This window comes from Homo sapiens, chromosome 3 (genome assembly GCF_000001405.40).
Source record: "Homo sapiens chromosome 3, GRCh38.p14 Primary Assembly".
Classification (NCBI taxonomy): Eukaryota; Metazoa; Chordata; class Mammalia; order Primates; family Hominidae; genus Homo; species Homo sapiens.
In genome coordinates, this window is record NC_000003.12 from 165,693,480 (window position 1) to 165,765,568 (window position 72,089).

At 35.3% G+C, this 72,089-nt stretch overlaps 3 annotated features.

Annotated features, from left to right (window-relative positions):
* Nucleotides 19,858-20,357: an enhancer, noted in NCBI's record as "H3K27ac hESC enhancer chr3:165431125-165431624 (GRCh37/hg19 assembly coordinates)". NCBI's record gives its function as "activates a minimal SCP1, AML or CMV promoter by ChIP-STARR-seq in primed H9 embryonic stem cells {active_cell/tissue: H9 hESC(primed)}" and the evidence as "EXISTENCE:reporter gene assay evidence [ECO:0000049][PMID:30033119]".
* Nucleotides 27,249-27,749: an enhancer, noted in NCBI's record as "H3K4me1 hESC enhancer chr3:165438516-165439016 (GRCh37/hg19 assembly coordinates)". NCBI's record gives its function as "activates a minimal SCP1, AML or CMV promoter by ChIP-STARR-seq in primed H9 embryonic stem cells {active_cell/tissue: H9 hESC(primed)}" and the evidence as "EXISTENCE:reporter gene assay evidence [ECO:0000049][PMID:30033119]".
* Nucleotides 27,750-28,250: an enhancer, noted in NCBI's record as "H3K4me1 hESC enhancer chr3:165439017-165439517 (GRCh37/hg19 assembly coordinates)". NCBI's record gives its function as "activates a minimal SCP1, AML or CMV promoter by ChIP-STARR-seq in naive H9 embryonic stem cells {active_cell/tissue: H9 hESC(naive)}" and the evidence as "EXISTENCE:reporter gene assay evidence [ECO:0000049][PMID:30033119]".

Sequence of the window (72,089 nt, forward strand, 5' to 3'; positions counted from 1 at the left end):
TTCTCATCTCCATCTGAGACGACATCAGCCTGGATTTCATTGTCCATATCATTATCAGCACTTTGATCAAAGCCATTCAGTAAGTGTCAAAGAAGTTCCAAACTTTCCCACATTTTCCTGTCTCCTTTTGAGCCCTCCAAACTGTTCCAACCTCTGCCTGTTACCCAGTTCCAAAGTTGCTTCCACATTTTCAGGTGTCTTTTCAGCAGCTCCCTGCTCTACTAGTATCAATTTACTGTATCAGTCCATTTTCATGCTGCTGATAAGATACCTGAGACAGGGTGATTTAGAAAGGAAAGAGATTTCATGGACTTACAGTTCCACATTCTGGGGAAGCCTCACAATTATGGTGGAAGGCAAGGAGGAGCACGTCACATCTCACATGGATGGCAGCAGGCAAAAAGAGAGCCTGTGCAGAGAAACTCCTGTTTTTAAAACTATCATCTCACGAGATTTAGTCACCATCATGAGAACAACATGGGAAGACCTGCGCCCAAGATTCAACCACCTCCCACCAGCTCCCTCCCACAACACATAGGAATTCAAGATGACATTTGGGTGGGGACACAACCAAACCACATCAATAGATGAATATCACCACTAAAATATTATCATTAAAATGAGAAATATTACCATTAATATATTACCATTATCATAAATATTAACATTATAATGAGACATTATGTGGCTTTCTTGGATATAATATATTCCATCAGTACCCATTTTTGTGTGTATGTGTGTGCCCACTTGCCAACATTGCTGTGGACACTAAAACCTATCTCTTAAGTCAATTCCCATTTAGATATTCCAATTAATTCAGATTTCTCTTTCCTGTGTCATATGTATATTCTCTACTTATTGCATACTGTCACCTTGTCATTTTGTATTTTGAGCTTTAAAAATTATTCCTGCATTTTTACTACCTAGGGACATTATACTAATTTTCCAGCTCTGTACCCTCCACTTCTATGACTTTTTTTACTTTGTTTTCCTTGAGTACTTCTTCCTAATTCAAGCTCCCCCTTTCCTGAAAAGCTCCAATATCATAAGTTTCATATTACAAAATCAATTACAATGTTTCAAATTATTATTTATTGCTCATTGTGTTTTTTGAATTTTAAGCATTTCAAAAACCAGTCATGAAATTTGACTATAGCAAATTGCATTAGAAATTATTGGTGTCTAGCCTACAATAAGTAGTCAATGAATGTCTGTTGTTTCAATCACCCTGGCATTAAAAATAGATGCTAAGGGAGTAAACATTACATACTAAGTAGTAGAGTTAGAACTTAATGCTTGCTTTAGTAAACAATTTCAATGCATAAATCTTGTAAAAGTAATTAGAATGGATTTATTAATTAATTGATTTCAAGTTGTTTTTCTGTTATTTGTTGTGTCTTTTTTTTCTTTTCTTTTCTCTGAATTTTGTTGGTCTATATCTTCTTCAGTAACCACATTTGGATACTTTAAATTAGATCCTAAATATTATTCAGTAACTTTGGAGAAGTTAAAAAAAACAACTCATTACTCAGGAAAGAGATGGTATACGAAATCTTAAAAAAAAGAAGCAATCTTTAAATCTCTAATATTTAACAATTCTACACAAGATTCTTTTCAGGAAGGAAGCTTTCTCAAAAAGTGTGAATCAGAAAAGTAAACTTTGGTTCCTATAGTGTTAGGTGGAGACAAGTTTCAGTCGGTTTTATAATAAATTCAATTGAGTCTATGTTCCCTTATATACTTCTTTCATTTTGACTATCAAATATCTTTCAGGGCTCTCACCAATCTGCTATTTTCACATTTATATATCACTGAGATATTTCTGATTTTGTACTTTTCTCAAGGAAAACAGCCAATGCATATTTAGATAACACTGATGACTGGCATCATGTTTAAATTTATTTTACATTCAATTTAGACTCAAAAAAGAAACCCTTTGTTTAGTTTAACTTCAGTGTCCACACAACTGCATAGCCACATAAGCCCCTCTGAGGTAACATACAGAAATTAATCTACTTGTATATTGGTCCTACAGTCAAATTCCCACTTAAGATTCATTATTATGTAAAGTAACTACAAAACTTGATGGAGAGAACTGATTTAATTTATTAAATCTTGTGAAAGTAATTGAAGCTGGAAACTTCTTGAGCTGCAGAGAACATGGCTTCAGGGGTGACTTGCCTTTATAAATTCTTTGTAGGATTATAGTGGACTAATCAATTTTAATAACTACATTGACATTCCCATTCTCTATGAATCCATCTATGAATGGCAGACCCAATATCTAGGTTCTAGTACCTAGTTTCCATGGTTGGAGACTAGAATGTATCACCCCAAAATATTATTACAAATTAATTTGGGCCATGCTGCCCCAACATATGCCACCCTGGTATCTTGATTATTTTGAAGGTGCTTGAAAAATAGCAAAGGTAGGGAGAGACTTTCTGTAAACACTCGTTCTGTCTAAAGTCAGATCTTAAAAAAAAAGAAAAAAGAAATCTAAATTGTCATAAATCCCTTCCCTGGCTATTGTTTAATCAGCAGAAAAAATTGACTCCTATCAGAGAAAAGATTAGAAGTCAACACCACACCGAGACAAACTTTGTCACAAATTATCAGAATTCCCATCTGTTATTCTAAGGACCCACTGATCTTTTCTAAAAGTCATTTACTCTCCCCAAATGATCTACAGCCTCCTCTCCTTCCCCTATTAAGATGGTCTATATGTTGTCAAATCTTACCAATTTGAAGGGTATTCACTTTTTTTTTCTGTGATGTCCCATGCATGTAATATTAAAAACTGGCAAGTCCGTATGCCTTTTCTTCTGTTAATTTGCCAGGTGTCAGTTTATTTCATACATCCAGCTGTTGAACCAGGAGAGCAGAGGGAAAGTCTTTCCTCCCTTATATGGTGCTTTCAATAGAGTCTATTTCTCAATGTGTAATTTATTATTCATTAGGTGAGTATAGTACTAACTGTAAAATATATTTCACTATTAATATGAGAAGTTTTTTGCGCTCATATTGTCTTCAACTCAAACTGTTCTCTCTTGTCTACTTATACTTGATATGGTAATCTGTTAATGACTAAGATCTGATCAGTTGCTTTCTGGGTGTCAACATTTTCACTTTCTCTCAATGAAACAAGTTTTATGTTGCAGAAAAATATTTCCCATGTGAAAGCTTACTCAAGCATATTCTGCATCTGTACATCAATGGCTCTTCTGGTTTAAATTGAAAGTACAGATTTTTTGAAAATGAAATGCAAGCTTATGCCATAAAGAAGTTGAATAGCTGGGCCATAATGGATAGTAATGAGTCATTAGTGACTAAGGTGAAGAAAAAATTGCTGTAAAGTAATAAATGGCTTTGCAGCACATGCAACATTCAGCAAGAACCAAATGTCAATGAGAATCCAGGTGCCAAGCCTTCCTGTGAGTTTATAAACTACTTAGAAGAACACAAACAATTTATACCTTATAGTAGAGAATAAAACTGAATGCTTAAATCTCCAATTCTCATTAAACCTTAGCTACTTAGGTGGTAGAGAGAGCAGTTTAAACAGTTACGAAAATTGTGTAGCATACTGATTACTCTCAGCACTTCCTAAAATCAGTCTATAATCATATTCCCAAACAGCTGCCAGCACTACTTCTCATTTCTTTGAAACTGGTTCTTTTTTCCAAAAGGTTGTGTAGAAACCATGAATTCTCTGACAGGGCCATTCATGTCTCATTCTGAGAGGTACTTAGTATACTCAAGAAATAGTTGCTAAAAGCAAGAGGCTTTTTTTTTTTTTAATTTTACGACAGTTATAGCAAGAGTTCTGTTTAGTTAAAAAGGATGTAAGCTGTGGATTGGGAGCAAGGATCTAGAGAAGTCCTGCTGGGCCATGCATGGCCTTTAATTTTCAGGACAGGAGGGAGATTTGGGAGATCAAGAGAAGGGGGTGAAGGCATTAATCTGGGAAGTAAAAAGGCACACAGGACAAAGAGTAGCAGTGATTTACTATTAGGGAAGTATTTCAGTGTTTTAATTACCACTATTGGCTTATCATGACATGCTGACTGAATATTGACCCTGATTAAATGAATATCTTCAGCAACGCTGTCAAAATTTGCCCATTAGAAAATTTTGTAGTGGCTATGTTGCCACCTGACCCTGTCACCAGATGCCCTCAATGAGGTTGATATCTCTTATTTTCAATAGCCATTTCCTATTCTGTTCACAGATTAGAACATAAAGTCTCCGTCAAGTTACATAACAATTTACAGAACTAGCAAGTGACAGCGCAGGAATTCATCTTTTCTCCCACTGCTTTTAAAACTCTCTCTGCTGAAGAATAAAAGGCCCCCTAGGGGAACCTAGAATAAGAACTCCACATCCAAGTGAAACTTTGGGAAGGAGTGGAGGGCTGTTCAGATGTGATGGAGAGAAGGGATAGTGTCTTTGTTACAACTCAAGCTTGTCACATTTTGTTCTTTATAATTCTAAAAATAAAACTTCAGATGTCCAACAAAGTACACCATATGAAATATATTTGAGCATGGTTTAGTTCCGCAAGTTGTTCAGGGAAAATGGGTGCTCTGGATAGAGGCTCTGTGTGAATGAAGGTGTGACCCAAGATCACCAGGCAGTTCTATAAAGTGTGAACTCTAACTAGAGCTTTCTCTAGGTGTGGCACATTGGGCAGGACACTTAATCTCTCTAAGCTGCAGTTCCCTCATCTGTAGAACTGTAATGATTCTCTTTATTCAGTAACTAGGGAAATTTAATGTGATGATTTATATTTAGGGCTTCGCATAATGACTGAAAAAAAGGGCTAAATAAATGTTAGTTCTTGCTATAGCCATTTTTACATAAGAAAAAGGAAAAGTGAAAGTCTTATCTTCCTAACCTTAGCAGCTGCTATAGAATTTTTTGCAGAGTGAATATTTGATAAATGCTTGTTGAATGAGTAACAACTTAAACTAAATACCAGTTGACATGTTGTCTTTTCTGTTTTCAGTGAGATATTCCAATCATAGTAAACATCCATTAGAGTCAGGGTTATTTGATTTTTAATTTCTTTTTCCTGTAGGTATGTATGTCTAGAGTTCCTTAAATAGCAGCATGGAAAACAGTAGATTTCAAGACTGTGGAAGACTATCAATTATAATAATTTTATAAATGATAAGTTCTAAAGTAACTTCACTTTACATAAGTGTACATGTAAAGCATATAAATCAAAACATAATGTAGCATAGCATGGTGCTATAGAACAACACAGTGGAAATAAGCTAAAGGTTAACTCAGTTAAATTATAACATGTAGTAACACTAAGCGTTTGCTATGTGCTGTGAAATTCAACAAGAGCTGTGGGGTAGCATAAAATATAAGACATGAGCTCAGCCCTTAACAGTGCCACTCTAGGCTGGGCGCGAACGCTCACGCCTGTAATCCCAGCACTTTGGGAGGCCGAGGCGGCCAGATCATGAGGTCAGGAGATCGAGACCATCCTGGCTAACAGGGTGAAACTCCGTCTCTACTAAAAATACAAAAAAATTAGCCGGGCATGGTGGCGGGCGCCTGTAGTCCCAGCTACTCGGGAGGCTGAAGCAGGAGAATGGCATGACCCGGAAGGCAGAGCTTGCAGCGAGCAGAGACCACACCACTGCACTCCAGCCTGGGCAACAGAGCTAGACTCCGTCTCAAAAAAAAAAAAAAAAAAAAAGAGCGCCACTCTAAGTTACCATATAAGATTATAAGTTTTTTTTTAATTTAGTCATTTGTATATGCATTAATTTACAAATTTTACTGGAGACTTGCAATATGCCACGCACACTGCTAGGCACTGAGTATACAATACAAACAAAACAATGTTTTCACTTTCAATGAACTCGTATTCCTGTGGAGGAGATAGACATGTAAACAGCTAATTAAAATGAAATGTTTTAAGTGTTATAAGAATGAAATAGAACAGAATGTGATCGATCACAGGACAAATTGAACGTGACTGGTAATGCGTTTGGTAGGAGTTCACAGATGAGAAAATTAAGTCCCTTGAAAGATGTTTCTAAGCCGGAACTGTAGATTACAATAAATTATATTAAGATAATTGCAAGTCGGCCGGGCACAGTGGCTCACTCCTGTAATCCCAGCACTTTGAGATGCTGAGGCAGATGGATCACCTGAGGTCAGGAGTTCAAGACCAGCCTGTCCAACAGGGTGAAACCCGTCTTTACTAAAAATTAGCTGGGCGTGGTGGGGTGTGCCTGTAATCCCAGCTGCTCGGGAGACTGAGGCAGGAGAATCGCTTGAACCCGGGAGGCGGAGGTTGCAATGAGCGGAGATCGCGTCACTGCACTGCAGCCTGGACGACAAGAGCGAAACTCTGTCTCAAAAAAAAAAAAAAAAAAAAAAAAGATGTATAATTACAAGTCAAGTGGGAATGGATATCATCAAGGAATATAGAATAGATTTTAAAGAATGGTATTATATTTATTTAAGTAGATGGAAGGGATGAGGCCTTTGGGTACTTTAATTTTTTTTTACTTGGAATTCTCCATTTTGACTATCCATCTGCCAAACGAACTATGCATCTCTTTTATTTTGTGCCATGATTCAGAGAATCTTAGTGAGAAAGGTCTCGAGTATTATTTGAATAAACTTTGCATTATTTATTGTCGATAAAGCATCCCTGGCATTTGGTTCCTAAAACTTGGTCTTCCTTTTCTGTTTGAACACTGCCAGTAATTGGGTTGCCTACTATCTGTCTTTTTTATATTTAGCAAAAAGTATTTCTCACTTATTTCTCCTAGTTTTCTCTACAGTTTGCATAAACTCTTTGGTATCCTTTTCATTAAATAGACCTTCAAAAAATTTTATATACTACTCATGTGTTTACAAAGTCCTTTCTTTTATAGACTTAGCATAAATACATAAATACATATATACTAAAAGCATATATTTAATACAAGCATCATCAACTTCAACTGTATCTCATATGGCATAGTTTCTAGATATTTGACCATTTGAGGAAGAGAAATAAAAGTACTAGTAATATTTTTACCTAGTAGCAGAAATGGATTTAAAACTCCTAATAAGATCTTGAGATATCTGATCACATTTGTGATGGCTCTCTTTAGAATAAGGTGTCCTATGTGTTTCTTTGCCCCCAGCTCTTTTTATTTTCACCATTTTTAAATATTGCTTGTTAGAATCTTCCATTTCCTCTTATAATTACTTGGCTTCTTTAGGTAAAATTTTTGGTCTTTTTTACTCATGATTATAGTGATTTTATATTTGATCATAGTAGTTGGTTTACTAGAAAGAGGCTTAAACTCAGCTATGTCTGTGTTACTTCTCTGGACCTGTATTTCTTCATCTGTAAATGAGGAGACACGAGTAGCTAAATTCTTTGGCTTTAAAATTATGATTCCACAGGTCTGTGCTCTATGTTCTCATTGGAACAACTGGGAGCATCAGAGGTAACTATTATTTTTGCTGACTATACAGTGTCTTTTGAAATTAAACAACAATAAAGATTATTCCTAGTTGAAGCAGTTATCTTGATCTTTGTTTTTGGCTGAGATTCAGTGGTGTGTGTGTAATTTATAGCAGCAGAAAAAAGCAATAGGGGGAGGAGGAAAGCCAACATGACCTTGTGAAGAGGAGCACAGCAACCGTGCTATTCACATGAGAGAGAAAAATAAGAACCAATAAACACCACTTCTTAGAGTAATAGATACCAAAGAAAAGAAAGAGGGATCATTGGTAAATAATGGGGCAATCCTACTGTCTCTTACCATTCTTTATTCTGTTCATGACATGAATGTAGCCTCATAAATTACTTTCTAAAGCTGAAAGTGTTTTTCTTTGAAAAGAGATTCATCATCTATGATTCTGATTCCCTGTACTGAAATGAATGGAATCAATTGCATACCCTGTAATAATGCTGCATAAAAATTACCTTTTGAGACCATAACCTTTCCCAAACAGCATAATAATTGAAATGCTATCTTGCTGCATGGTAATTGTGAGAATCTCACTTTCCCTTCTATTCCATGTAAGACCTCAAAATCTCTCAGTGATATGACAAATAAATAAGCTTCATACCTGCAGCTTCATCTTCCCTCCTCTGAGCCAGCTAATATATCTCAATTGTTCAGATCCTCAGGAGTAATATGCTGTGATATTATTTGTTAAATTAAAAAATTCTTAGTGTCTACTTTCCAACAACTTTTACATGAAAAGTTATAAATATCTATACATACACAAATATCTATACATATATAAATATCTATACAACATAATATCTATACATGTATAAATGCATACATGCACAACACTAAAGTCATATATATGCAATACATACATATACACATAAATGCATACACACATAGTAAATGACAGTTTATAGTGTCCATTGTTGTTCTATGCACTTCATACTTCATACAGTAACTCATTTAATCTTCACAATTCATAATAGGCATAACTGAATATTATAATAAGATATCATCATCCTCATTTTGTAGATGAGAAATCTGAGAAACAATGAAGCAAAGTTACTTGGCTAAGGTCACACAGTAAAGGAATTAAGGAAGCAATTTGCCTGCAGTGACATTACTCTTATATTATTGATTATTTTTATATTGCCATATAAATGTTCCATAAATCAACATACTGAATATCTACTTTCTACGTATGGATCCACTATAAAATGATTAAAGTTAACAAAATGTAATGTTACCTTGAATTATTTGGAAATAGGTAGTAAAAAGGAGATAGAAAATGTTAGATGCAATTGATTCCTATGAAAATTTAAAACTTAAAAACTAAAAATTAACCCTTGGCTTCTAAGAATTCTACTTCGTTCTAATATCTCATTTTCAGCACATCTTGGCTGTACTTATCATGGTGAACAGAAGGAAGGAATAATCTGTTACTTACCAAAGTCTTTCTATTTAAATATCAGGCATATCTAAAGAGTCCAGTAGACAGTAAAATACAATTCTTAATTCTCCTCACAGGTCATATTCAATCTTTTAAAATTTCTCTTAGAAGAAGATAGGGGGTGTGAGTGGAAGAGTAAAGAAAAATTACATCATACAAAAAATTGGAATAAGGAAGAGGTGATAAAAGAAAATGACCTTGGAAATCCATCTACAAAGTAAGTCATCTCAAATTGAAGTGATCATCTAAAGATATTTTCTATATTAAGAATATGAGAAGGTGCTAGCAAAATTTTAGTGTATTACCATACAAAAACAGTCAATAGTTTATCTTTAATTAATTAGATCTATCTTTACTGTCTTATGTTTCCATCTTCTAGGACCCAAGGAAAAGTATGGCTAATTGCTTATGAAAACACTCAAATAAACAGGAGCACCCTGATGTGAGCTCATCTCTAGTTCAATAGATACCAGGAACACAGCTCAGGCCAATTGAAAATACAATCTCTGGCAGTCTGGCCCAAGAATGGGATTTTAAGCACCTCTCCAGGTGACTATAATGTGCATTCTGAGTTTGGAACCACTGCTTTAGATGTTATAAATCCATTTGCAGCTAGGATCCAAAGTCAAGAAACTTGGGCTTAATGTGGGGAAAAACAGAAGACTTTGAAGGAAACATTGACAATTTGTCATCTGCGTAACTTCTGTGACACTGTGCAATCTCCACGTGGCTTATCTCCATAATATCATTTCATGCTTTTCTCCTGCCCCTTTACTGTTGTATAGTCACTTTAATTCTCAATTCATCAAACATGGCAAGTGCTATCATGCCTCAAGGATTTCACACATATTAGTCCCAGTTCCTACAATGCACTCTTCCCTACTCCTTGCCTGACTAGTTTGACAATTTATTATTGTGCCAATTTAGATAAGTGGTAATCACATTTCCCAGAATTCTCTTCCCTGCCTCAGTTCCAAATTAGTAGTGAATATAAGAGATATTTGAAATGAGATCTGAAAGGCAGAGAGGAGTAACAGATATATTATTTTCACATGTGGAAAGTTGGTTCAAGGGAACTATGATGCAGGTACCCTTGTGATTCACACAGTTTTGTTCTCATTGGCTAGCTCATCTTGTTAGCAAGGAACAACAGTTGAGCCTATAGCTCCTTCAAGAACTACCACATCCTCCTTTGATTTCTTCAACTCCTGAACTATGTACATGTGGATCTCCATGACAAAGGTCCTAATTTATCCTGAAGTTCATTTGAATCATTGAGGTTGATAGCCTGGAGGGGGTGAGATACTGGTGCAAGTTCTAGTCCGTTCTTGCCTGTTTCAGGCTCTCCTTGTTCTCCACACTTCACACCCATGTACCCTTCCCAAATTCCTGTTCTGCTGACTTCAACCTCCAGCACCAGATGCCAACATGGAAGCCTTATATAGGCTATTTAATCATCCCCCACCATCATGTGAGCTCAAATTCCTATAAGAAATCCCTATATATCACTCCTAGTGATTCTATTTCTTCAAACAAATTCTGACTGATAGATCTAGCTTCTCTTTCTCCTTTAGGGTTTAAATTAAATATCCCTCCTCAGAGGCCTTCCCAGAGAACATTGTCTAGAATATACCCCTCTCTTCACTTCCCTAGTTACATTCTATCTCAGCCTCTTGTTTATTTTTTTCCAAGAAGTTATCATATTTATTTATTTATTAGTGTTTGCTTATTTGTTGTCTATCTCCCTCACTACAATATAGATTCCATAGGGGAAGGAGTCATCACCATCCTCTTTATCACTTCATCTCCAATGTCTGGCACAATTCCTGATACATAGTGAATGTTCCAGAAACATTTTTGTATACATGAAATTAATGAAAAATAAATAGACATACATTTTGGAGAGGTAGCTTTGAGAGCCTTGTGAACAAATAATTCAAGAAGAGACTTGTGACTGGCTAACCAGATAGGGAACTAGTGAAAGTGATAAAGGCCTGAAATAGATCAGTGTAAAAAAATGAGGGGGAAAGATGTTTTTAAATGGACCATAAAAGGCTAGATAGAAGAATTTGGCTGCTCTATGAAGAAGTTTATTGGAAAGAAGGAAGAATCAAGATGACAGATTTCTCACAGGTTACCAGGGGAATGGTGATGCTGCAATAGATTAAAGACAAAGAACAAGTTTTAAGGAGTAAGACAGTGAGTTTGAAGTTTTCAATTCAAATGAAAATTTCTGGATAAAAGTCAGGAACTGTGACACACTTAGATGTATCAAATAGTGATATTATTTGAATCCATGACAATAGTTAAAGTTATCTAGGTAGATTGTGGAAGTGAGTTAAGAAGGGGTCCAAGGAATACTTAAATATTTGTGATGGGAGGATAGGGGGTGACCAAAGATATAAAGCGTAAGAAATTTAAAATTATTTTCTCCCATTCTGTAGGTTGCCGGTTCACTCTGATGGTAGTTTCTTTTGCTGTGCAGAAGCTCTTTAGTTTAATTAGATCCCATTTGTCATTTTTGGCTTTTGTTGCCATTGCTTTTGGTGTTTTAGTCATGAAGTCCTTGCCCATGCGTATGTCCTGGATGGTACTGCCTAGGTTTTCTTCTAGGGTTTTTACTAGCCATCAGAGAAATGCAAATCAAAACCACAATGAGATACCATCTCACACCAGTTAGAATGGCAATCATTAAAAAGTCAGGAAACAACAGGTGCTGAAGATGATGTGGAGAAATAGGAATACTTTTACACTATTGATGGGACTATAAACTAGTTAAACTGTTGTGGAAGACAGTGTGGCAATTCCTCAAGGATCTACACCTAGAAATACCATTTGACCCAGCCATCCCATTACTGGGTATATACCCAAAGGATTATAAATCATGCTACTATAAAGACACATGCACACGTATGTTTATTGTGGTACTATTCACAATAGCAAAAACTTGGAACCAACCCAAATGTCCATCAATAATAGACTGGATTAAGAAAATGTGGCACGTATACACCATGGAATACTATGCAGCCATAAAACAGGATGAGTTCATGGCCTTTGTAGGGACATGGATGAAGCTGGAAACCATCATTCTGAGCAAACTATCACAAGGACAGAAAACCAAACACCGCATGTTCTCACTCATAGGTGGGAATTGAACAATGAGAACACTTACATACAGGATGGGGAACATCACACACCGGGGCCTGTCATGGGGTGGGGGGAGGGATAGCATTAGGAGATATACCTAATGTAAATGATGAGTTAATGGGTGCAGCACACCAACATGGCACATGTGTACATATGTAACAAACCTGCACGTTCTGCACATGTTCCCTAGAACTTAAAGTATATTAAAAAAAGAAATTGAAAATTATTTACCATTTTAAAGTATAAAGGGAAATTGTTTCATATCAGATAACTGCATTGATATTAAGAGCAGAGTCCCACACATCATTCCTCTGAACCAGGAACCTCAGAAACCAGCCAGTCAATGATATGAGCATTTAATATTCTCTATCTTCTTTCCTTTTTTCTTCTCAACTCTTCTACCAAAATGCTCATTGTAATATTACAAACTGAGGTGAGAAACACTGCATTGCCTGCAAAGAGCTTTGCATTTTCTGCCTTATGCAGTACTTCTTAACTGGGGGCAATTTTGCTTTCCAAAATATATTTGGCAATGTTGGCAGGCATTTTTGACTGCTATGGAATCTCCTGGGTAGAGATCAGGATGCTGCTAGACATCCTACAGTGCAGAAGACAACGGTCTCCACTCCACAACAAGACTGTCCATCCCCAAATTATTGAGGCTGAGAATCACTAATCTAGAAAAACGTTTTGCAAATAACTCTTTTGGAACATTATTTGCAAAAGTTCCCTGGAATATTAATAGATATTGTGCATATGATTACAAACACATGTACATAAACAACTATGTGGTCAAATTAATTGTGAAAAAAATTAAACAGGTTTATTTACTCCAGTATTCCTCAAAGTCTTAAATACATTAATGGACATTTTAAATATCTTAAAAATAATGTTCTGCATGTCCTGTTTCCTATACTTAGTTGACTTTGGAGACTGTTTCTGATGAAATACATTGAGGAAATAGTGTTCTCCAAAAAAACCTTTGGTAAACACTATTTTGGAGTCTAGGAATGGAATTTAGAATATAAGGGACATAACAATAGGATTATTGTCTCCTAAACAATGTACTAAGAGATAAGCATAGAGACCTGTCATCTAATTTCAGGTCTGATCTATTAATTAATCCAAGGAGTTAGTTGTAGAATGCTTTAACCAGGGGCCCATTATTATCTGATAAATAAAATCATATAAACTTAAGAATGTATGAAAATTTAAAAATACAATATCTGTGCTATAGTATTTGTAGAAAATCAAACTAAGAAATATATAACATAAAAAATAGAAACCAAACCAACGTATTTAAACAAAGCATAGTATTTTTCAAATAATATAAATTAAATTTACCATTATACTTAAAATAAAAATATTTCAGATTAAATTTAAAATAGCATTCAAGCTATATAGAAACAAATGCTGTAAATCATGTGTCCTCCATTTACTTGGCATCTCTATAAAAATACGGCAAATTTAATCACTGGCTAAAATCACCAACTAGATTTTATTGCATTTTGGATTTATTCTGACATCAGTGAAAAAAACAGAAATGTCATCATCCCTGGTTATTGTGGGATATTAGTAACAGGAAGCCCCTGGATAACAAAATCCCTGATGCTCAAGTCTCTGGTATAAAGTGGCATAGTATTTGCATATAACCTATGCACATCCTTCTGTATATTTTAAATAATCTCCAGAATACTTATAATACCTAATACAATGTAAATGCTCTGAAAATAGTTGTTACACTGTACTGTTTAAGGAATGACAAGAAACAGTCTGTACAAGTCCAGAACATCTTTTTTCTCCAATATTTTCATTCTGCATTTGGTTGAATCTGTGGATGCACAACCCATGGATGCAGTAAGCCATATATATATATATATATATATATATATTAGCTGCAGCATCATATTATCATCACTACTTTTTAAAAGCGGAGCATTTTATTTGTCAAATGATGCTATCTCTCAGGCCTTATTCTTACTTGGAAAAATGGTGGTGGGCCATTAACTGGCAAGTATTATCAGTAGACATGGAGATTTTAAAAATTTGTAGCAAGTTTAGAATATTTTGAAGATTTTATATTATAAACTTTTAAAAAGAAAAAATATCTGGAAATAATTCAAAGAGTACAACAGTTAGTGATGATAATGCAAAATTGTCTGGAAAATAGGATATATAAAGAAGACTAAAAATGATGGCTGGCTTCTGAAAGAGAATTCTGAGGAATGAGTTACTGAAAATCCTGTTTGAACCAAAACCAGAACATATAAAAATATACTTAAATTGTACCAAGAGATAAGGTTAAACATAAAGATGAACTGTGTTTTCTGAAGTTGGCACTTTTATAGCATCTTGAGGGCAAGTGTCTCAACTCCTCTTATATGTTGAATTATATTTAATGCTACTTGGATAAAAATAAAATGTATTATTTATTTTTATCTATAACACACTTCTATGATTTTAATAAATGTTTCTCTAAATGTATGTTGTAAAAAGTGGTTAAATAAAAACCACATGCAGCAATGGCAGAGTGAAATATATCAAAAGATTTTTCAAGGATGGACGTGGGTGTTTGTGTGCATAAGGATAGGGTACTATACATGGAGGAAATACTATAGTTCAGTGCCAGTACCTCAGTATTTTAAGCTCTGAAACCTTTTTATATACAGTTTTATATAAACCTTATATGTAGGAGTAGTGGTTATCTTTTAGGCAGGCTAAAATTAGCCAAAGTGAGAAGACTGATGCATAAAATCCTACTGCTAATATATTAATTGACAACAGAGCATGTACTTGCACAGATGTAGAAATGTTCATGTTGGCTTAATTACACATTATTTCTCAATCATTAATAACAGGTGAAGAGCAAAACTATATTATTTGTTTGGTGAGTATAAAATTATAAGAAGTGAATTCATGCGTTAAGCAGATAGGCCAGTTTATACTGTAGTAGCACATTAAACCCTAAAATTTCAGTGGCTTAACATAATAAAGGTTAATTTCTATCTTGGAAAGGTGGAGAGTCATATGAAAGCTCTTAAAAATTCAGTCTGAGAGTGACACAGAACTCTTTTGCTCAATACTGGTCATATGGAATTGCCTAATGAAAGGAAGTCTAAGAGATGTGAAAATGCATTCAAATATTTGGTGAATTGTAGAGGGCTCTGCTCTGGTTAGATCAGTTGATTATTTAATGGCATAGGTTAAGATAGGCTTCTGCAACAATCCCTCAGGTTGTGAGGAATTTGTCCATGATCTGAACAGCTTAAAGAAGGGGCATACTTCTCCCTCTTTTAAAGAGCTGTAAAATGGACTTTGTTTACATTTTACTTTGAAGTTTCACTGTTCATATGATATGATATCTGACAACCCCATTTTTAGTTTGGTGCAGTCCATTTAATATGTTTCTATTTAAAAATATAATGTCAGCTGACTTAGTAGCCACTCTATCTTTAGTGTTTCCTATTTTAATTATACTTTCAACCAATCAATTACTATTTTTTAAAGAAAAAATACAGAGTTGAGGATATAATACTTAGACATTGCATTGTATTTAACAACCAAATCATTTTAACTTGACTAATTAAATGTTTAATAAATAACCATTAAATCTTGAAGAAAATTGGTAAATTGAATTTATTCTTTCAGGGGTTTTAAGACACAGTTTACAAGTCCAGCATTTTCTAAATAATATGATTTATATTTTGTTAAAGACACACAAAATTTTACAAAATGTTTTCTGTGATAGAAAATAATTATAATTAACCCAAATAATATGAATTAACCCACTTGAGTTAATTCTTATCCATAGAACTAAGAATGGTAGGGTGCTTGGAAAAAAATGAGTTATGCCTATATGAGCTGTTTAAGGTATATGTAAAACAGGAAGTTTGACAAATGCATATATAACATGATTTATTTTTATTTAGGGGATAACATAAACTAATGCATACCATGGTAAAAGAAGCATAGGGAAAAAACTGCTAAAATAGTCATCAACTCTGTTTGTAGCAGTGGATACAATTTAAAATATTCTGTAATATTTACTCTTTGTACATTAGAAAAATACATTACTTTCTTAATCAGAAAAATCATTAAACAATATTTAAAGAGAAAACATATATTTGACTAATGAGAAATTACATAAAATGATATTAAACTTATTTTTGAGGGGTAAACTTTGATTAGTCTTATGATTCAAAGTCAAAAAACTCCATGAAAATTGACCAAATAAAAACTTCTTTGGGTAATGGTCCCAGCTACTTGGGAAGCTGAGGTGGAAGTATCACTTGAGCCCAGGAGTCCAGAGTTGCAGTGAGCTATGATTTTGTCACTGCACTCTGGCCTGAGCAAGAGTGCAATATGCTATCTCAAAGAACAAAAATAAAACCAAGCAAAAATTATCTGTCCCAAGATTTCCCTTTGTATTCTACATATTAGTTATCTGTTACTGTATAAGAAATTACCCCCAAATCTGGCATCTTGAATAACAGTTATTAGCTCATAGTTTCTGTGGGTCAGGAATATAGGAGTCACCTAGCTGGATGGTTGGGGTCAGGAATATAGGAGTCACCTAGCTGGGTGGTTGGGGTCAGGAATATAGGAGTCACCTAGCTGGGTGGTTGGGGACAACATCTCTCATGAATTTATAGACAAACCATGAACTGGGACTGCAGTCTTATCTGAAAATCCAAATGGGAGTAGATGTGCTTCCAAGCTCACTCACGTGATCATTGGCAGGATTACGTTTCTCAGTGGCTGTTGGCAGAAGACTTAAGTTTCTTGTCACATGAGCCTCTCTGCAGGCTTCCATAGCGTACATTTGTAATGGCAGCTGGCTTTCACTAGAGCAAGTCATCCTAGAGAGAGGATATACATAGACAGAAGCTGGAGTATTTTTATAACTTAATCTTAGAAGTGATATACCATTGTTTTTTATTGCATTCTATTGGTAACAATTTACTATAAATTGTATTCAAATATTGTTACAGAATGTATTAAACTAGTATTGTCAGGGATGGCATATACAAGTGTGAATAACAGAAAACAAAGATCATCCAATGCCATTCTAGAGACAGGCTAGCATATTGCTCTTATCCAGCTTTCTTTTATACCCATAATAATTATCATTTTCTCATAAGTCAAATATACATTGGTTTGTTTACTGCCTTCCTTTTACTACAATATGGGTAAACATCAGGGTAGAAACCTTGTCTGTTTTGTTTGTCACTAATGTTTGAAGCAACACATGGCTTACGGTAAATGCTCAAGAAATATCTATTGAATGACTGGAAGCCTGAAGGATAGGTATATCTTTATAGTACATATCTGGGGAGTCGGTAGGTAGCAGAAATTTAAAATTTTTATTTAGTTGAGTTCACATTTTGATAATTTTACCCAACTATTTCATCCAAAAGCTTAATTTTTTTCCAAAAAAATTATATCTGTGGCATGAGTAAGTCATTTCAGAAGGCTTTGTTCTTTTGAAGGGAAGGCAAAAAAAGAGATGGAGATATCTATGTAATTCCTCAATCTGGGTCTGCAAATAAAAAAAAAATAAGACATACCATATGTCATATTGGAAAGACATCAATGCATACACACACATACACACTTATAATTTTGTTATATATAAACGTATTTCTTAAAAATCTATGGTATATTTGTTAGCTCCAGTTCAGAAGCTATTTTTTGAGAAGGCAGAAGAAAATCATCTTCATGTTTATTGGACCATGCATTTTCAGCCAAAGAGCAATTATACTTCTTAATATCACTAAGCACATTATAATGCTGAAAAGAAATATTGGTGGAAATTGTAATTTAAATTGCAGCAAAAGCTATGAAAAGTCAGCATTATTAAAAACTGCTGAAAATTCAAAATCTAAATAGGTGACTAAACAACTAGCTGAAGAAAAAAATAGAATCATGGGCTAGATCAAGAAGACACTGAATGTTAATAATTTTATTTTTCAAAGAATAGTCTCTGAAGTTATTCCAAGCATTTCTGAATAATTAAATATAAATTGGCATCTATTGAGAAGAATCTTGTATCCAGAACTGATAAAGAGTGGATATTCTCCTGATGGATAGACTGGCCTGTATCTATTATTTTAGTTCAATGTCTATGTTGTTTTGCTTTTTAAAATGTTTTAAATGTCATATCTGATATTATCTATTAGTTTATGTTTAATTGGGGAGAAGTTAATTTGAGCATGTTTTGCTTTTCTCTCATGCATTTGAACTTTTTCTTGCATATTTGGTCCACTTTTATTGTCAAGGACTCAAGCACTATCACTATTTATTTTTCTTAAATTTTAGTTCTTCAGTTTCTTAGTTAAGGCCCTTCTTACTTCCAAATAACACATGGCCTCATCTGAGATGACCTGTTAAGAGTCAACTCTCAGTAAATATTTACTACAAGCTTGAATAACCCAACCTCCCTGCCCCCACTGCCTCATTTTAATTTATTCCTACCTCCTGTGTCTCTGGACAGTGGTAGGATGACTTTCCTCATCCTGATTCTACTTTTACTCAACAATGTGTTATAAATGAAGGCATAGCACTCAGTCTTCCTTGTATTCAACCTTTTTTCTTAATCAAATTTACTGATTAAAATCAAATTATTTCCCTTAGTAAAACACTTTTGAATGGTTCCCATTTGTAATTTGAAAGATATACAGAGGTTATACCTTTGAAGTCAAAGATATTATGAAAATTTCCTGCCCACCTTTTTCATGTACCTATGACACAGGATCCTTAGGATGTTGCCTTGCCAGCCAAAACCTCTGTGGTGTTGGTGCCTTCTGCCTGAGTACTGCTTGGACCACTGGGCTGGATCCTACCACTCAGCCCAGCAGGCTGCACTCAGTTCACACTATCGGCCTGGATTTCATGCCTGCCAAGGACAAGCCTGGCACAGAGCAAGCACGGGGGTCCCGCCACTGTGTACAGTCAGGAGTGCCAGCTGCAGCAGGGTGGGCAGCTCCCAGAGCCGGAACAGGTGCTGGTTCCATCAGACGCTACAGCTGGACCAGGCATACCATAAGCAGCTTCTACTGTGGGCACCAGAGAATGCGGCGGTGCCTCAAAACTTAGCGATATCAGGAACTGCAGAGCCCCAAGGATGGTGTTGCAGCCCTGGCTCAAGGAACCCTAAGTCTGGACTCCCCAGAGGGCTGCAACTAGCTTCTTCCTTCTTGTACCTGCAATGTGGTGAGCAGGAGGTGTGTTTCAGCCCTGTTTGTGTTACAGCTCTTTCTCTTTCAGCCCTGCTCTTTGGCAGGTCCCAAGTTCTTTTCCTGCATCCAGGAAGAATGAGGTACATGGACAACTGGAGGGTGAGCAAAGCAAAGAGGAGCTTCATTGAGCAACAGAATAGCACTCAGGAGATGTGAAGTGGGTAGCTCCTTTCCACAAGCAGGTCATCCCGACGAGTGTTCAACTATCAGTGGAGAGGAGAACCACACTGGGCAGCTCCTTCCTAAAGCTGGTAGTCTTGACATCTCTGTGAGTCTGGTTGAATCCAGGGTTTTTATGGGCTTCAGAAGGAAGGAAGTGCATGCTGATTGGTCCATCGACAGCCATGGGTGGGCCCATATAAGTCACCATAAATTATCACTCCAGGCTGCTGACTCCACAGGGAACTGACAGCCCAGGCCCTATTCTTTACCTGGCTTGAAGGTTAGGCTTAACAGGAGATCCACTCTTTTTCACAAAGGAACCTGTCTGCCTCCAGCTGCCATCAATCATGTTGTCCATGCTGTTGAGGAGGTGCCTACAGGCCTGTGCTGAGTCAGCCTCAGCTCCTACTCAGCCTCTCTCCTGTGCTCCACACCGAAAGTCCGGATGGGGCTGAGGCAGCAGGGGGCTGGTGTGCCAGCACTGCCTCAAGTGCATGCACACCTGTCCGGGTTGTGACATCATCCAGGAGGGGCCTCAACTTTGGTCTGAAATTGGATCGGGCACCGAAAGTGAGGAGAGGCCAGGCAGTGGGAGTAGGAACTTCTGAGCCTGCGGGGGCAGCTGGATTCCCAGGCCTCTGAGAGTGCAGGGATGCATGGATCCACAGCCACAGCTGGGTGGCTGCAGCCACACCTGGGTGGGGGTCTGGGGTCTCCAGCCCTGCCAGCTCAGAAGGGGACAGGGCCCCCTCCTGTTCCCAGCTCTTGCCGGCTCCATGGAGTGTGCAACCCCAGCAATTGCTTCCCCAATGCAGATGGTGTCTTCGCAGCAGCCACTGCAGGTGGGCTGCGCTGCCATCAATCCTCCCTCTGAAGAGGTACAGGAAACTGCCATTAGGATAGGGATGATGACCACGCTTAACGGCTTCATGCTGCTAGGAGGCACTGTTTTGGGGAAAACGCAGTCAGATCTTTCTCAGAGGCCTATCCAAGGGTCCTTGGTAAAAGGGAGCCATCATCTGAGGCTCCAGTTGCATGACCACTTGGTGTCTGATGGCCTCTAGGCAAGAAGAAACAAATTTTACAAGGAGGTTAATTATGCGAAGGAAAAAATCTAGTGCCAAAGATAACAGAAATAAGAAGTAAAATAGACTAATCATTCAGAAAACAATATTGTGGCTAGAGCTGTTTCACCCTGGTAAAAGAAATTAAATCTTGTATGGGGGCAGTTAAAGTTTAAAAGAGAAATAACTGTTTAGGGGGGTAGATAATCCCTTGAGTTTACTTTCCCGAAAAAGAAACCTTTGGGTTATCGGCACCCCATTTACCCCCCATCTCTTGGCAGGATTTACAGGATAATTGCCCAGAATTAGAATGTTCATCCAGATTTTTACTTTACCTATCCCTTTTTTTTGGTCTGAGCTGCAGTCAGAGATAGTTGGCTAGTTCACAGGAATAAGCAGGGTTAATCTAAAATGCAGAGAAAAACTTCAAAACAACCAATGAGAACCTATCCAAGTCCTATAACTGATTATAAACTATCCTTTGAAGAGAATAAATACAAGACAACAATTGCCTGTGGATGACAAAATGTCTTAGGTTAGTTCACAGTCAAAAACACAATTGACAAGGAAATTTGGTTATTTCTGTGGCTTACGGTAACTTAACATAATAATGCTATTTATGATTGCTAGCATATACTCAGACATTTGAATTTTAGAAATCCCATACAATTTTGGAACATACATTATCGTTTACTAAAATATAACTTAAACAAGATTAAACCTTATTTTTATTTGGAAAATCCCATGTAACTAAACATGTCAAATAATCCTATTTACCTCTTGTTTGAATGCTCCAGGGGCCCTCTGTAGCATCCCAAAATTAGGGGTCAGAAAAGATAATTATGAAGCTGAAATTTGATTTGGGGAAGCCTATCAAATACATTAAAGGTTTAAAACACTTGATATTATAAAAAGAATTCCAGATTACCATAAGTAATTTATTTAGCCAAAATGATGATTCAACATTTTTTTTTTTTTTTTTTTTTTTTGAGACGGAGTCTTGCTCTGTGGCCCAGGCTGGAATGCAGTTGCGCGATCCGTCTCACTGCAAGCTCCGCCTCCCAGGTTCACGCCATTCTCGTGCTTCAGCTTCCCAAGTAGCTGGGACTACAGGCACCTGCCACTACGCCCGGTTAATTTTTTGTATTTTTTAGTAGAGACAGGGTTTCACCGTGTTAGCCAGGATGGTCTTGATCTTCTGACCTTGTGATCCGCCCACCTAGGCCTCCCAAAGCTGGGATTACAGGCGTGAGCCACCGTGCCCAGCCGCTTCAACATTTTTTTGGAAAAGCAAAAACCTTTACTCATTACTAGGGCAGACTCAGCTTTCCAAACGATCTGTCTCTTGTCTTTTCCTTCTTTTTTCAGTAGTTTATTCACAAAACAAACTAAAATTTTTCAATATCCTTAACATTACATGAAAATCTTGTTCAAGAGAGATAGACAAATTTCACCCTTTATTTGTCTTTTAATGTCAATCCCAATTTTTTAATGAAAACTTATAGAAAAATCTATCCAATTTTAATCAGTTTGACCATGAGGTGAGATTCTTACAAACCTTTTATAACTCTTAACTAATTTTTGTTAAAGAGTATATCAGTGCCTTAAGAAACACTTGTGCTTTTATTCCAATGCTCAATTTATGGAAAAATCGAATAATACCCTTTTGAATTTAGTCAGTATGTTCACACACAGATTTTATTTTACAATATTAAGTTTTACAAACCTTCCCAACTCATTTAAACCTTTAGCTTTATCTTAATTAAAAATAATTATTTAACCCTCTACAGTAAGAAAAAATTTACATGTCTTCCTATAATCTTTTATTAAAAACACATTTTACTTACCTTAAACACCTTGCATGTAAATCTATTTTCAGTAGTCTCAATACATGTTAAATGGTAACTCTTAGCAATTTTTTAAATTTTGGTGTAAAACATGATAAGTTATTTTAATTATGTACTAGGTGCAGATAAGGCCTAACTCTTTCCAACATAGTCGGGGTGTGGTTAACTTCATATGTCCCCAGGCCTTACCAAGCTGAAAAGAAGGCAAGTCAAACAATTTTCAAAAGCCGAAGAAGCATTTCATGACCTTAAAGCCTTTAGCAACCCTAGTATCTGACCTGCATAATGTAGACCATATGTCTACTTTTTTTTTTTTTTTTTTTTTGAGGCAGAGTCTCACTCTGTTGCCCAGGCTGGAGTGCAGTGGCATGATCTTGGCTCACTGCAAGCTCCACCTCCCAGGTTCACACCATTCTCCTGCTTCAGCCTCCTAAGTAGCTGGGACTACAGGCACCCACAACCACGCCCGGCTACTTTTTTTTTTTTTTTTTTTTTTTTTTTTGCATATTAGTAGAGACGGGGTTTCACCGTGTTAGCCAGGATGGTCTCAGTCTCCTGACCTCGTGATCTGCCCGCCTCGGCCTCCCAAAGTGCTGGCATTACAGGAGTGAGCCACTGCAACTAGCCCATATGTCTACACTTTGAAGACATTTTTATTTTACCAATAATCTTTAAAGCTGTTTTTATTTCTCAAAGATTAAAGTCATGTGAACAAAAAGGCATTACAGCTTTATTTTTCTTTAAAAATATTTTATGCAAATGCTTATTTTTTCCTTAAACCAGTCAATTAAAGCTCTTTTTTTTTATATAAGCACCACACATAGAACACATACATAACTACAGAGAAAGAAGATCCAGTAGTTGTTAGATTTTCATTTGCCCATCTAATTTTATTTACTGGCCTCAGGGTGGAGCCCTTTAAGAAACAGGGCTATGAAACCATGCAGTATCTAGGGCCTAATAAGCAGGCATAGTTGGAAGACAAAAACAGATTTTGAGATCTATCTGCCTCTAATTCCTGGGGTTCCATGAGAAAAACAGGTTTTTGTTTGTTTGTTTGTTTTTGTTTTTGTTTTTCTTTTTTTACAAAAATGGGGTCAGTGGCATCTCTTCTGTTCTTCCCAAGGAGTTCCAAACCATCAAAAGTTGTCTTAGGGCCTCTTATGTGTGCATTAGGAGTGGCAAGATGAAATGGAGAAAAATAATTAAGTTGGCTAAAAAGGAAAAAAAAATCCTTTTTCCAGAAAAACTAGATCCATTGAGAGAAAAGACATAAAGGTCTTTTATATATGCCTGATATGCCTGTAGCTTGGATATCCACTTTTAGTTAAGCTGACTTTTAACCATATAAATCCTTTTTATTTATTTATTTGAGATGGAGTCCTTTTCTGTTGCCCAGGCTGTAGTGCAGTGGCATGATCTCAGCTCATTACAACCTCCGCCTTCCAAGTTTAAGCAGTTCTCTGCCTCAGCCTCCTGAGTAGCTAAGATTACAAGCACCCACCACCATGCTCAACTAATTTTTGTATTTTTAGTAAAGATGGGGTTTCACCATCTTGGCCAGGCTGCTCTTGAACTGACGTCGTGATCCACCCACCTTGTCCTCCCAAAGTGCTGGAATTATAGGCGTGAGCCACCGCACCCGGCCAGAAATCCTTTTTTAAAAAGTCCTCTTAAATGTCTTATTAACCAGCCTTAGCCATGCCAAATGGCCAATATGGCTGGCTTTTGAGCCTTAACAAAATTAACCTCACAGGTAAAACTGATAAGCCTTACTGTAAAAGTTGTCCCTCTTCAAGAGATTGCTCAGTTAGATTTGTAATATCTTCTCAGTTTGGGGAATGCATCTGAGGGGAGTGTCCTGTGGTGTAGAGATGCAATTACCCATCCTCAAAGAGAAGACAGAAGAGGAAAAAAGGAAGAAAAAACCTTTTTTTTTTTCTTTTTCCAGAGTCTGAGGGTCAAAGGAGTTCCAGAGATTCGGGATGCACTTGAGAAGAGTGCAGGCTAAAGATGATTGGTTCCCCTTCTGGAAGAGAGGACAGAGGGGGAAAAGGCATTCTTTCCTCTCTCCAGAGTCTGAGGGTCAAGGGGGTCCCAGGGATTCAGGAAGCACTCGAAAAGAGTGCAGGCTGAAATGGTTGATTACCCATCTGGAAAGAGGGGGGAAATGGTTTCCATTTGTTCCTTTCTCTTTCAAGCCAATACACAGGGTACATGAGGGAGAGAAAAAAAAGACATCACCTTCTTTATTTTGACATTATATCCCTAAGTCCCGGCAACCTTTGCACATGCCACTTTCACCCATGTAGCAGGGAGGCCTAGTGGATAAGAATATTTGCACTTACCTTTATGCTGCCCTATTCTCCCATTGTCAGTCACCTTTGAGTTCCCTAGACCTTATCTATGCCATGGATGCAACATGACCTCCATCCAGAAGTGGAAGGCCCTAATGGTAGGAATTAGTCATGCTCACCTGCACTGTGCCTCCTGACTTGCACTTTCATCTGCCTCTGGATACCTCAGGTTTAGCTTTCCCTTTGTACGGACTCATTAAATTAAGTCCCAGGTAGCCCTTACCAAATTGCAGCCAGTAATTGGTGGGGCAGCCGAGGCCACTCTTTCATTTCTTCCCTATCATAAGCAGAATGCTAAAGTAAAACTGTGAAACGAGGTCCCCTTCAAACCAAGGAAAGAAAGGGAGTCCTGGGAATTTAGGACTGGGCCTAATAAGATGTCTCTCAAAAGGAAAAAAAAAAAAATCTCTTGCGTAGAAAAGCTCCCCCAATGCACTATGTTGACTGCTTACATGGTGGAGGAAAAAGAAAAAAAAAATAAAAAAGAAAAAACTGAAGTGCAGGGAAGGGGAAGGTGCCCAGGGGAAAGCCTCTTTCCCTATGGAAATGGCTTCCTTCAACAGGGGAAAGAAAAGTCTCAGTTGTTACATTCTCCTTGCTTCTAACAATAGACAGATACCACATTACATTCTTCTGATTTACATTCCTGATCACTAAGCCAAGCGCTTATTATTTTTTCTTTTTTCTTTCTGTCTTTTTTGTTTTCTTTTTTTTTTTTTTTTTTTTGAGATGGAGTCTCACTCTATTGCCCAGGCTGGAGTGCAGTTGTGCTATCTTGGCTCACTGCAACCTCCACCTCCCAGGTTCAAGCGATTCTTGTGCATCAGCCTCCCAAATAGCTGGGACTGCAGGTGCCTGCCACCATTCCCTGCTCATTTTTTGTATTTTTAGTAGACATGGGGTTTCACCATGTTGGCCAGACTGGTCTCGAACTCCTAACCTCAGGTGATCTGCCCACCTCGGCCTCCCAAAGTTCTGAGATTACAGGTGTGAGCCACCATGGCGGGCTTCCAAGTGCTTATTCTAGCCAGTAATATTTTCTCTGAGGTACCCTTAACATTGTATATAAAAAAGAGAATAGTAGCCATTATAGTCAGAGAAGAAAGAAAGGAAAGGAAAGGAAAGAAAGAAAGGCAGGCAGGAAGGAAGGAAGGAAGGGAGAGAAAGAAAGAGAGAGAGAAAGAAAGAGAGAATGAGACAAAAAGTGTGATAGGAAAGACTGAGGGCCCTAGTGCTGACACCCTAATGGGCAGTTGGGGATGGGAGTTAGTCCAGGGGCCTTTGGATAACACTAAGGTGTAGCCTCAGTCAGATATCTGCAGTTGCCCCAGGACCTCCTTCCAGTCTCAAGTGACAGCTAAATTTTTGTGAAGGGAAACCGGATTGGCAAAAGGCCAACATTCCCAAGACCCAAGAGTGACAAGTGATTGACAGTGTACCCCCAGCAAGCCTGTCCTCTGTGTCTTAAGTCCAGCAACCACACTTGTTGCTTTTAGTTGGCTGAACAGAGGCCCATGTTTTTCTTTCATTCTGGCTAGTGTGTAGTTTATTGACTCCAAAAAAAAAAAAAAAGGATGGAAAGCAGCAAGTCCTCTTTTACTCACTCTCCTGAAGATCCCAGAAAAGCACCTCCAAAAATGTCAGGGGATCCTTGGGGTGTCACTTTGCCAACAAGAAACCTTGGTAGCCAGTGGTGCCTTCTGCTTGAGTGTTGCTCAGGCCCTCTGGGCTTGTTCCACCCACTTGGCCCAGTAGGCTGCACTCAGTTTACGCTACCGGACCGGATCCCTTGCCTGCCAAGGGTGAGCCAGGAGTGAAGCAGTTAGGGATGTGTGAGCAAGGGTGGGGTCTGGTCACTGCACACAGCCAGGCATGCTGGCTGTAGCAGGGCAGGCAGCTCCAGGCCCCTGCTCCATGCAAGGCTGTGGCTGGACCACGAGTACCACAATTGGCTTCCACTTCTAGCACCGGGAAACACAGTGGTACCCAGAAGCTTGGAAATGCCAGGAACCACAGAGCCTCAAAGAGGGTGTTGCAGCCCTGGCTAGGGAAGACCCTAGGTCTAGGATCCCCAAAAGCTGCAGTTCTTCTCTCCTTCTTGACACCTGTAACATGGTGAGGTGGGGCATGTTTCAGCCCCGTTTGTGTTACAACTCTTTCAGTCCTGCTATTCAGCAAGTCCCAAATTCTTGTCCCGTGTCCAGGAAGAATGAGGTCTGTGAACAACTGGAGGGGAAGCAAGGCAGTAGAGGAGCTTCATTGAGCAACAGAACAGCTCTTAGGATACCTGAAGTAGCTGACTCCTTTCCATAGGCAGGTCGTCCAGATAAGTGTCCAGTTCTCAGCAGAGAGGAGACTTGTAGTGAGTAGCTCCTTTCCTTAGGCAGGTCATCCTAACGAGTGTCCAGTTCTCAGCAGAGAGAAGACCTGCTGCAGTTGATAGCTCCTTCCCACAGCTGGTAGTCCTAACGTCTCTGTGAGTGTAGCTGATTCCAGGGTTTTTATGGGCTTCAGAAGGGAGGAAGTGCATGCTGATTAGTCCATGGGTGGCCATGGGCAAGCCTGGAAAAAGCACCGTAAGTTCTCACTCTGAGCCATGGACTCCACCTGGAACTGACAGCCTGGACCCCAGATTTCAAGCCATCCCTGGCTTGAAGGTCTGGCTTTACCGGGGACCTGCCCCTTTTCTTGTCTGCCTCCTGTCATCATTAATCATGTTGTCCAGGCACCCAGGCTGTTTGTGCTGAGGGGTGCATTCAGGCCTACACTGAGCTTCCCTCAGGGCCCCCTTGGCCTTCCTCCCATGTTCATTGGTGATCAAAGTCCAGAGGGGGCTGAGGTGGGAGGGGGCTGGCATTTCAGCACTGCCCCAAGTGCAAGCACACCTTGCCAGGTTGCAACAGCACCCACGCTTGGCCTCAACTTGGCTCCAAAATCAGAGTAGGCACTGGGGGTGGGGAGAGGCCAGGCGTGGGGAGCAGGCACTTCCAAGCCCGTGAGTGAAGGGGGCTTCACAGTCTTCAAGAGCCCAAGGATGTCCAGGTCCACCAGGGCAACTGGGCAGCTGCAGCTGCACCCGGGAGGGAAGGGCTCCTGCCCCACCAACTAGGAAGGGAGCAGAGATTCCACCTGTTTCTGACTCCTGCCAGATCCATGGAGCATGCTGCCAGCTGTGCCTCCCCTGCTGCAGCCGGCATCTTTGCAGCAGTTGATCCAGGTGGGCTGCTGCTGCCAGTCAATTACACTTTTGGATAAATCCTCAATGTAGGCTCCTCCCAGTAAATTATATTCACCATGTAAGACTTCCGTGATTTTACTTACCATTAACTTCACTTTCATGCATTAATTGATTCATTTGGTCAACAAAATATTATTGACATCTAACAAATGAAGCTGTGCTGTATGCTGCATATACAGATATTGCTGATAAAGAGTTAAGTGAAGGAAGTACTTACAGGTTACTAAGGACTGAAGGTGGTGTTTTTCAAAAAAAATCTCAAACCAAAAGCAAAATTATTAAAGAAGTAATATGCTATAATCCCAGAAGATGGATGTAGAAAGAAGAAATCTGAGTGGAATAAAGGACCTTCTACCACCAATATCAGTCAATCCAATAATCAGCAAATATTCTTTTAAGAACTTTCTGTTTTCAAGACTCAATATATAAAACTATCTCTGTTTTTGTGGAACTTACAGCTCTTTAACGGTTGAGGCAGACATGAATAAAATAATCACAAACATAACATTACAGCAGAGTAAGATCTGTGAAAATAAGTCTCACAGTGCCATGAGATAAGGGAAAGACATACTAGGATCAGGGAAGATTTCCTGAAGAAATTAAACTTTGATACAAAGAAATAGAAAATAAACAGATAAATGAAGAGAAAATGAATCTAAGACAGAGGAAGGAACATTTAAAAGGTCCAGTGGTAAAGGCTGAAGTTAACTTGTGTGACTGAAAGAAGACCAGTGTGGTAGAACACATAAACTAATAGTAATATAGAATAATGCCGGATTTTATTAAATTCTTTTATTAAAAACTTAAGCATTTTAAGTAAGGATCTTGGGCTAATTAGAATCTTTTTTAACCAATTGCCATGGTAGAAATGGACAAGAGTTGATAAAGAGGGACAAGTTAGTAGATGTGCCCTGCCGTTGCCCCCATAGATGATTGACATTGCTTGCTCTAGGGAGGAGAATGTGGAATTAAAGAGGGTGGATCCTAGAGATCTGTAAAAGGTAGTATCACAAGAATTTGCTGATGGATATGGAAGATGAGAGAATATGATGTGTTAAAAATGATATATAGTATTCTATTTTGAGAAAGTGGATATAAGCTAATGTTATTTAGAGCTAAGTACCAATTAAAAAGAATCAGGATTGCTTGAAGCGTGTAGGAGTTTCATTTTGGATATGTATGGTAAAAGTGATATTCCTTGAATTATGAAACATTTCTTACTCCTGGGGTGAAAGTGGTAGTAGTACTCAAGTAAGAGACAACAGGAAATTGGTAGTAGCTTGGAATAGATGATAAATGCCTATTTCTTAACAAGGAGGGGTTTTACCGGAGATAAGTTGAAGGATGGTGGCAAGCATTTCACAAAGTAATATTTGGGAATGTTGGATTTATGTAGCAAGAAGCATAGTGGTATAGAGTTTTCTATTTTCTGGTGCAATAGCATGAATTTGGAAGTGTAAAAGAAATATGAACGGTTGAGACCGCTAAAAAAATCAGGATTTTTTTATCTGAATGTGGAATACTTGGTCTGTGTTTCAACTGTGAAAGATAGTAGGGCAATGTTAAGGTCTAAGATTTGGCTATGAATGTAAATAGGCTGCATCTATTATTTTACACTGGTTCTGTCTTTATCTAGCTTTATGACTTTACACAAGTGACAAATTCTTAGCACTATATTTTCTGCTTGTAAAATGGCGATAACAACAATAGCTGTCTTAACAAACGTGTGAATTTTAAATTAATTGTTATGTAAAGTGGGTAGCAAACTGCCAGGAACAGTGATTTCTCCATAATGCTGTTTTTATTATGTACAATACAATTATTATATATAAAACTTTTTATCCCTAGCACTTAGCAGAATAAACTACTAAAATCATTTATAATAGATATTTATTTTGTAGATCTTTTTGGGGAGATTAGAAAATTTTAATACTGTACTATTACCAGCCATTTCTCAATTGGACTAGAGTTCTAATAATTATAAACTTAAAAATGATCATCTACTTGTCAGAATCATTTATTTAGGATATTTATATATGTACACACTATAGTCTCCTCACACTGCAATTTATTCTCATTTTTATTGTAATTCTTATTAAAAGTTAAAATGAAAAAATAATTCCTTTAGTAGTTTATTTAGGTTATCATTTTAAGACACTGCTTGCAGTCACCTGTGGGATATACACTGACATTTACACTCAGATTAGTATCCCACCTAAAACAATGCATTTATAGTTTCTAATACAGCAAATCTGGTGAAGGCTCACTTGACATTTTTAGTACTAAACACTTCTCTTGTGAGAGCACAAGTAAGCTGACACTGAGTAGCCTCTCAACATACGAACAGGGTGTTCTATAATTCAAATAGAAAGAATACATATCATGGTACATAACTTACCAAATCTAAATTATCTGCCACATATATTGTCTCATTTAATCATCACAAGAAACCTGTATGCTTGGCATTAAGTCAAAGAAACAAATAGATATAAGGCATTTCTCGAGTATCATGTGGCTCCATATTAGTGGGCACGGCATTCGTATCTAGCTGTCTAATCTGGTTTCAACATTTGACGTAATGGTCTCTAGATTTGACTTTATTTTTAAGAATTTGAACTGTCTTTGGTGGAGATGAGGTGTAATGCATTCAAGAGAAAATTTGTTTCAATTTATGAAAAAATCTCCAAGTAGCATTCAAATAACATCATATGTTCTTCAAGAAAATGAATGTTCTGTGTTGGAAACACAAAGAATACATATCCTTAGACTTCAGAGTTAGTGCAGTAGAAATTAGAGAAGTTGAAAATGATATTTTTAGAAGTGCACTTGTGACAGATCAGGATTCCTCAAGACTAGAAAGTGGATGTCATAACACACTTATTGGAAAGACATTAAGTGATGACAAGTATGAGAACAGAAAATTGGTTAAGTTAACATAAATTAAGGAGGAAATTATATTAAAAACCCCAAGTACAGAGGATAAATGCTTACACAGACATGTCCCATGCAAAATGAAAAAAATAATTCCTTTAGTAGTTTACTTTGTTTACCATTTTAAGACACTACTTGCAGTCACCTGTGGGATATACACTGACATTTACACTCAGATTAGTATCCCACCTAAAACTATGCATTTATAGATTCTAATATAGCAAATCTGGTGAAGGCTCAAAATAAGGAAGCATATTTAGATAAGAGTAGTGACCTTTAAATGAAATATATTACTATGACTGTATGTGGTTGTCTCATAACAATGGTTGTTCAGTTACCTAGTAGGTAAGGATTAGTTATATAGTCTATCATTGTTACATCATCAACCACCCAAAACTCATTATCTTAGCAAACAAATTATTTATTCACATGAAATCTGTGGATTCCCAGAGAGTCTACTTATACAGGCTATGCTTGGATAGTGGTTCTGCTTCAAGTTGTGGGTCTGGTTGGGCTTAACTGGAACGGGTCTACTTTAGGTCATTCTGGGGAGGTAGTAGCTATCTAGTCATGATGGTTAATTTTATGTGTCAACCACTTCTGGGCCATGGGATGCACAACTATTTGGTCAAACATTGTGAGTGTGTCTGTGAGGGTATTTTTGGAGAACACTAACATTTAAATGCATAAACCAATTACAGTGGAGTACCCTCCTTAACATGTGTGGGTCTCATCCAATTAGTTGAAGGCCTGATTAGAACATGAAGGCTGATTCTCTCACAAGTAAGAGGGAACTCCTCTTGCCTGCCCGCCTTGAGCTGACAATTGTCTTTTTCTACCATTGAACTAAAATGGAAACATTGATTCTTCTTTGGTCTCGGGCCTGCTGGCTTTCAGACTGGAAAGACATGATCAACTCTCCTGGATCTCCAGCTTGCCAACTGCAGATCTTGGGAATTCTCACCCTCCATAACCATGTAAGCCAATTCCTTATAATAAATCTCTATTTCTCACTTTGTCTTTCTCTTTTTCTGTTTCTCTATTCATCTCTCTCTCTCTCTCCACACATGCACACACACACACACACACACACACAGAGAGAGAGAGAGAGAGAGAGAGAGAGGGACAGGGAGAGAGAGAGAGAGAGAGAGAGCGAGAGACTCTTTAGTTTCTGTTTCTCTGGAGAACCCAGAATCGCTTCTCAAGATGATGGTAGGAAGATAAGAAAGAATAAAAGAAACATATGAGTTTTATTAAGCCATAAGCACACTGTTACTTCCATCTGCATTGAATTCACCAGAACAATCACATGTTCAAGTCCAAAGTCAAGGGACAAGGAAAGACATGATAAGTATTATATGGCCAAGGCAAGGGTGAAGATTTGAGGTAATTTATTTATTATCACGATAGAGCAAACATTTTTCTATGAATATTCTCATGAGCTTTGATTTAATGTTTTTTTTTTAATTAGCTTCTTTGTTAATCAAGGCGATAAACCTGTGGAATATGCTTTCTTTATATAAAATGTAAGGATCAGAAGCACAATTTAGAAAATCACACTGTAAAAGTCATTTATCTTCAAAATTTAGAATTCACCCTTAAAATCGCATTGATAAAAACATTACTGCAAAATTAAGAGACAGTAGATGCATTGGAGAAGTAGAACACCTTAAACTTGGGTTTTAGTTTTAGAAGATATTGTCAACATGCCATTTGACTATAGCTACTGGTAGTATTTTCAGATTCTAGTTAAACCTGGAAAATAAAATTTTTCATTGGCCTTCAATTAAATCTCAAAACATACATGAAAAACACTTAAATATGAAAGATATAGACAATGAATGAGATATAAAAATTTCAAAAGTTTTATTTATACTGTCAAAGAAAGTCAAAACATGGCATGCAAAAGCAAGGATTAGACTATCAGAAAAAATGGGTATTTAGAGAACAAGAATGAGATTTTAGGAGCTTAAATTATTATGGCAGAAATATAAAATTCAATGTAAGACTTGAAAAATAATTTGAGCAAAGCTTCTGGAAAATGGCAAATCAACAACAACAAAAAGAGATGGAAAACAGAAACTTAGAACATTTAAAGCATTGACCCAGGAAATCCAATATAATCTACCAAGATTTCCAGAAGGGAAGAGCCTAGAAAACAGAAAGAAAGCCATTATTAAATGATTAACATTTAATACAAGAATATTTCTGCCTCTTTTCCCTAAAATTTTATTTTGGCCTTGTGAGACACTGGGCAGGGAACTCATCCATGCCATGGCAGCCTTCTCACTTACCAAAACTGTGAGTTAATAAATGGCTGCTGCTTAAAGCTGCTAAATTCATAGTAACTTGTTTATAGAAATAGAAAAGTAATACACTATCTAAATTAATGCTTATAATTATTGTAGTTTTGTTCTGAGACAACACTTAAATGTTAAGAACTTTTAATCACATAAAATATAATTTATATTTAAATAAATTCAATGATATGTTTAATTAAGGAGTTGTAATAATGGCACCATATTTACTTTTAAATGAAAGCATAATCAACGCATGAGCAGTTTGAAAATTTGCCTGTGTTTAAAGAGGTTTTGTGTAATAATAGAAAAAGCACTAAAATAGTCACAACACTGACTTCAAGTCCTATGCTAGTTATGGAAGGCAGAGCAAATCGATTTTCTTCTGCATGCTGTATTTCTCATGTTTAAAGTGGGATTTATACTACTTCTCTTTCTCTCATATAGTATTGTGAAATTCTAATGCAATAATGTATACAAATGCACTTTGTAAAGTATAAAACAGTATGTAAAAGTGAGTTATGATTCTTACTAGACTATTGCTAAGAGAAATATTGTTTATGTTTTGTTAATTCAGAATTGTTTTCATAATTTTACAGTAATTAGGTTTCATAATCTAATATAGCTTTCTCAAAAAGATAAGTGTATTAGTGAATGGATAGAGGAATAGATAGTTAAAGATATATTTATTTACCATAGAAATAATTCTGTTCTAGGAAAGGTTTTAAAAATATTTAGAAAACTTCTCTTTCTGCATAAATGATATTACAGAGTTAATATCAATGCAAACACCTCAACTCATTAAAAACCACGATGTAATTTATATACATTTTAAAAGCAAAGTTGCTCAACCAGCAAATTCAAAGTGACAAGGCTCTTTATATCATATATGTGGCATTATTAATTTTAGCATCTCCAATAGATGCTAAAAATAGTATGTCATTAAGTCATAGTTATCCGCAGAGTTTGCTGAGGTCTAACTACTCACAAGTCTAAACTTACAAGGAAAAGATGAAGGTATTAAAAAGCTCATTAATATAAATAATAGAGTGAACAAAATAGATGTTGCTTTAGGCAGTACAATTATTGGTCAATAACTTCTTATTAGCTGTCTGTGTTATCACTGCTTTATTTTAACATTTGCTTCTTATCCTTTGATCTAGTAATTCCCCTTTTACATCCTGGGCCCTTTTTTTAATTTCTGGCAAGCAAACTGACCTCGTAAGATTCAACCCAATCAATCTACACTTAAGAAATTTTACTAAATACTTATGTATTAATATTGAAATCCTTTGTTGTAATAATACTAGTGGCAACAATCATGGCTAACACTATTGTGTGCTTAGTCTTTGAAGTGCTATTCTAAACATTTAAATGTTTTGACACACTTAATTCTTATGTAATAATTGTAAAAGGTGCATGTAATTATCATTCTCATTTTAATAAGGAGAAAAGTTGGGTAAAACGAGTTAGATGACATGCTGTAGGATTAAAGAGATGGAAAATTTGGAAAGTAAATTTAACTTAAACTAGGCCCCTCAATTTAACCTACATTTTTTTATTCAGAAAATACTGAGCAGTTACTAGATTCCACATACTCTGCTGGTATTAAGGACAAAAAGAGACCTGAATCATACCCTTAATGGGTCAGTATAGTAGAGACAACTCTGGAAATAAAATATAGCAATAATTACAGAAAGTAAGCTATACCCATAGACCAGAAGAAATATTTAAAAGTTATTATATTTATTTATATCTCAAAATTACTACCCTGAAATTGAAACACATAGATAACTAAGTAGAGAAAAAGGAGTTAAAGTTACTAAGAGCAATTAAGCAAAACATGGGCTTAAAGACAGGAACATTTTGGAAGAAATTTGAGTGATGTAAATTTTCCTATCATTCTGGTACCTGACTGAATTTACTTATTTTCAAATATAATTTTTGTTGAAATATTTGTACTTCTACATAAAAGAGAAATTTAGAAAATGTAAATTTCACTTAGAAAATTGGTTTGAATAAGAGATCTAACATTTTAGTGTTTCTGAAAATGAGGAGTTGCTATGAAAATTATTTGGCATATATAACTATGCCAATTATTTTATCACTAACAAAAACATATAAACAAAACATCTACTAACAAAAACATATAACCTCTACGAAGTCCAAATATTTATTTAAAATAATTTAATCAATAGCAGCTATTCAGTAAAAAAAATGTAAAAATATAGATATAATTCAAAGTAAAAGAAAAAATGACAACTCTATTAGTGATGCTTTCACAGGATTCCTCCAGGGCTACTTTGCCAGTTGGAAATCTGCAGTCGCTGCTGCCTAAGCCTGGGCCTTGCTTGGGGCCTACTGGTCTTCTTCTGCCTGCTTGGCCCAGTAGGCTGCGCTTGGCTGATGTCCTGGCTTCCTTCCCGCACCTGCCACAGCTCTGAGCTCAGCCCAAGGCTGGACTGGGTGTGCCGTGAGCAGTCTCCAGCTTGGGTGCTGGCATCTAGATGAGGGGAACTCAGTGGCACCTGAAAACTTGGAGATGCCAGCAATCATAGAGCCCCGGGAGATGTTAGAGGTCTTGCTCAGGGAGTTACAAGGTCTGAACCCCCAAGAGATGTCACAGCACTTCGCTCCCATAACTTGGCAAGTGGGAGCTGTTTTAGCTCTCTCTCTCCTGTAGTCGGCCAAGTGGGAGTGTGTTATAGCTCTCTTTTATTCCCATCGCCTGTAGCTTGGCATGTTCTGGGTTCATATCCTGTGACCAAGAGGAATAAGGTGCGTGGACTTTGAAGAGTGAGTTAGGCAGAGAAGAATTTTATTGAGCGACAGAAGGAAAGCTCTCAGAGTGAGAGAGGACCTGAGAGTGGGTAGTCCAGGGTTTTATGGGCTTAGAATGGGTGTGCTGATTGGTCCATGGGTGACCTTTGGAAAAAACACCATCTGGTTAAAAGGCATCATCAAGAAGAACCAATCGAGAAAGAGAGGGTAAGATGGGGATAGAAGTTCTCATGTCTGCCATTGTATTAGACAGGGCTCTCTAGAGGGACAGAACTAATAGGTTAGATGTATATATAAAGGGGAGTTTATTAAGGAGTACTGACTCACAGGATCAAAAGGTGAAGACCCACAATAGGCTTTCTTCAAGCTGAGGAGTGAGGAAGCCAGTCCAAGTACCAAAACCTCAGAAGTAAGGAAGCTGACAGTGCAGTCTTCGGTCTGTGGCCAAAGGCCCGAGAGATCCTGGCAAACCACTGATCTAAGTCCAAAAGTCCAAAAGCTGATGAAGTTGGAGTCCGATGTTGGACAGAAGGAAGCATCCAGCATGGGAGAAAGATGAAGCCCAGAAGAATCAGCCAGTCTTCTCTTTCCATCTTCTTCTGCCTGCTTCAGCTGCCTGGCAGCTGATTAGATGGTACTCATCGAGATTGAGGGTGGGTCTGCCTCTCCCAATTCACTGACTCAAATGTTAATCTGCTTTGGCAACACTCTTACAGATACATGCAGGAACAATACTTTACATTCTTCAATCCAATCAAGTTGATACTCAATATTAACCATTACAGTCACCGACTCTCTGGAACTGGCATTTCAGCTTTCAGGATTCAGGCTGTTTTTGGCTTGAAGGTTGGGTTTCACTGGGAAACTGTCTGTCTCTGCCTAAGTATTTGTTTGTCTCCTATTGCTCTCAATGCTCAAAATCACATATAATAAGATAATAAGAAAATTCTAATTTAAACTTAAACTACCTTAACCCAATTTTTAAAACTATTTGACTCACAAAATTTCTAATGGTTATGACATGTAGTATTGTATTAAAACAGGCATTTTCATGTAATGCTTACAGAAATATTTCTGGTATAATCCTTATGGAAGGAGATTTGGCAGTAGCTATTAAAGTTACAAGATGTGAACAGAAAAGGTGAGAACTACAGTAATAAGAATATAACATACAAGCCTTACTTAGTTCAAGATATGTCAAAATACATGAAGTGAACAAAATATATACATAGCTATAAGAGACCTAAATAACTGAACTAACAAGGTCAGTCATATATATATATTTATAACTACTTACAGTCTACATATATATATATAGAGAGAGAATATGCGTGTGTATATGTATAGAGAGAGAAAAAAGAGATATATAAATATTGATATTGATAAATAAAAATTTTTTAACACTGAAATAGAAAATAAATATTTTTCTCAACTATGCATGAGACATTCACAAAAATTGGCAATATATTATGTCATAAATAAGTTCCACAAAGTAAAATGTGACAAACAATATTCTCTTGCTAAAAAGTAATAAAATTTCAGTACTCTGATTCTACATACTAAATGTAATATATTCTAGTAAGAATAAGTTCTGCAAAGAAATTTTGACATTATTCTGATTGAATTTGTTTTAGATCATGGTATTAAGACTTTGTATGTATTGAATAAATACATGGCTATATATTTATATTGCTTGTAAGCACAGTTCTCAATGTGAGAGAAATACAAATACGAAACAGGAGAAGGAAAGTTTCTTGATGCAGGATTTGAACTAAAGGGTACAAATTTATTTAATAAAAATTAGTTTTTCAAGAAATAATTTAAATATAACAAGTTCACTACTTCAAAGTGTACAATTCAATGAGTTTTGAGAAATGTATGTAGTCTTATAACCACCATCAAAAATATGATATAGAAAATTTTTATAATCATAGTGTATCTCTCCATGCTATTTAATATGCTAATAAACAACTACATATTTAACTGTTTTTAAATTTCTCTCGGTAATATATTGAAATTTTCAGTTTCTAAGCATTGCACAAACTTTGTCAAATTTGCCTTTAATCCAATATACTTCATATACATTAAAGCTATGGTATATTGTATTTTTAACTTTCAATTTTCAAATTTTTGATTTTAGCATAGTGAAATACAATTGATATTTATTTATTGGCCTTGTATACTGTGATCTGGCTAAAGTCAATGATTATTTCTATTGCCATGTGTTGTATATTTTTTATAATTTTTCACTGGATGTGAATAATGTTTTCCTTGTTTCTTTCTGATCTGTCCCTCCCTACCATCTTTTCTCCCTCCCTCCTTTTCTTCCTCTCTCTTGCTCTCTTTCTTTTCCTCTCCTGTTTTTTTCTTTCTTTCCTTTCTGACCTTCAACACAGTGTGGAACAGTAGAATTTTGAATAAGTAAATTGTGAGAATACACATCCTCATCCTTGTCTTGAGGGAAAAACACTCAGACTTTTATTGGCTATATATTGATCTTTCCACTACTAGTATCCTGAAGATTTTTATTAAAGAAGAATTTTATTTTTGTCAAATATATTTTCTGCATCTATTGAGATATCTATGGTTTTGTTTCTAATATGCTAATCCAGTTATACACTTTCAAATAATAAGCTATTCTCATCTTCCTAAAATAAATTCCATTTGTTTTTGATATATTATCCTTTTAATATGGTGCTATTTGTCTATTTTATATAAATTTTCATATTCACTGGCATAGAGTTATTCTAATATTTATTATCCTTTTAGTGTCTGTGGAATTTGTAGCATATCCCTTATTTCTTTGCTATTGGTAGTTTGTGTCTTCTGTATTTCTATTTGTTTCTCATTCATCAGTGTGGTAAGAGGATTTTCAATTGTACTGATCTTTTCAAATAGCCAGCTTTTGCTTTATTTATTTTTCTTTATTTATTACCATTTTTCTACTTAATAGGTTTCTATTATCTGTATTGTCCTTTTTCTTGTGCTAGTATTTGATTGTAATTTGCATTTTCTTTACTTGTTTCATGAAGTAAAAATTTATTTACTTAAGACTTCTTCTTCTAATATAGGCTCTAAATCAAGCTTGTCCAACCTGTGGCCCATGGGTTACATGTGGCCCAGGATGGCTTTGAATGTGGCCCAATACAAATTAATAAACTTTCTTAGAATATTATAAAAAATTTTTGTGTTATTTTTAGCTCATTAGCAATCATTGTTAGTATATTTTATGTGTGGCCCAAGACAATTTTTTTCTTTTTCCAGTGTGGCCCAGGGAAGCAAAAAAATTAGACACCCCTGCTCTAAATTTTTATTTAAGCCTTACGAATATGTCAAATGTTTGTATGTTGGTCTTCCTTTCCCTTCAATTCAAAAAAAAATCTCAAAATTTCTTGTGATTTCTTCTTTGAGCCAAGAGTTCCTTATAGGTATGTTGTTTAATTTCAAGAATTGAGGTTTTTACATATATCTTTTTATTATTGATTTTGGTTTATTCATATTGTATTTAGACATCATATTTTATTTCAAGCCTATTAGATTGATTGGGACTTAATTTATGTCCATAATAAGGTATATGTTATAGTATTTTTTGAGTATTTTTGAAAAAAAAATGTGTAGTTGGCTGTTGTTGAGTGAAGTGTTGTATAAAAGTAAACTTGGTCAAGTTGGTTAATTGTATTATTCAAGTGCCGTCCATCATTATTTATTTCTGTCCAGTTATTCTATCAACTACTTAAAAAAGAGTTTGGAAATCTTGAAAAATTTGCCTTTTCTATCTAATTTTCTTTATGTATTTTGAAACTTTCTTATTATGTATATATTTATTTAAGAATGTTACATCCTACTAATGAATTTTGTACTTTATCCTCATGAGATGAACTTTAGTAGCATTCCTTTTTATGAAATCTTTTTTTGATAATAATGCAGCTATTCCAACCTTCCCTTGATGAATGTTCACATGATATATTTTTCACCCTTTTAAAATCATATCTTTTTGTTTTTTATATTAATAGAGTGTTTTGTGGATTACTTTTTTTATATTTTGACAATATTTGTCTCTTAGTAGAAGCATTTAAATTATATACATTTAAAGTAAACATTGATGTGAGTGGATTTAAAGCTACTATATTATGGTTTTGCTTTATTTTTGTAACATATTTTCATTGTTTTTTCAATTCCTTATTTCTGCCTATTTTCTGGAGTAATTGAGTATTTAAAAAGTAATTGTAATTCATTTCCATTATTGATAGTTTGGTTATATTACATTATTTTATTTCATAGTGGTTGCCATAAGTTTATAGCTTCAAGTATGACAGTCTATTTTCAAATTCTATTGTGCCACTTTAAGTAGACAATAAGAATATTAAACAGTATATATTTTCATTTCTACTCTTCTCATTTGCCTTATATGCTCATTTGTTGTCAAGTATTTTACTTCAATGTAAATTTTAAAATTACACATTGTTACTTTTGTTTACAAGCTCCTTAATTTTAAAGACATTAAGATATGAGGAAATATCCACATATTTGCCATTCTCTATTTACTTTCAGTGGATTCAGATTTTCATCTGATATCGTTTTTTCTTCTGCCCAAAGAAAGTTAATAACAATTTTTATAGGACAGATCTGCTTTGACTTTTGAGATACATTTTTTTGAGTATAAATTTCTAGGATGAAAGTCATTTTTTCTCACCTTTTCCCATTTGTTTTTTAAATGAGTACTTTCTGTGGAGAAGTCGGCTGTCATACTGATCTCTCCAACTTCTGTGTCTTTGATCTCTGTCTGCTGTTAAGATTTTTTTTCTTTTTCAATGCTTTTCAAAAATTTGACTATGATGTGCATTGATGCGCTTTTCATTATATTTATTCTCATTGGGTTTACTGAATTTCTTTTATTTGTTAGTTCACAGTTTTCATCAAATCAGTGTATTCTTAGGCTAATATTTTTTCAAGTATTTTTTCTCCCATTTAATCCTTATTCTCATTGTTACCATGTTTTCAAGCACACTGATCTTTTATTTCTGGTTTTTTATTTCTGGTATTTTTATTTCTGGTTTTCTAGTTATTTATAGCAGTAGAACCATTCCCATAGGATGAGTTATGGGTAGAAGTGGAACTACTCTTGAACTCATTTAAAAAAAATAATAATTTTGCAGATATGAATGTAAGGAAGCAGATAACATGAAAAAAGAAAGACAATATAATACCTTCAAATGAAAACAATAATTCCTCCAGCAAAATATCCCACTCAAAAAGAAACCTATATGACGCCCCAAAAAATTCACAATTATGATACTAAAGAAGCTCAGTGACAAAAGAATTCCAAAAAGCTATAAAATAAAATTTTAAAAAAAAATCAGAATATAAATGAGAAACTTAACAAAGATATGTTATTTAAAAAATGGAAATTTTATAACTAAAGAATTCATGGAATAAATACAGGATATATTATAATACTTCAACAATAGACTAGATGAAACAGAGGAAAGAATCTTGGAACTTATACATAGGTCTTTTGAAATAACCCAGTCAGAAAATGATACAAATTAAAAATTAAAAAGGAACAAACAGTCTTTGAGATATATGGAACACCATAAAGAGACTAAATATATAAATTATCTGTTTCATTTAAGGCAAAGAGAGGATGAAAGAATTTGAAAACCTATTTAACAAAATAATAGACGAAAAGTTCCCAAGTCTAGCATGAGATTTAGACATTAGATACAGTAGGCCCAGCGATTCCTGGATTCAATTCAAAAATTTTTTCTCTACAGCATATTGTAGTCAAACTGTCTATGGTCAATAACAAACTAAAAAATACTAAAAACAGCAAAAGAAAAGTGTCTAGTTACCTATAAAAGGGTCTCCATCAGACTAACAGAGGATTTCTCAGCAGAAATTTTACAGACCAGAAGAGAATTGGATGATACGTTCAAAGTGCCAAAAAAAAAAACCCCAAAAATCCTGCCATTCATGGATACTTGATCCATAGAAACCTTCCTTTGGAAAAGAAGAAATAAATTATTTCCCAGACAAGCAAATGATGAGGGAATTTATTATTACTAAATAGGCCTTGCAAGAAAGGCCCAAGGGAGCCCTAAACCTGGGCATGAAAGGATGACATTTACCATTATGAAAACACATGAAAGTATAAAACCTACTGATAAAACAAACACACAAATGTGGAAAAGTATCAAATAATACTACCACAGAAAATCAGCAAACCACAAGGACTAACAATAAAGGAAAAAGAAAGGAACAAGAACATGTAAATAGCAACTGGAAAACAAATAAGAATATGATAGAAACAAACCTCCCATATTAATAATAACCTTGAATGTAAAAAGAATAGATTATCTATTTAAAACATATAGTCTGGCTGAATGGATTAAAAAATGTGACCCAACTATATGCTGCCTAAAAAAAAACACACTTTACCTGTAAATATACATATATACTGAACATAAAAAGATGAAAAATGATATTCTGTACAAACAAAAGCCAGAAGGAAACAGGAGTAGGTATTATGATATCAGATAAAACAGACTTTGAGTTAAAAATGGTATTAAAAAAAAATGAAGGTCATTCTATAATGATAAATAGATTAATACAAAAAGAAGATATAACAACTTTAAATATATATGCACCCAATACTGGAGGACCCAGATTCATAAAGCAAACATGACTATAATAGATCTAAAGAAACAGATAGACTGTTAATACAATAATGGTGGGGAAACCAATACCACATTCTCAGCATTAGAAAAATCATATAGAGAGAAAATAAACAAAGAAACTTTGGGCTTAAGCTGGATTTTAGACTAAATGTACCTGAGACATTTACAACATTTTTTATTAAATAACTGCAGAATACACATTCTTCTCATTAGTAGATGGGACATTCTCCAGCACTGGCCATATGTTAGTCCACAAAACAAGCCTCAACAAATTTTTAAGAATCAAAATCATATCAAGTATCTTCTTAGACAAAATAGAATAAAAGTGGAAATCAACAGCAAAAGGAACTTTGGAAATTGCATAAATACAAGGAAATTAAACAAAATATTTCTGAATAATCATTGACACATAAAAAAATTCAAGATAGAAATAAAAAATTATTGAAACAAATGAAAATAACAATGCAACATACCAAACTCTGTGAGACACAGCAAAAACAGTGATAAGCGGGGAATTAATAGCAATAGGCATCTATATCAAAAAACTGGAAAGATTTCAAATAAACAATGTAATGATACACGTCAAGCAAATATAAAAGCAAAAAGCAAAGACAAAAACACACAAAAACAAAAACAAAAAAAACACCCAAAGCCCAAACTAGCAGAAGAAAAGAAATAAAGATCAGAGTAGAACTAAACAAAATAGAATTAAAAGCAATATAAGGAATACATGAACTGAAAAGTTGGTTCTTTGAATAGATAAACAAAATTAATAAGCCAGAAACTAGACTAAACAAGAGAAGAGAGAAGATATACATAAACAGAATCAGAAATAAAAAAGGAGACATTACAACTGATATTACAGAAACACAAATGATTATTAGAGACTATAATGAACAACTGTATACTAACAAACTGGAAAATCTAGAGGAAACGGCTAAATTCGTGGCAACAAACAACCTACCAAGACTGAATTAGGAAGAAATAGAAAACCTAACAGACCAATAATGAGTAGTCAGGTTGAGTCAATAATATAAAGCCTGCCAACAAAAAAAAGCTCAGTACTTGGTAGATTAATGGCAGAATACTACTAAACATATAAAGAAAGGCTAATACTAATCCTCTTGAAACTATTCCAAAAAATTAAAAAGTAGGAAATTCTCTTTAACTCATTCTATGAGGCCAGCATTACCCTGGCCTCAACCGGATTACAAAGACACAACCAAAAAAAAAAAAAAAAAAAAAAAAAAAAAAAAAAAAACAAAAAAAAAACCATTGCAATGCAATATCCCTGATGAACGTAGATGCAAAAATCCTCGATAAAATACTAGCAAACTGAATTCAACAGAACATTAAAAAGATAATATAGCATGATCAAGTGGGATCTATACAAAGGATGCAAGGATGTTTCAACATATGCAAATCAATAAATATCATATATTACATCAACAGAATAAAGGACAGAAACCACAAGGTAATTTCAATAGACACAGAAAAAAATTGATAACATTTAATACCCCTTCATGATAAAAAGTGTCAACAAACTAGGCATAGAAGGAACATACATCAAAATAATAAAGTCTGTAAAAGACAAACCCACAGGTGAGATCATACTAGAAAAAAAACAATTGAAAGTCTTTCCCCTAAGAACAGCTAAAAGACAAGGATGCCCCCTCTTTCACCACTTCTATTCAACATAGTACTGAAACTCCTATCCAGAGGAATTAGATATGTTAAAGAAATAAAAGGAATTCACATTTGAAAAGTGGAACTGAAATTGTTGCTCTTTACAGATAGCATGACCTTATGTTTAAACAAACAGACAAACAAAAGACTCCACCAAAAAAACTTTTAGAACTGATAAACTAAGTAAATTTGCAAGATACAATGTTGACATACAAACATTGGCACAGTTTCTGTAAAACCATAATGAAATAACAGAAAAAGAAATAGAGAAAGGAATCTCATTTACAATTGCTATGTGAAAAATAAAACACCTATGGATAAATTTAACCAAAGAGGTAAAAGATCTCTACAAGGAAAACTACAAAACAGTGATGAAAGAAATTTTATAAAACATAGACAAATGGATTGGGCATGGTGGCTCATGCCTGTAATCCCAGCATTTTGGGAGGCTGAGGCAGGTGGATCACGTGAGGTCCGGAGTTCAAGACCAGCCTGGCCAACATAGGGAAACCCCATCTCTACTAAAAATACAAATATTAGCCAGGCTCACACCTGTAGTCCCAGCTCCTAGGGAGACTGAGGCAAGAGAAAGAGAATCACTTGAATGCAGGAAGCAGATGTTGTGGTGAGCTGAGATCATGCTACTGCACTCCAGCCTGGTCAACAGAGTGAGACTCCATCTCAAAAAAAAAAAAAAAAAAAAAAAGGAAACCATAGAAAAATGGAAAGACATCCTATACTCATGGATCAAAACAATTAATATCATTAAAATGATTATACTTCTGAACACACTCTACAGATTTAATGCAATTCCTATCATAATACCAACATCATTTTTCACAGGAATATAAAAATTATACCTGAAATTTATATGGAACCAAAAAGAGGCTGAATAAAAAAAGCTATCCGGAGCAAAAAGAACAAAGCTGGAGGCATCACAGTAAGTGATTTCAAAACACAGTACAAGACTATAGTAACCAAAACAGCATGTTATTGGTATAAAAACAGACACATGGATCAATAGAACAGAGTCAGAAATAAATACAAATATTTATAACTGACTGACCTTAACAAAGCTGCTAAAAACATACTTTGGGGAAAGGACACCCCCTTCAGTAAATGGTGCTGGGAAAACTGAATAACCATATGTAGAAGAATAAAACGACACCTATCTCTCACTATATGCAAAAGTCAACTCAAGGTCGATTAAAAACCTAAATGTAAGACCAAAGACTACACATAAAAGTGGTAGACATTCAAGATGATGGATACCCAACAGACTCTGACTTAAATGTTATACATTCTATGCATGTAACAAACACTCACATGTACTGCATAAATCTGTAAAATATTACTTATTAATAGAAGAAAAAAATTGTCTTTTTTCTATCTCCTTCTACTGAAGAGGTCCAGATGTAATGACATATCATAGATACAAGAATACCAGTACCCAGAATTGTGCTCCAAATGCTGCTAACCACTAAAATGAACCAGAACTTCTTGGAGCAATGACTGATTTCATAAATGAGACAGGAAAAGTTAAAAATAAGCCTAGAAATGTTTGCTACACTGAAAAGAGGAAAAAAAGCTAAAATATTGATGAAGGTGTATCAAAATTTTACAGATGTCTATACAGCTTAGGTAGACAGTATTTGAACAATTTGAGTATCAAAAAAATGAGAGTTAAAGTTTTTATAAATTGTGTAGAAAGAAAAAGAATCCTTGAAACTATAATTATTCATAAAATTGTAAAGAGATGAAAATGCTTTTTTTTTAAACAGTTATTTTTGATTATTATGGAAAAAAACTAGATAAAATATTGAAGGAACCATAGAATTAGAATATTATCAAATTGCAATTACTTTTATAATAATTATAATCCTCCAGGTAAGAAACATTAATGGATCATTTGGTGAAAATTAAGATGTGTGTTTGTGTGAATTTACGGAAAAGTAATTAATTACAAAGGAAAAATCAATGCTAGTATAAAATGGAAAACAATATGATGAAATCATCTTAACTGATCAGATTTAAGATCAAAGAGCTTAACTCCAAGGAACCACTTGGAAAGCAACAGCTGTAATGGTAAAATATCTGACCAGAGAATTAGCAGCTTCTCAGTCTTAGAAAGTCAGAATTTGATACTTAAGTTCTGTGTAGTTGGCACATCTTGGCAAGCACTTCGGGAACTCCAGTGAAATAAGGGCAGGCCAATGTTTCAGGAGTAAGGGCCTTTCTCACAATGTAGAGCTACATTGTAGGTATAATACAGCAAATATAGATTTACCCTAATAAATTCTGAAACAAAGCCTTCACAGTGTAAAGGAAATTCACCAATAATTTAACTTCCAGGTAGAAAAATTCTACACTCTTAAGATGAAGATAAAATCAAAACTTCCTACAACATATTATCTATAATATTTGGCATATAATTAAAACTTACTAGATATATGAGGAAGCAGAAAAACGTAATCCACATCAAAGAAGAAAACAAATGAATAGAAAAAGATACTCAGATACCATGTTTGTTGAAATTGATAGACAAAGACATCAACATAACCATGATTAAAATATGCTAAATAATGTATCAGTAAATGAACATTATAGTGAAGACATATGGAATTTCAGGAGAGAGATTAAATATCTTTAAAAACTACCAAACAAATCTTAAAACTAAAAAGGAAAAATATTTAAAATAAAATTATTAAATGGGATTGATGGCAGGGCATCTCGGAGAAAAGAATCTGTATTCTTAGAGACTAGTTAACAGAAATTGTTTAATCTGAAGTACCACGTGATGGTTAATTTAAGTATCAACTTGGCTGGACTTGGGGATACCTAAGTAGCTGGTAAAGCATTATTTCTGGGTGTGTCTATGACCATGTTACCAGAGGAATCTAGCGTTTGTGTTGGTGGACCAAGCGGAGAAGTTCCGCCCCTAATGAAGGTAGGCACAACCCAATTGACTGAGAGCCTGGATGGAACGCAAAGTCAGAAGGAAGGTGAATTTTCTCTCTCTGTCTTCTGGAACTAGGCCACCCTTCTCCTGCCCTTGTACATCAGAACTCCAGGATTTCTGGCCTTTGAACTCTGAGACTTGCATCAGCAACACCCAGGATTCTCAGGCCTTGGGCTTTGGAATGAGAGTTATACCATCAGTTCCACTGGTTCTGAGGCCTTCGAACTAAGACCGAGCCACACTACTGGCCCCATTTTTTTTCCAGCTTGCAGACAGCTTATCATAGGACTTCCCAGCCTTCGTAATTATGTGATCTAATTTTCCTAATAAGCCCTCTCTTTATCTGTCTATCTATCTATCTATCTATCTATCTATCTATCTATCTATCTATCTATCTATCTATCTTATTCGTCTGTCTCTCTGGAGAACCCTAATATAAATTTTGATACCAGAAGTGGTTCTAGAAGAACCTAATTTTAAGAGTGAGTTTTTGCAATTCATTTTGATGTTTCTTGAGTTTATTTTCTAATCTTCTTAGACTTTAAAATGCAAAAAAAATCTACTTCCAATGGTACTGATAATCTGTGGCATGCCTGTTAATAGAAATACACAAAATACCTGCATTGGATACCTAAAAACCACTTGTAAATGGCAAGGAATTTGATGACTCTGTAAATGGAACTTTCAAACATTTATGAAAAACTAAGGAATATGATGATTTTAGTTGTTTCTAATGTCCTTCCACAAAGTGATGGAAAAAAAGGGCAGCTCAGATAATCAAATTTCCCATCACATCAATAGCCTAAAGGCTTCTATGTGTGTCCTAAGAGAGAATCTCTTTTCCTGTAGCCACAGGGTCAAAATAAGCCCTAATCATGCAATTGGCAGAATTACAATGAAAATTAAGCTCTTAGCCTAGCAAGTGTCTACTATTCAAGACAGGGCATTGGTTGGAAAAAAAAGTGGTATCTTATAAGTTGGAATGAGGAGATGTGAAAACACCCTGATGAAGCTCGGAACATTAAACTCCTAAATACTGATGGCTTTTTTTTTTTTTTTTAACCAGTGGAAGTGGCCTCCGTACCCACAGTGGGAATAACTTCCACATACACAATGATATCAGCCTTTCAACATCTGTCTTTTGGGATTATACCTATATTGCCTGAGGAAATAGTAAGGGCCTCCCCTAAGGCAGTTGTCAAGAAAGATAATGCTGATTTTCCTCAGGACCCACTCACATCCCTGTTTGCTTCTCTACCTATAACTAGATTCAAGTCCCAGCAGATTCCTAAAAGTGAAATACAAAGTGTGACTTATGAAGAAGTGCATAACACTTGAAAATAAACACTTGAGTTTTCTAATTTATGCAAGCAGAAATATGGGGAACTGGCTAAAACATGGATGAAAAAATGACCTACTATGAGCAAGGTGAAGATACACAATCTCCTTTGATTTAACATAGAGAAAGAGATTTAAAAGGCCTAGGGAGATTGGAATGAAAGAATAAACTTTTAACTTAAAACCTAGTTACCCACCCTGGGAAGCTCCAAAAGGCATACTTTTCACCAATACTTAAAAAATTAGATTTCTGAGGGGAACCCCAGAACTCTATGATTGCTATTCTCCTTAGGCCAGAGTTACAGTGAGAACTGAAGTCACTCAATTGGAAAACTTAAATGCAATGTGAATAATTGTATACCAGGGTGTCAGCAACCAAGTGGCAGCCTGCCAAATGCAAGGTGGGCATAGTTAGCATAATGAACAGCAGAGGCAAAGCCACAATTAGAAAAGATTGACTCATAGACTTCTGGCATTGGCAAGTTACTCACAGTGCTCCTAAATAGTGAAATAGATAGAAAACCCATTAAATCCTTACCTGATCTGTGTAAGCAGCAACCTTTAAGTCAAATGAACAAAAGTCTAACTCAAATCATAAAAATGAAGAATCATAGCCCCTCAAACAATCCCCTGACTTGAGCAAGTTTTCCAAGCCACAATCTCTTAAATGAAGAAGAGGGTGAGTCCCCTAGAGGAAGAAATTTTTGATAGTACACAAGTCAGAATAGGGGACTATAAAGGGCAGGTGATCGATGGAGTTTTAGCCCAGGTATGACTCACTGTGTGTACAATGTTTATTTAACTAATTTCAAAACGCATAATTGTGATAGACCTACTAAGCAGCTGTCAGTGGTCCTACAATTGTTCCCTAACCTGTGGGATGAGGGTTATTATGTTGTGAAAAGCCAAATAGAAGCCATTAGAGCTTCCGCTACCTAGTAAAATAGTAAATCAAAAGCAATACTGCATTCCTGGAAAGATTGCAGAGATTAGCGCTACCATCAAGAACTTGAAAGGTGCAGGGATTGGGATTTCCACCACTTCTCCATTCCATCTCCTATTTGGCTTGTGCCAAAGACAGATGGATTTTGAAGAATGGCATGATTATCAAGAGTTTAACCAAGTAATGACTCTAATTGCAGCTCTGTACCAGTTGTGGTTTCATTGCTTGAGCAAATTAACATATCTCTTGGTACCTGGAATGCAATTATTGGTCTGGCAAATGTTTTTTTTTTGTTTGTTTTTTTGTTTGTTTTTTCCTCCATACCTGTCTGTAAGGTCCACCAGAAGCAGTTTTCTTTCATCTGGCATGGCCAGCAATACCCCTCCACTGTCCTCCCCCAGAGGTATATTACCTCTCCAGCCCTATTATAATTTAGTTAACAGGGATCTTGATCATTTTTTCCCTTCCACAGGATTTCACACTAGTTCATTACATTGATGCCGTCAGGCTGATTGAACAAAATGAGCAAAAAGTAACAATCACTATGGACTTTAACTAGTAATACATTTGCATGTCAGAGGCTGGGAAAAAAATCTGACTAAAATTCAGAGGCTATCAATTTCACTGAAATTTCTAGGAGTTCAGTGGTGTGGGGCATGCCACCTGAGAAGGTATATATATTCTAAGGTGAAGGTTAAGTTGTTACATTTGGCCCCTTCTACAACCAAGTAAGAGGCATCTGCCTAGTGGGCCTATTTGGATTTTGGAGGCAACACATTTCTCCTTTGTGTGTGTTGCTCTGGCCCCTTTACTGACTGAGCAGAAGAACTGCCAGTTTTGGCTAGAGTACAGAACAGAAGAGGGCTCTGCAACAGGTCCAGGTTGCTGTGCAAGCTGCTCTGCCATTTGGGCCATGTGATCCAGCAGAATCAGTGATGTTTTAAGTATCACTGGCAGATAAGGATGCCATTTGGACCCTTTAGCAAGTCTCTATAGATAAATTGCAGGACAGGCCTCTAGGATTTTGGAGCAAGGCCCTCATTATTTGCCGGTAACTACTCTCCTTTTGAGAGGCAGGGCCTCAGTAGAACTAAACGCTTAACCACGGACCACCAGGTTACCAGGCAACCTGAGTTGCCTGTCATAAACTGAGTGTTATGTGACTCACCAAGCCATAAACTTGGGTGTGCACAGTATCATTTAATCATCAAATATAAATGGCATATATGTGATTGGGTCTGAGCAGGTCCTGAAGATACAAGTAAGTTATATGAAGAAATGGCCTAAATGCCAATGGTTCCTACCCAAACTACACTACCTTCTCTCCCAGCCTGCACCTAGGCCTTATAGGGAGTATCCTATGATCAGATGACAGAGGAAGGAAAGACTAAGGCTTAGTTTATGCATGGTTCTTTACAATGTTCAGGCACCACCCAAAAATGGACAGCTGCAGCACTACAGCCTCTTTCTGGGACCTCTCTGAAGGACAATGGTGAAAGAGAATCTTTTCAGTGGATAGGAGGTCTTTGGGCAGTGCCCCTGGCTGTGTACCTTGCTTGGAAGGAAGCATGGCCAGATATGTGATTATATACCAATTCATGGGTTGTAACCAATGGTTTGGCTAGATCATCAGGAATTTGGAACAAACATAATTAGAAAATTGTTGACAAAGAAATTTGAGAAGAACTCTCTCTCTTTACCCTACTGGTTTAGTCTTTCTGGAGAGCCTTGATCAATAAACACAAATAGAAAAATTGAAAGAAATGTACAGAGCCCAAATGAATTAGAGGATAATAACAAGAAGCCTAAAGTACATGATTTCCGAAAAGGAGGGGAGAAAATGGGGAAAATATTAACACTGGCTAAAATTTTCAAAAATTTTTAAAAACGTTTACTCACACATTTAAGAAGAAAGAAAACTCAATTAAATAAATAAAATAAAAACCATGTGAGGGTCACTACATAGTCAAACTACTAGTAATAAGACATAAAGAAAGTTGCATGGGGTTCACTATTTACCATTTTTGGGGGAGTATCACAGGAAGAGCACAGTTACACCACTTTTGACTGTATGTGTAGCAGGTCACAACCTACTCTTGTGTGTTTAGATGTGTATGGAATACCTGTGTATGCTAGTGAAAGCTGTTTACTGTAAAAAAAGGGAAAACAAGATTACTTACATCTGGGCCCTCTACTGATCACTAAAGAAGTTCCTGTCACCTGCTCTCTCCGCTGCTTGCATCTGTCTACTTGGCTAACTTTTAACATGTGTTTTTTTAGGTTACGTAAATTCTTAACTGGCTTGTCTCGTTGAGATTGTATGCATCATTATATGTGACATTATTGTAACTACTGTGTGATCAGTACAATTTCTATAAGAAATACTGCTTTAAAAATATAAATAAGTAACATGGTGGTGGGTGACCTATATCCCACGTTAGTGGGTGGGGTGATCACTTTATTTATAGAATCTTTAAAACAACTATATATATAAAATATATATATATATATATATATATATATATATATATATATATATTTTTTTTTTTTTTTTTTTTTTTTTTTTTTTTTTTTGAGACAGAGTTTCACTCTTGTTGCCCGGGCTGGAGTGCAATGGCACCATCTCAGCTCACTGCAACCTCCACCTCCTGGGTTCAAGCAATTCTCCTGTCTCAGCTTCCCGAGTAGCTGGGATTACAGGTGCCTGCCACAATGCTTGGCTAATTTTTTTTTTTTTTTTTTGTATTTTTAATAGAGAAAGGGTTTCACCGTGTTGGCCAGGCTGGTCTTGAACTCCTGAGCTCAGGTGATCTACCCTCCTTGGCCTCCCAAAGTTCTGGCATTACAGGCGTGAGGCACCTTGCCCACTCAAAACAAGTATATTTTTAATGAATTAAACTGAATAAAGGCACAATTAAAAACTGTCAAAAAAAACTGTCAAAAAATAAAACAAATAAAAATTGTCAAATAGAAGAAAGCATCTTAAAGGAGCCAGTAAAAAACAAGTAAGATAATGCATGCAGTGAAAAAACAATAAACATTTCTCACCAGAAGTAATGAAAGGCAGAAAGCAATGAAATGATATATTAAAAGTACTTTCAAAAATGAGAAACAAACCCATCTACCTTGAATATTTTAATAGTAAAAGTATCCTTCGAAATGAAGGTGACATAGAAAAACTTTAGATTAAAAAGCCCACAAGAATATGTTACTAACTGACCAGCAATCTAAGAGCCACTACAGGAAGTTAATCAGGTTGAAGAAAGTGAGACTGAAAACAATTCTGACCTATAAAGGTCTTGCATTTTCTGTGAAGTGGTAGGTATTAATTCAAGATAGATTAAAAGTTAAGGAAGCATATTATAATTTCTAAAATAAACATGATAAGACTAACTGAAAGAGTTAATAAAATTCCATTTAGGAGGTAAAATGGAACGATAAAAATAGTCTATTATTTTAAAATAAAGCAAAATAAGGAGGAAAAATGAGACAAAGTACAGAGATAAAAAATAGAAGACAAATAACAAGAGAGTCCAATTAAACTCAAACATATCGACAATTATGTTATTATAAGTAGAATTTATTGATCCAATTAGGAGTCAGAGATTCTCAAATTGAATAAATAAGGCAAACTCATTTAAAGGCAGTTTACAAGAGATGCATTTTAACTTTGCAAACACAGGAAAGTTGAAAGTAAAAACATGAGAAAAGACATATTATGTAAATACAGAGCGTAATAAAGCTGATATTGCTGTGCTAATACCAGACAAAGAACGTTTCAAGACATGGGTTAATATCAGATATTAGGACCATCTTAATGACATAAGTCCATTTAACAAAAGGGTCTAAAAATATTAAATTTCGTATGTACTGAATAACAGAGCTTCAACAAAACATGAAGCAATAACAGGCAGAACTAAAAGGGAAAATAAATAAATCCACAATTGTTGTTTGAGGAACACACTATACAATTTTATTTACATAATTTCCTAGAACATCAAATATTTATTTAATCTGGGGGAAATCTCAATAGTGGTTGCTCTTGATAGAGGTTTGACTCTAAAGGGACAAATAATATTTTCTCAGGGTAATGCAAATTTTGTTTGGTTTTGATTGGGATGGTGGTTTTGCAGGTCTACAAATTTGTCAAGCACCTCAGGCTATACATTTATCTGTGCGTTTTATAGCATGAAAATTCTATCTCAACTAAACCTCAAATCACTACCCAGTGTTCTATATAATACCATTTTGTCACTCACCACATCCAATATTGGATTATCTATATATTTGTATGTATTATTTCTTCTGTTGAAATTTTAGAATCCTGCCTGAGTTACTTCTTTACTTTTACAATTCTGCAGTGCCTTGCCTGATTTAGAGAATAAGTATCAATTAAGCAAATAAAAATAAACTATAAATATTAAATTAAACATTTGCAATATCATCAACTTTATTTTGTGTTTTAGAGTGAGGTTGGCAAACACTGGTCTCGGGGCTAAACTCAGCCCACTGACTGTTTTTGGATGACCCACAAGCTGAGTGTGGTTTTTTACATTTAAAATTATTGTGAAAAAAATCAAAAGAGGAAAATATTGTATGATGTGAAAAATTATATGAAATTCCTACTTACGTCTATAAATAGTATTTTATTAGAACACAGTATAGTTGAAAATAAGCGGATGAAAGAAGTTATACTATACCAACTCTGAGCATGATAAGGCTGATATGGTTATACCAGTATCACATAAATATAGGGAAGTTATAAAGGTAAAAGTTGAAAGTTCTGCTGACAGTGGTAGGATAGAGCCTAGGAATCTGGATGGTAGCAAGCCCTCAGATCCTCTGTAAGTAAAGAAGAAAAGAAACTGCTCTAGAGTAATTGGAATAACAAAATAATTCTTAATTATGAGCCATAAATATAAACAGCTATTTCATAAAATACAGTGATCGATGGTGGGAGGATCACACATGGAATTAGTAGGAGGAATATAAGTGATCATTCAGGCTACAGGAGTTGATAGAATTTGGAAGGCTCTGAGATAAGGAGATACCTGGTTTCTGCCTACAAGATTTCAGCAGCTCTGCAAAGATGAGATTTATAAATACTTTATAAATTAAAGAAATTAACTACAGCATTACTAACTGAAAGTGCCACCTACACTACTTGCACAGTTTTCTATTAATAGTGCTTGACGTATGAGCTGCCAAGGCCTTGGAATAAATTATTATGGGATGAGAGCTTGCAGAGATAAATTATTGCCTCTTCTACGCACATTACTTGTAGCAAGAAAATGCCATATTTGGAGTCAATCTTTTGTAGAGTCCAAATCTATGTACAGTTACAAAGACATAAGAGCTCAGATGTACAGCCTTATTAATGTTTTATAGAAACAGGGTGGAGAAGATAAAATGGATAATAATTTAAATGAGGAAGAGATGGTCCTTCTGTACTTCTTGCTTCTTTTTTGAGCTCACATCTACTTCTAAAAGTACAAGCAGGTATTCCTTGCTTTAAAAGAAAGTAATTATTCTATGGCATTATTTATTAAGAAGGGAATACATTTAGTATTAATTACATGAAAGATTATTGTTGAAATATGTTGAGGTCCACATTTAATAAATTCGGATATATTTCTGCAATGTAGGGTAAACGGAGGTTTAAGATCAGGATTATCTAGCAATAATTAATGTAATGATTATAACCCAAACTGGCAAATAACAAACCCACTGGGAATTGCTTAATCAAAAGGATTTCTTTCTTTCTTTCTTTTTTTTTTTTTTTTTGAGACAGACTATCACTCTGTTGCCCAGGCTGGAGTGCAGTGGCCCCATCTTGGCTCGCTGCAACCTCCACCTCCCACATTGAAGTGATTCTCCTGCCTCAGTCTCCTGCATAGTTCTAATTAAAGGCGTGTGCCATCGTGTCTGGCTAATTTTTTTTTACTTTTTTTTAGTAGAGATGGGGTTTCACCATGTTGGCCAGGGTAGTCTCGGACTCCTGGCCTCAAGTAATCTGCCTGCCTCAGCCTCTGAAAGTGCTGGGATTACAGATGTGAGCCACCACTCCTGGCCTAAAAGGACAATTTATGACTAGAGTAGAAAATAAGGGTAATTCATAGTTCATGAGGGCCTCATGTGGCCAGGACTCAGGAAAATAAGTGGAACTGCCGATATGATTGTCATCAGTGTTTTCTCTCCAATTATTACCTGGGCCTGTTCAGTCTTACTGATGACCAGCTTCCTCTGGGAGATGATAAAAGCTGCCTTTTGCTTTCAAGTTCAGACTCCTTTATTGTAGAGGGGTGTCATAATAGAGATTAAATGTCTAGAATCCTTGCTCAGGAACTATTTGGCCTATACCTCCCTAGTCTAACCTCAACAGGTTTCACATCCCTTCTACTGTGTCCAGATGGAGAGGTCTTACTGTTCTAATTTGACAGGAACTCACCATTTAAACCAGAACAAATTCGCAAAGCATTAGCTGTCTAAATAAGGTTCCTTCATCCATAAACTAAGAGTATTTGATGGCCCTGTGTGAAATAATAATATATATACATACATATTGGTCTCTGCCCCCAGTCCTTGGCACAGAGCTCCTAAAACTAAAAATTTTCTGAATGATAGACGTGCTAAGCAGGATCATTTTATCTAATGTTTGGTCTTTAACCCCCCAAATTCCTGCACAGAGCTTCTGAGTCCCTTGGAATTTCCTGGATAATAAGAGCATATCTTCTTCAAATGAAGCAAATCTTGGTGGGCTCTTGGATGGGGGTTTGTTACCAGAAAGACCAAGCCATGATGAGAAGCTTGGAGCTCCCCATTCTCTGGAGAGGGGAGAATGACTAGAAAAGTAGTTAATAATCAATCATGCCTATGTGATGAAGCCTCAAAAAAATCTTTGAAACATGGTGTTCAGAGAGTTTCTAGGTTGACAAAGACATCTGCATGACAGAAGAGTGACTCACCCCAATCACATGGGAACAGAAGCTCCTGTGTTTGGGACCCTTTCATACTGTACCCTATGTATTTCTTCATCTGACTATTCATCTGTAGCCTTTATTATATCCTTCTTTATTAAACTAGTAAACATTTCACTGAGTTCTGGGAGCCATCATGCCAAATCAGTCAAACTCAAGAAGATAGTTTTGAGAACTCCAATTTATAGCTGATAGGTCAAAAGTATAGGTGACAAATATCTCCATGTCAGAACTGAATTATAGGACACATAGCTGGTGTCTGCTGGAGACTCTGCTGTCAGAAGCATTGTGCTGAGTGGTGTGTGATAACAAGAAAAGTACTTTGCTCTTTATCTCTATAACCCCTAGTTATGACTTTACAGGATTCTTTAGCAGAAAAAAAAATTATGCATGTTTACTGAATACTTGTAATTTTTTGGTGCTAATCATATGAACTTCACTTCAATATTTAGAAAATGTCTTTCTTTATGGTTCTTGTTGGGACGCTAAACTCCTTCATGCACTATAGAAGTTAAAAAATTGCTAAATTCTTACAGTTAGAGTTTCCATACTACATATAATGTAGGTGGACCAATAAGGAGAATCCACCAAGGACTGTGCATCACAATGTAGAGTTATGAATAGAAACAGAGTAAACTCATTTTGGTGGTGGGCCATGGTAGCTAGCTGCTTCAGAATGAACTTATTCCAGCTAATGATGGCATCTGTGGCAGTATTCAGTATCTGTTATACTGTGTCTTCCCTGACCAGGTTTAATCATCCTAGTTATTACCATGGTTTTGGCTTCCACTTGTGTCAAAGCCTGACTCTTCTACCTTCCTAGTACCATCTTTTCAATGCCCTTCAATGGAAACATGTAAACTCAAAACATTTTTAGTAAATTTCTTTGCTGCTTAGGCGGAAAAGATTTTGATCCATTTGCATTGGTTTCTTTTGCTTACATATTAGAATTCTAGATATATATTGAGAAAGTGCTCATAAAATGTCATTTATTAATGTTGATTGTATGCCTTTTATTTATAGCCCTCAATCCACCAAACTAGAAAGACATTGAGAAAATAACAAGAAGATGATCTTAAGTCCATATTAAACTAACATCTAGATGCGTTTGTCAGGATTCGTTGAAAGCAGCACTAAAGATTTATGCATTTAACTGGATGTGCAGTTTACCTCAAAAACAACAATGACAAAATCACTGAAAATAAATATTGAACTCTAGTTAATAATATGCATGTTGAAGTATGTGTAAATGATACGGACAGGAGGCAGGGAAATACTGGGTAGAAGAGGGTGGACCCCAGCGAGGGCCACACCCTCAATCCTGGGACCAAGGCCCAAAGTGAGAGCATGAATTCTTGTTTTCCCACTTGAATGCTGTTTTTGGCCTGCCCTTCCCCCATCCTGTACCCATAAAAACTCCAGGCTCCACTGGCAGAGTGGTGGAGTGGCAGAGAAGAAGAGAAGAGAAAAAGCAGCCAGATGTCAGAGAGAAGCAGCTTGACTTCAGGGGGACAGCTTGACGGCAGGAATTTGGGGAAGAGTTTGGTGGGGGATGGCCAAACTGCAGGGGGAGACCACTTTCCCGCTCCATTCCCTTTCCAGCTCTCCATCCCAGTGAGAGCCACTTTTATGAGCAATAAAATCTCCTGCATTCACCATCTTCAATTCATTTGTGCAATCTGATTCTTCCTGAACGCTGAACAAGAGCTCCGAATACAGAGAGCTGTCACACTGAGCTGTTAAACACTTAACCTTCCGCAGACAGCAAAGCTAAGAGAGTGCACTATAACACTCCCTCCAAGGCATCAGGCAACACTAGATGTTACCGCAGGGCCGGCAAGGGGTTCCTTCCTGCCAGTGCCCAAAGGCACTCACCCCAGCTGCTGTACCCTTTCACCTCCGTGCTTGCCCTCCTGTGAGGGGCTGAGAGCTGTGGGCTGAGTAAATGAGCCACCCTGTTCACAAGTCCTATGAAGGGGTCAGGGGAACTCTCTCATTTCAAAAATACATAGACTGACGTCTGTACATTTCTTTGAAATGCATCAAAAATAAAATAAATCGTTCCCTAGAGGCATGTTCAGATACATCAAGATGAAGCTATATCTGATAAAAGTAAATATATTAAATGTTAATTACACAGTTGACAGTGTATATATGAATTTTTGGTGTAAAATTATTTCAACATTTCTATATGAAAATTATTCTAATGAAATGTTAGAAAACCTGAACACCTTTTTAATCAGCACAATTTAACATGAAGAATGCATTCTCAGTGATTATTTCTATGCACTTGAGAATTTAGAAAAATCTATTCTACTAGTTTCATGATAGTATTTTACATTGCTTTAAATTAATTTAACTTCAAATATCTAGTTCAATGTATACCTTGATAATTGTTTTAGTAGGTAATAAATGTGCCTTTCAGTTTTTTTATTTCACTGTGAATAGGTAGGTATTTTAAAATACAGAGGAGCAAAATTCTGAAATATAAATTATCTGTGTACTCACTACACTGAGATATTTAGGATAAATTTTTACAGATTTGTTTTAATAAATGCCCTTTTAAAAGTTGAAGAGACTAAAGCAAATATATGGGAAGCATTTATTATCTTTGTCATTTAATTGATTTGGCCAGAAACTTTGCTTCTTAACATACAAATTTATCATTTTTCATCTGAACTTTATTGTGACAAATATTTGTTTTTATCCTTCATATTTCTCATTGACCTATTCCATGGGTATTTTGTGTTCTATTGATTTTCTCAGCTGGTAGAATATTGCACATGCAGTTTATAATATAGTATTATTGGATTGTACTGTCTCCATAGCCTAGAGATTGAAATGTTTATTAAGTACTATTGGATAAGTACCACTATGAATAGTGCCAGAAAAAAAACATAAAGAGAAAGAAAACTTACTTTAAAACATGTTAAATAGGTCATTTTGTTGGACAGCTGAGATAGGTCACTTCTCTGAGCCCCAGTTTTCTAACTTTAACAGCTTTAAGAGGCTTAAAATAAAATACTTGTAGCACCTCATCTGGCACGTGCTCAGCAAATCTAAGTGGCAGTTGCTGTTGTATATTATTTTTAATTTATACATTGTTAGGATATTGGCAGACAAAAATGTACAAGAAAAGCCTTTAAAATAAGTTTTAACATTTTCTCATAAATATTTTTACATTTATATTTTTATTAAGTGGCTTTTCATTGATAATGTAATATTGGTATTTTCAGCTCAGACAAGTTCTGACTCAAAAAGAATTTTTGTTGAGTCTCGGTTAATAAAAATTTTGTTACTTAATCTAAATTAATAAAACTCACCTAATGTTTTGGATTGTTTGGTAAGACATCATTCTTTTACCTCTTTACTGGGCTAGTGATTCTGGTAATCCAATTGTGTGTAACAAGTCATTAATGAAAGCAAAGGCTATGTTCCTCAAATTATAGAATTTTTTTTTAGTTTCTTTTCAAACTAAAAGTTTTCCTTTTGTCACATAACAGCCATTACTAATCTATTCTGATATTTGTAAAATCCTCACTTTCTATCAGTTTTTTTCAATCACAAAGAACAAATTATATATTAATTTTGCTGTCCTTCTTATCTAATGGAATTTCCCTTCCAATTCACTTTATGTGAGTCATCTGACATGTGGCAAGTACCAGTCTCACAGATGGATCAGTAGTGGCAATCAAACAATTGCTGAGTTTTGCAACACAGGTGCTTGGATTGGCTTTGCTTGCCTGCCAGCAATATACAGATTTTTGGCAGACTCCTATAGTTGTAAAAAGAATCAGAGGGAGAGCACATACTCATTTAGTTGGCACTCATCCTTCTCTGAAATAGGTCCCACAGTTGAGCCAAATCCACTGCTATCATTGCCTCTTAGTTTTTGAATTACTATTAGATTCTTGACCCATATCTGCAAGTTGAGAAAAAACAGTGTGGTTTAATTACAAATATATAAATTTAGAATGGAAATAGTTGTGTTCTTTTATACAATATCTACTACTAGCAAAGTAGTGGGAACTGAGAAAAGTTGAAGATAGTACTTTAACTTCTTCAACCAAAATGAAATGTTTTACAACAAAAATAGAAAGATACTTATAAAAGATTTGCTTTGAGAAAAGTCATATTTTTGCTAGTAGTTTTCAAATCATACCTTTGGTTTTCCAACTATACCTTTGACCTTTCTGCTTGAAGATGTATCTAGGAAGAGTGGTTACTATTCTTATATGTGGTGGAACTGAAAATACTGTTTGTGAGCTATTTTTCAGCATTAGTCCATACAAAAGTTTGCTTGTATGAAACTAGCTGAGCTAGTTTCCGGAAATTTTTATATGAATTAAATACTGACTCACTCTTCATACCTTCTATTAGAATGTATAGATAAAGTGGAAGACTACTCCTAGAGAGAAGCAATTGTGCCTGGTAAGTGTCATGGAAAGCTGCAGAAAGAAACTGATACATGCTTACTATACAGGATGTGTAATATTTCATTAGGAAAGTATGCAGATGTTAGTAATTCAAAGGAAAACAAAATAGCAGTTGGTTTTAGAAGATAAGATTTATGTATCTTTATTGGGATTAACTAGGTAGGTGGTTGGAGAGAGATTCTGGATCAAAATTGAAGATCTAATAATTTATCCTAAGAAGTATGAGTTTTATTTTAATATAAGCAATGCAAATTATAAGCATGTCCAGAACAGAACACTTGAATTACACACTCAGCTCACAGATTTGTTCCACTTCCTGAAATTCCCCATCTCAGCTTCCCTATCTCATCTCACCACAATATCCACCACAATATGCAGTTAATCAAACCAAAAATCTTAGCAATTCCCAAGAACTCATTTCCTTCACACTCCATATTTAATACATTAAAAATTTTGATGATTTCACCTTCAAAGTATATTTTATTTCTCTTATCTGAAACTTAACTACTACTATTCTCTTTCAAGCCACAATTATTTCAGCCCAAGTCATTTCCTATATGGACTATTTCAATAGCCTTTTTATTGGTCTCCCTGTTTCTGCTAGGGCTACCTTTCCCAAGAATCTATTTGTCACATAGAGTCACAGTGATCTTTTTGAATCTATGTCAGATCATGTTATTACCATGCTCATTATCCTTCCAATATCTCTCCACTGAACTTAAAATAACAAGACCTAATGCTCTTATAAGACCCTACATGATTCAACTTCATCTCCTATGGATTTTCTATTTTTTCTAAATTCCAATTTTTTCTTAAAACACAATAAGCTTATTTTTGTCTTGGTGTTTTTGCACTAGCCTAGAAGGCTCTTCCTCAGATTTTTGCATGACAGTCTCATTATTGGCATCTTCATCTCAGATTTAAGTGTTATTGACTCCTGACCACTCAACCTAAGGATGTCCTCTAGGCATATGCTATCACAGTGCCTTTCTAAGTAAGCTCTTTCTGAGTGCTGCAGTCGGAAATGGAAATAAGAAATGTGGGCCAGAATGTAAAACAAGACACCACTTTCTTTACTGAGAAAGACTTACTGTATAAAAAAAAGGCAAATATAATATCTTTTGTGTAACAGTCATACTTCCTTTATTCAAAAAATACAGAAGCCTCTATGGTGAAAATTCTACAGAGAGATACATCTATCTTGATCAGAAAACAGATCTGAGAATCTGATAAAGAACCTGACTGGGCATGTTATTCTGGTTTTTTTGCTCTTTGTTATTACTTCCCCTTATATGTTAATGGAAAAAAGAAAGGAATCCATGCGAGTAGCATGAAGGTTAAAGGAATTCTGTCTGGGTGTGGTTATGACACCAAAATTTTGGTGCCTCTTATTGAAGTGGGGAAATGACATGGGCTTTAGGCAGGTCCTCATGCTTATTTTGTTTACATTCCAACAACCTAGGGTATATATAGATTCAGATATTGATGGAAGAAAACCATAGTTATCATGTTAACATTCCATTATGTAAATTGAAGACTATAAATTGTATTTGTATTTAAGGGTCTTATTGATTATTTTTCTTTCTTGTGAAAGAACCAATGCCTTGGTTGAGATCCCAGAGTTCTGTACCACAGAGCATGGAAGAGGCGTATTTCCCTGGAAATGTTACCAATTATTGGGGAACTTTAGTGAAACCCTTGCCAAATGTATAATTTTAAGTACCTCTGTCTTCGTGGGTCCTTCAGGATTAGTTAGCAGTAAAGTGCTATTCCAAGTATTTGAAGGCATTAAACATGTTGGAAGGAAATATTTAGCATTATCTATTAAAATGCTGAAAAACACCTGCCAAAAGGAACAGTATGGATATTCAGTTGTTATTGTAATTTTTCCCCTGAGAAAAATTAAACAGGTTTGGCAGCCATTTTAAAGTTAAAATTCATTATTTGTTTTGAATAGGTAATATATACACATGCTACAAAGTATAAAAGGCACGAGAACATGAGAAATCATTCTCAGTCTTATATCTGTATCACGGCCATCCTGTTCGCTACCCACAGGTATTTGTCGTTATGTTATACTTTTTAAATGTGTGCCTCTAGAGATAATCTATTCATTTTCAAGCATATATGTCATGCATATTGTTTTTTTAAATAGAAATCGTAATACATATATAATACTATGTACATTGATTTGTTCTAACTTAAGAAAAATCATGAAGTTTTTTTTCATATTAGCACATAAAGAGTTACCTCATCTAACTGCTGTATGATACTTCATTTTATGAGTAAATCAAATTAACTTGAATTCCTTTTTTTACTGGTAGACACTTAGGTTGTTTTCTAATCTTTTTCTAATAAAGTAGAGTTTTTTAAAGCTTAGTAGAGTTTCTAAAATATATGTACTACTCTAACACTTTTTTCCCGTTGAGAAATAGTGCTCTTTTTTAACTTACAAACAAAAGTTTCATTTAATACACTTTTTTCTTTAATTACATCTTTATTTTATTTTTTTTTTGTCCTGCAATTTCGGTTTTCAGATTTTAGTGTGCGGATTTTATTGGATTTTCTTTAAAAATCTTTCTTACATGTTTTATCTGTTTTTTAAAAAAACTTTTTTCCTTTTATTTTATTTAGTTTACTTTTCAGTCCTGTTGTATTTTCATTCTATTTTTATTCATGATTGTTCTAACTTGTGTTGCCCCTAATGTTGACTTCACAACTGAGAGATTATTTTTTTTCTTCTGCGTCTTTCCTGTGTTCTGCTAACTCATGCATTGTCACTGGAATCTACTACCTCTTTCCTGAATTCTTATTTCTGGGCTTTGAATTGCTGATTTATGTCACTTCTTGTTGCATTATTATTTTCTTATTGAATAACAACATATTTGGTCACAATTTATATCTGCTCCTTTAGACCATTCTTCTTTTTCTACTGTGTGTTTTTTTGTGTTCATCATTTATTTTCCTTTTTCACCCCAGTATTTTCCTGTACATCTTTTGCCAGTTTCCAAATTTGTGTTGAGTTCTATGACCAACATTTTACAGAAACATTGTGTGAGACAGAAAATTTTAGGGTATTATTAAATTAAGGCATCATTTCCTAACTTTACTATTGAAATAAATTATTATATTCACAATACACTTTTATATTTAGGTATACATCTTAAAATCTCTTAGCTTAGTGGGCCCGCTTGTTCAACTTGACCTTCATCAACCAATGCTATCTTAAGATAATAAAAAGAAGAGGCATTGAATACATTAGAGAAAAAAGAATTGATTTATTCCAACTCAGGGTTAGAACTATGCCTCTTAACTCTTAATTAAAAAATACTTCAATGAATAATAAAGACAATCCTTAAATGCTACTGAACGTATAAGCATGTTATAATAAAATATGTCAGAGTTATTCTGTCTATTACAAAGAAATAAAATCCTTGCTAGAAGTACTAGTTGAATTGAAAACTGGGGTAATGTGATTCAGTAAAAATAGTTTTAGAATTCTTGTAACTATTATGTGATTATGCTAACATGTATTTTTGGATGCCTCTTTTAATAGAACAATTAATACCAGTATTATGATTACCTGTTTATACCAATGTAGCCACATTACTTACTTTTTTGTGGGGGGTATTGCCCTTTGAGATTCTGATGTAAGACCTCTGACACATTGACTTACCTAAACTTTTTGAGGATATACAGGTTATATTACTTTTTCCAAGATAGGAATTTCTGCACCAAGTCACACAATCTCAACCTATGTCACTTCAGATTTTTAAGATTTAAAAAATCTATACCACTGCAGTCAGAAGCTTTTGGAATCTACCATTTAAACTAATAATTTTCCTGTTACTGAAAAGGGAGTTAGGCAAAGAGCAAACAGACCCTGACGGTGATCCCAACGACCACGTTCATTCGAGGCTGAAATAAAATGAAGTAAAATAAAAAAAAAAAAAAAACACAATGAAAACCAAAATGAAATGTAGCATCGCTAAGGCAATTTTCTGTCTCTCTGACCTATTTTGAGAAAGAACCCTCTAGAATCCATATAAATATCTCCTCTGTGGGAGGGCACTCCACTGGAATTTCCTTTAAACACTACAAGATATTGGATTTCCACATTGATAAATTAGTCATATTAAATATAATCTTTCTCTTCTTCCTTTGCTTGTGCCTGGAGTGTTTGACCAAGAAGCCCCAATAATTTTTGCCAAAACTCATCTCAACCTTTATAATAGCGTGTTAGCATAGGCCTATGAAAAAATCCTTTATTTAAAAGGAATGAATATAACCAAAGATAACCTACTTGTGAAATTCTTTTACTATAGAAGTATTTGGATTTTTAAAAAAATATTTATTAATATATAAGAATTTATTTTCAAATAATTAATGGAATATTTCTGCATTTATAAAACTGTAACAGTGAATTGTAAGGAAAGATTAAGTTGAAATAAGAAAGCCTATATAAAATGCAAAATAAAAATTGTTAAAGTAAAGTAAAATAATGATGGTAGTAATAATGATAGGGACGGAAGGCAGAGAAATTCTAGGCAGAAAAGTGCTGAGTCCCTGGCAAAGCCCCATCCTCAAGCCTGGGACCCTGTGACTCAAATTGAGAATATGCATTCTTGTTTTCATGCTGGAATGCAGCCATTTTTAAAACCACCCATAGCCCGCCCTACTTCCCCCATCCTGTACCCATAAAAACCCCTGACCCAACTGGGTTCAGAACAGAGATGGGGAGAAGGGGAGAAGCAGCTGGACGTCCGAGACTGTGGTTTGACTTCAGAGAGAAGCAGCATGACTTCAGAAGAACAGCTTGATGCCATTGCTTTCAATTTTATGCCATAAAATTGAGTCTCAGTCCTGGAGTGCCAGGTCTGCTCAATCCAGATTTGCACACAATCTCTAGGTAATCTCTTTCAGTCCTATGGCTTTATATACCATCTTTGTATTGGAGACTCCCTGATTTCTATCACTAATACAGACATCTCCCCTCAACTCCACTCTCATTAAACAAAGTGATATTATAGATATCTAATAAGAAACTGCAAGTTAACATGACCTGAAACAAATTCTTGTTGTTTCTCTATTTAAACCTGCTGAACTGATGGTTTTCTCAGTCTTAGAAAGTAGTCACTCTATTCAGCAAGTTATTTAGGCAGAAAATCTTATTGGCTGTCTATTCCTTTGTCTTTTGGCAAATCCTATTAGCTGTTGGTTAGAAATGTAAATATAATACCTGCCATTTCTCAAAGCTATGACCTTCGTTAGGCCACACCATCCTCTCTTGTCTAGAATAGTTAAATAGCTTCCTCCAATCACACACTTACCCTGCTAGTCTCCAAGGAGCCAGAGTGACCCTTCTGAAGTCACATATAATTCTGATCCTGTTGCTCATCTGCTCAAAGCCCTGTAATGGCTTCCTATCTGCCCCCTCCCCACTTCCTATCCTCATCTCCTACCAGCGTCCCTTGTTTTCTCCAGCAGTATGCCTCCTTGCAATTCTCTAAACACGATATATGAGGAGAAGCCTCCCTAGAGCCTTCTCATTTATTTCTTCTGTTGGAACTGATATACCCCAAGTTATTTGCACAGTTTGCGGCCTCCTTTCCTTCAGGTTTGGCTGACATATCATCCGCTATCAAACAGACTTTGCCCGATTGTACATCTTTATTTTCTTACTCTGCTATATTTTATTCATGGCCCTCACATTATGCAATTTTACTGTTTCTTGTTTATTGTTTCATTGTGTACCCTATACCAGTAGAATGTGAATTCCATGAGAAGATTTTTCTGCTTTGAACACTGTCATATCACAAGTGCCTAAAACTGTACATGGACAATAATAATAATAGCTGCTAAATTGTAAATAAAAATGTGTGTGTGGGTATATATATATATATATACACATATATATATATACATATATATATCTCCCAGTATATCCTGAGAAATATTTTGATATGTATATATAATATATATGTATGCAGTTTTACAAAATATAAACATTCATTAATACATGCATGTGGGAATATATCATAAAAATAGAGGTTATCTCTAATCAGTATAATTCCATTTTTTCATATTTCTAAGATTTTTTTAATGAACACATATTTTTAAAATAAGGACATATCTTAGTAACATTTTCTACAGATAAATGAAAAAGAAAAATAGAGGATAATTAATTGGAACATGAATATACAACCCTCAAATTGTTTTGAAGATAGAGGACCTGGGATACCTGTCCTCTTATATGGTACCAAGGAGTCCTTCTCTAAGGCTTCTTTTAAAATCTGTTCAGTAGAAGCACCCTAAATGGAAAAATGTCTCAAAAGATTCCACCATTGAATATCTTTAGATGGGATCCAAGCTAGACTTATTTTACTGAAATTGACACCTTATGCATTGCAGTGATAATAGTGATATGATCCATCAAATACTTTTCATTAGGAGTTTAGCATATAATAGTTTGAGTTTTTCTCCTTTCAAGGGATAGTGGCGGTTAAAAAAGAGGTTGAACAAATAGTTATAAAAGGTACTAGACAAAGTTAGAAAAGTTAGAATGTTTTTCAGGCAATGAAGAATGCATGCAAAATGGTAGAATTTTATATATCAGTGCGAACTGCTAATCAAGAACCTTAGATTATTTGGAATTTGAGGCTTTCCTTGGTCACCTTCAATCCACTATAAGTAGATGGCTACCTCTCTAACTGGCTGTTACACTATGAACTGGGAGGAAGGGAAGGGTACTAACTTCCTGTCTTTGAGAGCTTACAAAATCTGAAAAGACAGAAGGAATAGTGTTCTGTTAGAATTCTCATTTAATATTTTGCACATGACTTCAAAGAGACAACTCCAAGGGAGATTATTAAAATTTTATCTTTCATGGTTATGTGAAAATGTTAATTCACTTACCAAAGAGAATATTATGCACACATTTAGTTTAATATTGAAATGCCACAGAAGATGTTAGCATTTGAGATTTTCATTCATTTATTACCTTGCACAAAGATAGTAACTTCAAAATTATCATATTACAATGTTGTAAAACAAAGATAGCACATTTCAACAAAAGAAAACCAGGGAGATGTCTTTAAGAGCAATGGGAGAGGAAGCACCCTCTAGGACTAGAAATGTTGCTTTGTATCTGAGACTATAAACTAAAGACAAATTCCTATTGATGTGTTGAAAAACAAGAGCAAAACCAAGTTTTATGCATCCTGAAACTCAGACTCTTTAGGGAACCCACTCTAAGAAAAATAATATAAACTTACAAATATATAATTATACACAGTGCCTTTGAAGGGGGTCTTTGCAAGTCAGTATCTCTAAAACGTGTCATTTTAGCTTCCTGATAACTCTTTTTCTGGCAGAATGTTATTTTCCAGGGCCGGTTCCCAAAGGCCTAAGATATAATGAAAATTTGCATTACAGATGTAAGTGTAATCCTTTAAATCACCAGTGACTTTTAGACCAGGACTCAAGCTCTCTAGTTATTCCTTTGCATTAATGGAAAAAGAAAGAAAAGAAACCCTTTATACAAAATAAAGTAATTAATTTGTTCAGAGTCATTCTGTCAGGAAAACAGTATAACCATGAAAACTTAAATTTGATATAGAAGGGAAGAAGAAGGAAAAAAAACTCTGACAACATTAATAAATACTAAAAATGCAAATGCCAACAACTTGAGATTAACATGGGTATGCAAATTACTATCTGCCTGGGGTCTAAAAGATATTAGCAAAAGATTACACAAAAAGTAGGTATTCAAGACTTCTTATAAATTCAGGTTCTGCTACTCACTTCATTAGATTGTCAAGGGAATCACTGTTTCTAAAGGAATTCTGCTGTAGGCACATATTTTTATTCTCCTGATATGGTAATAGAAAATCGGTAAAATTTAGAATGTGCCCTAGGCACTTTAAGAAGTGTTGGATTTTGGTTACTGTCAAAGTAAAAAATGCACCAGATAAAGTTTAAACAGACAAGGAAGACTTTATTTAAGACTATTTCAATAGGGGAGTAAGACTGAACTTAACTTTATTGAAACAAAAAAACATGGTTTTTAAGTGCTGAGGTGAGCTAGTGGGAAAGTACTAGAGGGCATTAGAAGAGGGTTAATCAGTGGGATGTGCAGAGCACATTGAGTAATTCCCCAGTTTGCGAATGTTTTTCACAGTGATTGGACCATCTGTGTTTGGAAATTGGTGCCCATTGAAGTTAGGTTTTTGCCTTCATACTTACATTGGGAGAATGGAAACACTATCTCTTTTGATGTTAACATATTAAAGTGATTATTTCCCCAGTCCTTGAGAAAACCATAATATCCTGGATTATAAAACTGGTAAGAGGCTGGAAGAAGATTTCTTTATGTTTCAAAGGGGCAGATACAAAAAATTGCAAGTTTTCTACAGCAACTAACTGCTTTAAGAAAAGAGAAGTCAAGGCCTATGGCCAGGGGAAAACCCTGATATCGCTGGATATCCAGAGTTTAGTATGGTTACTAAAGCACTGTAGCTTGCTTTGGGAAGTCAGGTAATATGATTCCTCCAGTTTTGATCCTTTTTGTTAGGATAGTTTTTGTTATTCTGGGTGTTTTGTGGCTCCACAAAATTTGGGGGTTCTTTATTCTATTTATGTGAAGAATGTCATTGGTATTTTGATAAGGATTGCATTGAATCTGTAGATTGCTTTGGATATTATGGACATTTTAACAATACTGATGCTTCTAATCCATGAACATGGAATATTTTTCCATTTTTGTATCTCCTTTAATTTATTTCATCAGTGTTTTATAGTTTTTGTTATTGAGATCTTTCACGGATTTGGTTATGTTACTTCCTAGGTATTTAATATTATTTGTGGCTATTGAAAATGCGATTACTTTTTAATTTTTTTTCAGATTGTTCACTGTTGGCATGTAGAAATGCTACTGATTTTTGTATGAAAATTTTGTGTTTTGCAATTTTATGTAATTGAGATATGTTCTTCCTAAACCCTATTTTTGAGGATTTTTATCATGAAGGGATGCTAAACTTTATCAAATGGTTTTTCAGTATCAATTCAAATGATGATACTGATTTTGTATTTTATTCTATTCATATGATGTATCACACTTATTTATTTGTGTATTTTAAACCATCCTTGCATCTCAGGAATAAATCCCACTTGGGAATTACAAGTAGTTTATTTAATGTATTGTTGGTTTTGGTTTGCTAGTATTTTATTGAGGATTTTTGCATCAATATTCATCAGAGATATTGGCCTGAAGTCAGTCTTTCTTTCTTTCTTTCTTTCTTCCTTCCTTTCTTTCTTTCTTTTTTCTTTTTCTTTCTTTTTTGATTTTTTTTGTTTGTTTGTTGTTTTGTCTGGTTTTGGTATCACGGTATTACTGGCCTTATTGAATAAGATTGAAGTATTCTACCTTCTTTTTTTTTTAGAATGGTTTGTGTAAGATTGCTATTATTTCTCCTTTAAATGTTTGGTAGAATTCAGCAGTGAAGCTGTCAGTTCCTGGGCTTTTCTTTCTTGGGATAGTTTTTATTGTGGCTTCAACCCCATTACTTGTTATTGGTCAGGTTTCGGATTACTTCACAGTTCGATCTTGGTAAGTTATATGTGTCTAGGGATTTGTCTATTTCATCTAAATTTTCCAATTTATTGGTGTATAATTGCTCAAAGTAGCCACTAATGATCCTTTGAAATTCTTCAGTATCAGTTTTAATGTCTCATTTTTCATCTCAGATTTTATTTATTTGTATCTTCCCTCTTTTTTTCTAACTTAGTCTGGCTATAGCTATGTCAATTTTGTTTATAATTTTCAAAAAAATCAACTTTTTGTTTCATTAGTCTTTTGTACTGTTTTCATTTCAATTTTATTCATTTCTGCTCTGATCTTTATGATTTATTTTCTTGTATTAATTTGGGGTTTGGTTTGCTCTTGCTTTTCTAGTTCTTTAAGATGCATTGTTAAGTTGTTTATTTGAAGCTTTTCTTTTTGATGTAGGCACTTATAGCTACAAACTTTCCTCTTAGTACTGCTTTCACTGCATCCCATAGATTTTGGTATGTCATGTTTCCATTATCAAATTTTTCAATTTTCTTTTTAATTTCTTCATTGATCCACTGGTCCTTGAGGAGCACATTACTTAATTTCCTTGTATTTATAGTTTCCAAAACTCCTCTTGTTATTGATTTCTAGTTTTATTTCATTGTGGTCAAAGATGCTTGATATTACTTCAATTTGTTGAATGTTTTAAGACTTGTTTTATGATATAACATAAGGTCTTTCATTGGGAGTAATCCATGTGCTGAGGAAAAGAATGTGTATTCTGCAGCTCTTGGATGAAATGTTCCGTAAATGTGTATTATGTCCATTTGGCCTATAGTGCACATTAAGCCCAATGTTTCTTCGCTGATTTTCTGTCTGAAAGATCTGTTCAGTATTGAAGGTAGGGTGTTGAAGTCTTCAACCATTATTGTATGTGAGTCTCTCTCTCGCTTTAGCTCTAATCATATTTGCTTTATATATCAGGGTGCTCCTATGTTGGGTGCATAGAAAGTTGCATTTGTTATATCCTCTTGCTGAATTGACCTCTTTATAATTATATATTGACTTTGTCTTTTCTTATATTTTGCTCTTCAAATCTATTTTATCTGATATAAGTGTAGTGACTCATGCTCTCTTTTGGTTTCCATTGGCATGAAATATGTTATTCCAATCCTTTATTTTCCATTTATTTTTGTGTTTTAAGTAAAGTGTGTTTCTTGTAGGCAGCAGCTCAATGAGTCTTGTTTTCTTTTATCCATCCAGCCAGTGTATGTCTCTTGAATGGAGAGTTTAATCCATTTGCATTCAATGTTATTAAAGATAAGTAAAAACTTATTCTTGTTACTTTATTTTTTTTCTTGTGGTCTTCTCTTTTTTCTTTATTTTTCTCCAGGCTTCTTTTTTATGAAGGTGATTTTCTGTGGTGATATGATTTAGTTTCTTGCTTTTTATTTTTTATGAGTCCATTGTATGTTTTCTGGTTTGAGTTTACCATAAGGATTGTGAATACTATTTTATAATCCACTA